Source organism: Silurus meridionalis, chromosome 26 (assembly GCF_014805685.1).
Source record: "Silurus meridionalis isolate SWU-2019-XX chromosome 26, ASM1480568v1, whole genome shotgun sequence".
Lineage (NCBI taxonomy): Eukaryota > Metazoa > Chordata > Actinopteri > Siluriformes > Siluridae > Silurus > Silurus meridionalis.
This window is the reverse complement of record NC_060909.1, coordinates 6988792-7040738: the sequence shown is the minus strand read 5'-3', so window position 1 is coordinate 7040738 and position 51947 is coordinate 6988792. Positions and strand designations below refer to the sequence as shown.

At 36.8% G+C, this 51947-nt stretch overlaps 2 protein-coding genes across 2 annotated transcripts; one reads left to right on the top strand and one right to left on the bottom strand.

The window, feature by feature from the left end:
- Positions 1 to 1461: 1461 nt before the first annotated feature.
- tmem276b (transmembrane protein 276b) lies at positions 1462 to 20796 on the top strand. The gene is made up of 4 exons (XM_046839964.1): positions 1462 to 2097; positions 15156 to 15269; positions 15509 to 15646; positions 17629 to 20796. Exons 1-4 carry the CDS (start codon positions 1722 to 1724, stop codon positions 17877 to 17879), a joined length of 879 nt encoding a protein of 292 aa, XP_046695920.1. The 5' UTR covers positions 1462 to 1721; the 3' UTR covers positions 17880 to 20796.
- Positions 20797 to 20871: 75 nt separating this feature from the next.
- gas2b (growth arrest-specific 2b) lies at positions 20872 to 41770 on the bottom strand. Its single transcript, XM_046839963.1, has 8 exons — positions 41632 to 41770; positions 35432 to 35577; positions 33360 to 33469; positions 32589 to 32730; positions 29302 to 29365; positions 27249 to 27741; positions 27068 to 27175; positions 20872 to 21550 (listed from the first exon to the last, which is right to left on the bottom strand). The coding sequence occupies exons 2-8, from the start codon at positions 35574 to 35576 to the stop codon at positions 21344 to 21346; spliced, it is 1269 nt and encodes a 422-aa protein (XP_046695919.1). The 5' UTR covers position 35577; positions 41632 to 41770; the 3' UTR covers positions 20872 to 21343.
- Between the last annotated feature and the right edge of the window lie 10177 nt (positions 41771 to 51947).

Below are 51947 nucleotides of genomic sequence, written 5' to 3'. Positions count from 1 at the left end.
AAAGATGGCTTCCTATTGCTGAATAAAACAAAAAAAGAAAAGAGGATAATTAAATCATTAAATTTACACATCAAGAATAAGCTGTGGATATAAAACAGACAATAGGAAAAAAGTCGACTGAAAGTGAGGAGCAAAAGAGGTGCACGGTTACAAATGTGAACATATCATGTCGTTTGTCTTGTTCTGAGACTTTGTTCTAAATTCGGGTCTGTATGGACTATGTAATATTTCAGTGCAAGACAATCAGTACTTTCTGGGACTAGAAAAATGTAATATGTTTTGTTTTATATTTCTTGTTTGTCGGAACATTTGAAAAGATAAACCATGTCATAGATGGGCTGTCAGAAGCATATTTTTCTGCTAGTTGAATGAAATATCCCTGAACAGTTACATTATTTCCCTTATGTCAATGTCAGTGCCCTGTGAAAGGGAGACGAAATAATAGCTTTTTGTGTGTCTTTTTGTGTTCATGTTGATTTGTGTCTATGGGTGACACTTTAAAGTGTAGAATGTGATATAAAAGAAGAAAAATGCTTTTAGAAAAAAATAAATAAAAATACATTTTGAGTTATCTCAACCCTACTTTCTGTTTCCTCATTCCAACCCAAGAGAGTATCACATTTAGGAAATGTAACTTCAATGCTAAAAGCAGGTACGGAAGATTAAGACAGATTAAAAAAATAAAGCTAAATCCAGAAACTTGTTTCTTTTCCTATGGTGAAACTTTTAAACATTTTGTATCTATTAAACAGTATGTTCTTTTCTGAAAGGGATCCAAATAGAACCTCTTTAAGACGCAAAAACCCATTATTTCTGTGGTGATATAGATATGACCAGTCCAAATGCTGACAGTTTGATATTACACTGTTATACTTAAACAGTAATTTTTACATTTGTTCATTATAAAAATGTTTGGCAGCATGTTTTAGGTATTCTGGAAATAAAATTAACCAATCACACACAAAACACTAAATTCTTAGTCTTCCAGTTCACTCCGTGCTGGGAGGTGGTATCTCAGTATAAAGGCATTGTTTCTGGATCGGATTATTACAAGTTTAAATCCCAGCACCACCAAGCTGCCAAGCTTAACTCTCATCTGCTCAGTTGTACTCAGTCACTCCCATTATTAAATGGAAACATTTATAGCATAGAACATTTATGGTTTTACTCAAAACAACATTCAACCTTTACCAATCTAGAAACCCTTTACCCATGGTTAAATATAAAAAACAGATTCCAAAGGAAAGGACTGGTTACAGATAATACAAATTTAATTTTTTGATATGAAAAAGCCTAGTTTTCAGTTTGCTCTGGGAGAAATATTTGAGTTATTAGGCAGCCTAATGTTTTACAGTAATCATACTAGTCAGTGTAGGATGTATCCTGTAGCTGTTGTTTTTAAGCTTATATTTACTTGTTTCAAGCCCAGAGAGAGAGAGAGAGAGAGAGAGAGAGAGAGAGAGAAGACACCCTCCAACCGTTCTTCGGCAATGCTCCCAGCATCCTCTCCTCCCTGCTTCTCTCTCTCTTTATCTCCCAACCCCAAGCTCACTTTGGCATAAACGCACATCTGGCGGTTCTCTCCATCATCAGCACAACACGACCCAGGGGTCCGGCATGTGGATGTGGATGGAGCACGAGAGCTTCTTTTGAACCTTCGCTTTATATTCATTTTCTTTCGTGCCGCGCGCCCGTCTCGCCTTTTGGTCAAACCGAGAAAGATGGCCGCCGCCGCCAAGCTGCTGACCAGCGCGGGCCTGCTGCTGGCGTTCGGCTCGCTCTGCCTGCTCGCCATGGCCATCTGCACCGACTACTGGTACGAGACGGACGCGCGGCGGCACCGCGATCGCTGCAAAAGCTACTCGAGCAACCGAAACGACCCGGGCTACATCTCCATCTCGAACCGCAATCTGCCTCTCCGGATGCCGCCGGAAACCGGGGCCGGGGGTCTGGTAAGGGAGAAGCGGCACCTCGTTGCACCGCTGGCATCCATGGAGTCGCACTGCAGCCGCCGGTTCAACTCCACCGTGTCGGGTCTGTGGAGGAAGTGTTACCGGGACGGCTTCGACCTGGAGACGGACGAGCTCATCTACAGAGGTGAGGCGGCTCTCACTGAGATGTCGTGGTTTTCCAAAAATCTTGGAGCACGTCCTATGTGCCGAAAAAGAGAGAAACTTCAGAAAACCACTTGCCCCACCGTGGAGATTGAAGCTTTTGATTTGCGTGTTGGTTTTTATTGGGGTCAGATAGGTTTTACAAAATTGTAAATATTTTTGTCACTCACTACTGTTTTCGGGTATTTATCCAGGCCGTGATTTTGTGTTTTGGAATTGTAAACATCTACACACTGTTATCTAAAACTTCTCTCATTGCAAAAGCGTTTGAATCCTCTGTCCATGGTCCTGAATCTTATCTGACCTGTTTATTACTACAGAATAAAGCTTTTCTTATTGTTACAAGTATATTACAGCACCGTAAGATTTTTCCTTCACATAGCGCCGGGATGTTAGGAAGTTGTGGTCAGAAATGATACAGCATTCCTGGAGCCAAAAGGCTTAAGGGCCTTTCTCAAGGGCCCAAGAGTGGTAGCTTGGTGATACAAGGCCTTGAACCCTGATCTTCTGAGCAGTGACCCCGCAAAGAGTGTAGAAGAGTTTAAAGAATACAACATGAAAGGGAAATAAAATCCTTAATCACTTCCGTTGTACAGTTGCATTTGCATCAGCTAGGAATCTGCCATGATATAATGAATTATAATGGGTTTGATGTGCAGAGGGGGTGTGAGAGAAGCAGCGAGTGAATTATTTATAAGCTCACAGGCAGGAGGTATATTAGAGGGTTGGGGGAGACAAGGAAACAGGGGCTAAACAGCTTCCTACCGGGCCGTATGCCGAGAAATGTTACCAGGCTGGAATATTGTTAGCAAAAACAGACTTGCACTTTAAGTTCAGAACTGTGAATATTACAGATATCTAAGGCATCCAAGAATATTATGTAAGTCTCTTGCTTTTTTTATGCTTTAAAAATCTAACCATCTACATTACACTGAGTAAAATAGCAGTAAGTTATAAATGTTTAAAAATCCATACAAACTAGACAACATTGATTTTTTCAATGTTGATACAATCTTACCATTTGATTAATATATTTGCCTCTGCCCTCACACAACTTCTATTGCATTCTGACTGCCAGACCACTTGACTTCATCTTCATCAATAATTTGTTCATTGGATTTCCCTTGTGCATTTAAGTGGCTGTATAGATGCCATGGATGATAAAGCAGTGATGAAGCACTCTACCTGAGTAGTACATCTGAAACCAGGATTACATTTCTGTCTTCTTGATAGCTTATATATCTGTCTTTCTTACTCACTCCATGTCAATGACCTATACGGCTTTTACTTTAAAACATGACTTAAGGTGTCTGAGTAGATTACTCCAATTTTAGTTTCAGAGTCAATATGGGCAGTCTATAATTATACTTATTTAAATCAGTTAGCTGTGCCCTCTTTATTAACAGTTATGTGATGAATGCTTAAAATATCATGACAGTTATAATGCTGATAATGGTTTTCATTTTCTAGAAAGGGATTCAGCTCAGACAGATATTTGTCTCTCAAAATGATTTGGTTTTGACTTTTGTAACAATAGAATTATTAATGACACTTTTATATTATTTTGCACTACTTTTTTTTTTTTTTATAAACTGAGACATAGATCTGTCAGGTGGCACTAAAGCACCAAATGTGCCTTTTAAATCTGTTTCCTATGAAGATTTTTTCCTTATACCGTCTCAGAAAATCCTTCCTCGCCACAGTTTTTACTGGCTTGTTTATGAGGAATAAATTTATAAGGGATAAACTTTGTTTATTGTATGTTTAAAAAGTAATATACGTTGTCAACCATGTAAGTGAACTGTGTATGAATCTTACTCGGTCCCTGAACCCCGATATTCCTAATATAATAGAAGTTGGATGCTACCAACCTTGTCTAATCAAACTTAATCTGCATATGTGCTGTGTTTGCCATTTATATGTGTGCTGATGCTGCATTTCCACACAACAATAAAACAACCAGCTACAGCCAAGCAAAACAACTCAGTAGTGCGAACCAGGCTATTATCTTCCACAGCAGGCTTTGGCAATATGCAGCTACTGATAGAGAATTGCACTTCTGCTTGAAAAGCCTTAACTTGGCCCGACTGAGAATAAAAGTTTGTTGTCTGTTTAGAGCTTTTGTTTATAATTGTGACGTAGCAGTGCTGATGCCGGTTTTATATATTATATGCTAATCTACAATTATATGTAGGCCAAAAGTAAGAGCTTTTGTTCTCACACTGTTTCTAGTGTGAATTTGCTGAGCGAGGTGGTGTGAATGTCTATTTTCTCTCTGTTCAGAAGAGATTAGTTTTCTTCACCTATCTATAAGTGGCTAAATATATATATATACTTTCCTGTTTAAATATTAGGAGACACATGGAAGTAGTAGTTGAAAAAATACTTTCTTTAAAAAAATTCCCCTGAAAATGTCCATGATTTTCATTTATAAATATTTGGGTGTTTGGATCAGCAATTACATTTTGATCTATCAAATAACTGAAGCACGCAGTAATAATTCAATAGTGAAATGAGGTTTATTGGATTAACAGAAAATGCACAATATGCATCAAAAGGAAATCAGATAGGTGCATAAATTTGAGCACACTTGTCATTTTGTTGATTCGAATACCTGTAACCACTGATTAATTGGAACACACAATTGGTTTGGTGAGCTCAATAAGCCTTGAACTTCATAGACAGGTGCATCCCATCATAAGAAAAGGTATTTGAGGTGGCTAATTGCAAGTAGTTGTTCTCTTTGACTCTCCTCTAAAGAGTGGCAACATGGGGGTCTCAAAACAACTCTCAAATGACCTGAAAACAAAGATTGTTCAACATTATGGTTTAGGGGATGGCTACAAAAAGTTATCGCAGAGATATAAGCTGTCAGTGTCCACTGTGAGGAACATAGTGAGGAAATGGAAGACCACAGGCACAGTTCTTGTTAAGGCCAGAAGCATAAAATTTTGTAGAGGCAAAGGCGAAGGATGGTGAGAACGGTCAAAAACAGCCCACAGAGCACCTCCAAAGACCTACAACATCAACTTGCTGCAGATTGTGTCACTGTTAAACATTCAACAATTCAGCGCACTTTGCACAAGGAGAAGCTGTATGGGAGAGTGATGTGAAAGAAGCCTTTTCTGTGGACTGTTTAAACAAAGATTGAGTTATTTGGTCATAACAAGGGACATTATGCATGGCGGCAAAAGAACACAGCGTTCCAAGAAAAAACACTTGCTACCCACAGTAAAATTTGGGCGAGGTTCCATCATGCTGTGGGGCTGTGGGGCCAGTGCCGGTACTGGGAATCTGGTTAAAGTTGAGGGTCGCATGGATTCACTCAATATTAGCAGATTCTTGAGAATAATGTTGAGGAATCGGTCACAAAGTTGAAGTTACGCCGGGGCTGAATATTTCAACAAGACAACAACCCAAAACACTGCTCAAAATCCACTCAGGCATTTATGCAGAGGAACAAGTACAATGTTCTGGAATGGCCATCCCAGTCCCCAGATCTGAATGTCATTGAACATCTGTGGGGTGATTTGAAGCAGGCTGTCCATGCTCGGCAACCATCAAACCTACGTAACTTTACTGGAGAAGTTTTGTAAGGAGGAATGGTCCAAAATACATTTATCCAGAATCCAGACACTCATTACAGGCTATAGGAAGCGTATAGAGGCTGTTATTTCTGCTAAAGGATGCTCTACTAAATATTGATGTGATTTTTCTGTTGGGGTGCCCAAATTTATGCACCTGTCTAATTTTGTTTCGATGCATATTGCGCATTTTCTGTTAATCCAATAAACCTCATTTTACTATTGAAATATTACTGTGTCCTTCAGTTGTTTGATAGATATGATAAATGAGATTTGATAAATGAAATTGCTGATCCAAACACCCAAATGTTTATAAATGAAAATCATGGACATTGTCAGGGGTTCCTAAACTTGTGCATACAACTGTATATCAAGCAGGCTGTTAAAAGCAGAAATTATATTTTAAAAATGTCTATGCACATAAGACTAACATTTTTTAAATTAATGTTTATTAACATTAAAAAACGAAATTTATAAACAATATTTCAGTTATTGAATTTAGTAGGCAATTCTTCACTATCGCAACTCATCAATACTATACAAAGGACACATACAGTATGTTCACTAGCAAAGTGTTTTCTTTTTATTGTAAAGTTATTAGACCTGAACAATCGAAACTTTCTTATGTTTATTATTATCATTAAAGAACCAATATGCACCAACGGTTTGTTAAATATTTGCTTTTCTGTTTCTAGTTCTCATAATGTAGTGTATAATAATGAGGTTTAAATTCTTTGTTATTTGGGTTATAAATAAATAATGTAGGGTTGTTAATTTTTGTTGTTGTTATTGGTATTATTATTATTATTATTATTTGTTACAAGGAAATGGCAGGAAATGCAAAGCTGACAGTTTTCAAGAAATACTTGCGAAATACTATAGAAAATTAACTTGGATATATTTTAAGGTAGTCAGCTTGTATAGCAGTATAGATTTACTGTCCTCTTAAAATTACTGCAGCCATTGAATAGCTGACAACAAAAGTGAGTGCACTTAAACATGGCAAAACTGTGTTCAAAGTGTGAATATTGTGTGTAAGCACCATTTCCAGCACTGTTTTAATCCTCCTGAGCATAGAATTCACCAGAGCTGCACAGGTTGTTGCTGGGATCCTCTTCCACTTCTCCAAAATGACATCAAAAAGCTGCTGGATGTTAGACACATGGAGCTTGTCCACCTTCCATTTGAGGATGCCCCACATGTGCTTAATAGGGTTCAAGTCAGGAGACATACTTGGCCATGTCATCACCTTCAGTTTCCTCACCAAGGCAGTTGTCATCTTGGTGGTGTGTTTGGGGTTGTTATTAAGTAGGAAAACTACCATTCGGTCCAGTTCCTGAAGGGAGGGTGTCTTGTTCTGCTTCAGAATGTCACAGTAAATGTTGGAATCCATGTTTTCTTCAATGAACTGCAGCTCCCCAGTACCAGCAGCACTCATGCAGCCCCAGACCATGATGCTACCACCACCATGCATTATTGTAGACAAGACACAATTTCTTTGGTCCTCCTCAACAGGACGTTGCCACACATGCTGGACACCATCAAGTTTATCTTAGTCTCATCAGACCAAGGAACATGGTACCAGTAATTCATGCTCTTGGACAGGTTATCTACAGCAAACTGAACATGAACATCCAGTGCTCTCATACAAGATACACAAATTTGTATGGTCCTGTTGAGTAGATAAAAGCATGAACATGATGATTAGGACATTTGGCTTTGCATGGTTACATGACATACAGCTGTTATAACCTAGGGTGGACTCACTTTTGTTGCCAGTTATTTGGACAATAATCACTGTATGTTGAGTTATTTTTGGTGGTCAGAAAGTCTTTAGTACTGCTATACAAACTGACTAGTCTTAATTAGATCCAAATTTCATTTCTTTAGTATTGTCCCTTGAGAATTTATACTAAAATATTTGCTAAAATGTGAGGGGTGTACTCACTTTTGTGAGATATTGTATGTATGTGTAGCCATCTTGTAGAACAGACTCAGGGTTGAGATCTGCTTCCTGTACTATATTATAGTGACTAATTGGTATGAATTTCTCACCTGCTTGCTTGACTTTAATTAGAGGCTGATGAGGGATAATGACACTTACTTCTCCTCTTCTGTATCACAGCTGGCAGTTCGACTGACACATCCCCCCATCCCCTCTTTCTCCGTCTCCCTCCCTGTTATAATACATACATATATACATACATATATACAAACATTTAACTTCGCAGTCCATTTAAGTCCATATCATTTTCACTTTAATGCATTTGATATGCTGTTGTTACAGTTTTTTCTCAGTTGCTTTGGATTGTTTCTTAGATCAGAAATAAAATTCTCAAAACTACTTGTTCAACCTCCACGTCATTTAGTCACTCATCATAAAAACATTTCTCGTTGCTTTGATCAAATTGTAAAATATTTTGTACATTTATTTATTTGATTGTGTACAATTGTCTGCTGTTTCCTACATTATCATTTGTTTATGTCATGTTGATCAAAATATATTATACTGGTTTCACCTGAATAGTCTTAACCCCCATAAATCATGGCATCAGCTCATAGTATAGGTCACTGAATGCGAAATGGTTACACCAGTCACAGAATCTGTAATCTTTAATTTCTATTTAACTTTATTTGTGTAAATGAACCTGAAACTTGAATTGATGAATTGTGCGGATGAAACTTGAATCTCACTAATAAAGGAGATTGTATGGCATCAGATCAACCAATGATCAACTGGTTCTCTAAAACAGGTCAAAGATGACTCTTGTGACCCTTCAATTGCCAACGAAGCAAAAGTCAAGTCAAGTCAAGTCAAGTTTATTTGTATAGCGCTTTTCACAACAGACATTGTCTCAAAGCAGCTTTACACAAATCAACAGTGATGGTGAATGGTGTGCATTTGTCTCTGATGAGCAAGCCGTGGCGACTGTGGCAAGGAAAAACTCCCTTAGATGTTATGAGGAAGAAACCTTGAGAGGAACCAGACTCAAAGGGAACCCATCCTCATCTGGGTGACATCAAGAGTTTGATCATAAATCTTTCAACAATACAGAACACTGGAGAGTGAGAACTAACATGATTACTGGAGTATAAGATTATAAGTAATGTTCTTTCTGCAGTCTTAAACAGTCTATATGGTTAGTAGCTCCGAGTTTTATAAGCTCAGCATTTGTGATCACCACAGATCCAGCATCAGCTTCTCCATGCCAGAGCCTTTAAACACTCCAGGAGGTCCAATGTCAAAACTCCACACATGTAGCGGGATCCAAATGGCACTGGTACGTCTCTAGATGGTTCAGGATGTTTGTGAGTTCGGCATCTACTTCTTTAAAGGTCCGTAATCATCACGAGGTGGGAGGTGACTGGAGCTGGAGCAACCTCAGGATGCCTCGGGATGGGGAGAGAAAGAGAAGCAGTGGAGAGGAATTAGCGTAGCTGCTGTTCATGATATTAACAGCACAAGTTGATAATGTGCATGTGATCAGATGTTCTGGAGCACAAGGTTATGATGTGATGTGTGTTATGTGTAGGCTTTGCTAAAAGATACGTTTTAATCTACACTTAAATTGGGTGAGTGTGTCTGAGCCCGAACACTGTCAGGAAGACTATTCCAGAGTTTAGGAGCTAAATGTGAAAATGCTCTACCACCTTTAGTGGACTTTGCTATTCTAGGAACTACTAGAAGCCCAGAGTTTTGAGATCTCAGGGGCGTGGCGGATTGTAGCGTGTTAAAAGACTGGATAGATACACGGAGCCAAACCATTTAGTGCTTTATAAGTGAGAAGTAATAGTTTGTAGTCTATTCGAAACTTAACAGGAAGCCAATGTAGGGACGATAAGATCGGGGTTATGTGATCATATTTTTTTGACCTTGTAAGAACTCTGGCTGCTGCATTCTGGACTAACTGAAGCTTGTTTATTAATGAAGCAGGACATCCACCTAGTAACGCATTACAGTAGTCTATTCTGGAGGTCATAAACGCATGGACGAGCTTCTCTGCATCGGATATAGACAACATATTTCTTAGCTTAGAAATATTTCTAAGGTGAAAGAAGGCTGTTTTGTAACCTGATTGATGTGATTTTTGAAAGACAAGTCGCTGTCTAAAATAACACCCAGGTCTTTTACCGTTGAACTAGTGGTTACAGAACATCCGTCTAAATGCAGGTTGAGATGCTGGAGCGTCTGTATACCAGTTTTTGGGCCGATGAGCAAAATCTCAGTCTTATCAGAATTTAAAAGTAGAAAGTTATGGGTCATCCAATCTCTTAGTTCCTTAACACACTCAGTCATCCGGGTTAATTGAGCTGTATCGCCTGGTTTAGATGAAATATATAGCTGAGTATCATCAGCATAACAATGGAAGCTAATTCCATGCCTTCTAATAATATTTCCTAACGGAAGCATGTATATTGTGAAGAGCAGGGTCCTAGAACTGAACCTTGCGGCACGCCATAATTTACTTGCATTAGCCTGGATAGCTCTCCATTCAAATCTACGAAATGGTAACGATCGGACAGGTAGGATTTAAACCAGCTTAATGCCTGTCCCTGAATGCCGATGTAATTTTGTAAGCGATCTAGGAGGAGATCATGGTCTATAGTGTCGAATGCAGCACTAAGATCTAGTAAAACCAACAGCGAGATGAAGCCTTGGTCTGAAGCTAAAAACAGGTCATTAGTTATTTTAACTAGAGCAGTTTCTGTGCTATGATGGGGCCTAAAACCTGACTGAAATTCTTCAAAGATATTGTTCTCTTGCAGGTAGGAACATAACTGTGCAGCGACAATCTTTTCTAAAATCTTAGACATAAATGGGAGATTTGAAATTGGTCTGTAATTTGATAACGTGTTTGGATCCAGATTAGGTTTTTAATGAGGGGCTTAATAACTGCTAACTTGAGGGATTTAGGACGTGACCTAAAGATAGTGAGGAGTTAATAATATTTAGAAGAGGCTCACCAGTTGTATATAACACTTCCTTCAGTAATTTAGTAGGAATTGGATCTAACTGACATGTTGTCGATTTAGCTTTGGCAATAACATTATACAGCTCTTCCTGTCCTATACATGTAAAACAGTGGAGTTGTGGAGTTGAAGGTAACACTGTCTCAGGAGATGCTGTAAGAGGTTGAACTGCCACAATTGTTTTTCTAATGTTATCTATTTTTTCAGTGAAGAAAATCATAAAGTCCTCACTACTAAACTGTGATGGAACACAATTTTCAGAGCCCTGATTTGTAGTTAGTTTAGCTACTGTACTGAAAAGGAACCTGGGATTGTTTTTGTTGTTTTCTATAAGTTTGCTCAGGTGTTCAGCTCTAGCAGCTTTTAGCGCCCGTCTGTAGCTGAGCATACTGTCTTTATACGCGATTCTAAATACCTCCAATTTAGTTTTCCTCCATTTTCTCTCCAGATTACGTGCTGTTCTCTTGAGGGCATGTGTATGACTATTATACCAAGATGCAGGTGCTTGGTCTCTAACCTTTTTAACCGGATAGGGCAACGGTGTCTAATGTGCTAGTGAGGATAAGGTCTATGTTCTTAGTTATCTCATCAAGATTAATAGTAGTTATGGGTTTAGTGAGAAATTGAGATAAATCAGGCAGGTTATTTACGAATCTGTCCTTAGTGGTTGGAACAATAGTCCTACCAGGTCGATAACGTGGTGCAACACGGCTAATCTGCTCTACCGGTAGTGTGTACAGTATGAGGTAATGGTCTGTGATGTCATCACTCTGAGGTAAAATATCTATATCAGTGACGTCTGCTCCGTGGGATATTATTAAGTCTAGTGTGTGGTTAAAGCGATGAGTTGGTCTGGTGACGTTTTGTTTAACCCCAAAAGAGTTTAATAAGTCAACAAATGATAATCCTAGAGCATCGTTTACATCATCTACATGAATATTAAAATCTCCTACAAGCAGCACTTTATCAAAATTGATCAAGAGATCTGATAGAAAACAAGCAAACTCTTGAAGAAAATCAGCGTAGGGTCCTGGGGGTCTGTACACGGTGACCAGAGCGAGTTTACTATGTATGTCCAAAAGTACAACTTTAAGAACGAGCACTTCAAATGATTTAAAGCTGAATCCTAACATCTGACTAACATTAAGAGAAGCAGTATAAATGGTTCCTACACCCCCACGACCAGTCTGACGGGCTCATGCTTATAAACATATCCTGACGGTGTCGACTCGTTTAGACCCATATAATCACCTGGTTTAATCCAGGTCTCAGTGAGACAGAGTGCATCGAGATTATTCTCTGTGATCATCTCATTTATAATCAGTGCTTTGGGTGCAAGTGATCTAATGTTTAAAAGACCAAACTTTAAAACTTTTTGGTGTTTGTTTATCTGGCATTTTCAGTTTTAACTTCAATGAGATTGTTTCTGGATCTTGTGTATTTACTTCTTGGTTTTGCTACACGAGGATAGATACGGTTTCTATAAACTGGGCTGTGTGTGAACTTGTAACTATTTGGTCTGTTGTATGCGTGTTCTCATTGTCGAAGATTTCCTGATGTCTTACCAGTCAGATGGTGTGAAGTATCCTAGAGATGTTATCTGATAGCACTGCTGCTCCAACTCTGCTGGGGTGCAGGCCATCAGGGCGGAAGAACCTAGGACGCTCCCAGAAACAGTTCCAGTTATTAACAAAGAGAAGTTTATGTTCTCGACACCATGACTGTAACCATTCATTTAGAGCTAAAAGTCTACTAAACTTCTCAGCCCCTCGCTGGTAAGTGGGAAGAGGTCCTGACACTATGATCCTCGTTGTGGGTGATGTGCTGCGTACCGTCTCCACCAGGATCCTGAAATCCTCTTTAATACCTCCGTTTGTCTCAGCCTGGTGTCGTTCGTTCCGGCATGAAGAACAACCGCTCCGAAGTTCTCCTTCAGGACCGCGGGTACCTGCGCAGCGACATCAAGAACACGAGCACCAGGAAAACAGCGAGTGTGCACCTTACCTTTAGCTCCGGTAGCGCGGACATGCCGGACGATGGAATCTCCGAGAATCACAGTGTCGCGTTCCGTCTCGCGGAGAGGGGCGAAGCGGTTCTCGGTCGAGATCTCGAAGGCCTGTAGTGGTGGCGGGGGAGACGTCCTCGACCGGGGCTTTGCTTGTCTCTTCCGCTGCTGCCGCATCCAGGGTCCATGTTGCACCTTTGCCGGAGTTGTAGGTGCGCTGGGTCTGGGCAGAGAAACACGCGGAGTTGAGGTGCTGGGAGCGTTAGGTTCAACCCGGGAATTTACCTGGGACGAGTGCGCGTCCGCCCGGGATGTTTCCAGCGCCGCTTTCCGCTCTCGCAGCCGGGCATGCTTTTCATGCAGCTCGCGAATCTGTTTCTCCAAAACCTCCATCTCCAACGCCACCGTTTGCAAATCGAACGAGTCCTCACCTGTGCTCAAAGTCAGACACACAGCCGGCATAGTGCTCATAATCACGAACAGATTTCGGATACACAAATAAGATAAAGTGAGAGAAGATATAGTGGTAGTCGAGTTTAACTGACTACAGGCACAAGTCAGGAAGACAAACAATTTAGGATTATTAAAAGAGAAAAACACAAACAAACGAATATAAACACGAATACAAACACGAATACAAACACGGAACTCGCGGCAAACAAGTCAAACACAGGAAGCTACGTCACCGGAAGTGTGTGCCTAACTTCTACCAAAACACAGTATAACAGCTTCTGAAAATGGATGAACAACCAAGAAACGAACAGACACTATTACAGCACAGTAATAGTATGAATCCTGTCTGGTCTTTTATAAATTAATTTGCAATCAAATAAATTTGTGCTGTTGAAATTCATAGTACATGAGCAATTCAACTTTGCACATCCAATTATAACCCAAACCGTAGTTTGTATCAAGAAATACTGAAATTGTGCACTGTCATACTGACAACATGACTAAACATTTTGATGATATTGTTTGTGAACAATGACACAGACTTTTCATTCTGATGTGAATGACATGTTCATTGACACAAAGACTTACTTTTAAGAGATAAACTAAGGATTTTGTGAAAAGTACAGGCTTTTGCAAGAAATCCAATGTATTGTGCTGTTTGTACACATTGTTTTCAGAATGCACTTACTGGTTTGCAAATGTTAAAGATGATTTGAGAAATGCTCCAAAGCAGCTGAGAAAAACTGTAAATATTCAACATACACATCACATTATTCTTTTATCCTTGTCATGCATCGTTGAATAAATGATTATTATGATTGACTGTTTTTCCCACTACTCACATCAGTTTTACAGTGTATCATAGTATAAAGGCTGTGACGTTTTAAAAACAGAAACTAAGAAAGAATAAACATGGATTATCATAATTTATACCATGGCATTGTTGAATTCTTGATTCTGATCGGTTCTAATAATGCACATGATCGTCAGCATTTCTTTAGTGACAAATTGTGAAAAGCTTGTAATTGTTGATACCGTCGTGATTTAGGGATCAAATTATATGGATCCAACTTATAGCCACTAAACGTCCATTCACAAGACAACAAGCAACACACAGTCTAAAGTCATTTATATCTGTAAAGCTGCTTTTTTCTGTCAATCGTTAAAAGTGCTCTACAAATAAAATAAAATTTAATTAAATATTTAGCATTTTTGAAGGAGTAGCCAGTGTGCAATTCTTCTACCATTCTAACAGTAAAGTTTTTAGACATTGGAAAGTCTTTAGGACAGAGTACTTGACATGACAAGCTGCATATTTTTCTCTGAAGTCTAGAAAAAAGTGCAGAGTTTATACACTGTTGCTGCCATAACAAATAATAACATGGTAACTTACTTTGCAGATGTTCTACAACATGAAATATAACTGCTATAAAAAAAATACACTTGAATGCAACACTGAGCTGGTAATTATGCAAGCGCCACTCCACCCTGTCACAGACTGTTTTACAATTATAGTGCACTACTAAACATTTTCATTTCTAAATAAATTAAAGGTTAAAATTTCATCCCATGCTTCTTCCATTATATGTGTTATATGTTTTAGGTTTCTATCTTCATTTTTATTGGATTCGTTCAGAAATATAGTAGAATAAATTCAACCACTGTCTTCCTGAATGCAGGACAATTTTTGTGTTTCTCTGGCTCAGCCTCAAATGTGCATGAGAGATAGTAGTTGGTTTTATTAGTGTTAGCTTTAATCCGCAAAGATGAAGTGAAAAAATAAATGTTATGTGATAAGACAAATTTAAAACAAAAACAAATCATACTACAGTTATGCTATAAAACTGCATAAATGCGTTCATCATTTTTTTCATTGTATCAAATCATCCCGTCATTTGTTAAAATAATGATTTAATTTTAAACACTTTTATGCAAAATATGTATGATTGTAAATATCGCTCTGTTCTTATTGTTTTCGTTGCATTTCTGATCTTGTGTTTGTTCTTTTTCTCACATTTGCCCCTGCAGGTGTGATTCAGAGATGCACGGCGGTGACGTATCACTACACCTCCTCCATCCTTCCACGAAATCTGCCAGTCAACATCACTAAAACTATCCGGCAGGATGAGTGGCACGCTCTACGTAAGTCTTAAACAGCCATCACAGCTATCTGATGTGCCAGACAATAGTTTTTTTTAACTTGAAGCACAAAGAATTACCGGTATGAGCTACAGTGTGTTGTGTATTGTCTACTTTAAGTAGCTGTACGATAACCACTGATATTGTGATACTTTTCTTGGCTGAGAGTTTAAGTGAAGTGTGTGTGTGTGTGTGTGTGTGTGTGTGTGTGTGTGTGTGTGTGTGTGTGTGTGTGTGTGTAGATTTGCGCAGAATGACCGCAGGTTTTGTGGGCATGGCCGTCTCCATCATCCTCTTTGGGTGGATCATTGGGGTGCTGGGCTGCTGCCAACAGCACGACCTCATGCAGTATGTAGCTGGCCTACTCTTCCTCATGGGAGGTAAGTGTAAGTGTGTGTGTATGTGTGTGTTTGTGTGCGTGTTTTGTTGTTGTTATTGTTTTTGCTGTTGAGTGCTCAGTTTATTGCATCTATCTATTTTAGGATATTGTTTTTGAGACTACTGTGACTGAGGACGTTTAAATTGCACTGCTTTGATTGTGTCGCCATCTAGTAGTCTGGCCAAGTAGTCTGGCTCATTCATGCATAGGGACAATTCAGCAAACCTAATTCACGTTTGTAGTATATGGGAGGAAACCAGAAGATCCAGAGAAAAAAACATAGTGGAAACATGGAAAAACATTGAAACATTTCTGTCTGGCTGAGCTTCTTTGTTGAAGAGATGAGGTCATGCCACCCTTACCCTTTGGATCTTTTGGTTTCCTTCCATTTACTAGAAACATTATGATAGATGAATTGTTGCTGAATTATTCCTATGGATAATTAAGCTTTTGTCTCTATGTGTGTGTGTGTGTGTGTGTGTGTGCGTGCGTGCGCAGGTGGCTTTTTTATCGGCTTTTGGCAAAAATCCATGTTTATAGTTTTTCCTGGTTTTCCGGGTATGTTGCTTGAGCGGCTAAAAAGGTCCGCTGTCATTGTACAGTACGAGAGCGGCCTCTAGAGGCGAATCAGAGACATCACGTGCTGTTTATTTTAAGTTTCTATTTTTTATTAGTTTTGGATGTAACTGTTTTTAATTATTTGGAGTGTTGCTTTTTGTTTCAGTTTGAATTCATGTCGTATATTTTCCTCACTATTTATTATTATAATCAATACATGAATATTTATTTAATTTTGCACATTTTCTTTTCGTGTAAATTAAGCTTTTAATTGCCAAAAGACACAATTCACAATTTCTGTTTATGGCATTTGTTACTTTTACAAGATTTCTGGCCTAAATATACTCCCTGATCAGGGAGAAAAGAAGAAGAAAAAATAAATAAATAAACAAATAAAGCTCTTCATGGCAATAACAGATCAAAGATTCTCTTTAAATTATCTTTACAAAAGAAAGGGGATATAAACACAATCTCTATAACTAAACATAAAACATAGGTTCTTTAAAAAAAAAAGATCTGGTTTAATTGGAGTTATATACTCAATACATTTAGACCAATAGTCATCAAATATGTCTTTTTGGTTATTAATTTTTGTGGCAGATGAGGTTTATACCAGCATCTTGTAATGGCTTTTTTACTTGAAGCAAGAATTATTTTTTACATATATTTGTTCTTCCTTTTCCAAAAATCCATTGACACCTTACCTATATAAAGTACTTCAAAGCTGTAGTCAACTGAAATGTTTAAAATCTTCTCTAATACATTATGTATATCGTCCAAAAAACTAATATTAGGGCATCCCCAAAATGTCTAAACCACAATGTCAATAATTTGAGTTTTCTAGAAATTTATTTTTCTCTTTCGAAGTAAGTAAAAAAAAGAACAGTATTTCTCCAGCAAAATTCTTTCCAAAATGAAAAGTGGAAAGTTGCCCATTGTAGCTTACAAATATTTTTCCAATCCTCAGTTAGAAGGTAATACCACATTCTTTCTCTTATCTCTTCTTAATGTTTAATGTTAAATCCATCATTGCTCTATATAGTTTAGTAATAGTCTTCGACATTGGTTCAGCTCTGTAAGCTGAGGAGAATATTTTACCTAGAGCACTCTTATTGGGTCTCCTTGTTTAGCATATTTTCATGATTCAGTACTGTTTTTTTGTTTTTATTTATATTTTTTATTTAATATAGTTCAGTACTATTTTACATTGAGTGTTGTTTGTAAACCAGTGTCCATTTTTTGCTTAACTATTTGTTTATCGGCAGGTATGATCCAACTTTCGGAATCAGTAAAATTCGCTATTGGTCGACCTCTAGTGGAAAGAAATAATAAGAACTCTTAATATTTCTGCCTATGTCAGGACTAATCTGCTGTAAATCCAGTGTTGTTTGTTCCACATCTGTTCTGTTCACTCTCTTCCGCCAGGAACCTGCTGTATCATCTCCCTGTGCACCTGCGTAGCGGGAATCAACTTTGAGCTGTCCCGGTATCCTCAATACTTGTACGGCCTTCCCGAGGACATCAGTCACGGCTACGGCTGGTCTATGTTCTGTGCCTGGGGGGGTCTGGGTCTTACGTTACTGGCTGGCTTCCTGTGCACACTTGCACCGTCCCTAAGCAACCCCGCAACCCATACAACGGTCCACAAACCAAGGCATGAGAATGGCACTGTGTGAGAAACCTTTTCATCAATTTTACTCAAAATCAGCACAAGGAGCTGGTCTGGTCATCACACACACACACACACACACACACACACACACACACACACACACATGCGCACACACATACACATGTGCTGACTGTTGAAATCACTCATTTATCCTGTTTTACACCTCTCATCAGATCAGAGTCAGGACAAGAGTGCAAGCGGTGGCTGGAGGATAATATAACGCCTCCTGCATGGCAGCTAGTGACGTGTTCCCATACACAACAAATAAAACTGAGCACTCACTGTCACTCCTAAAGCACACTAAATAAAATAGATTCAGGATAGTTTCAGTAAAGAAAATGTAGATAACCAGACACACAAACACAAATATACATATATAGACCATTCCAAATAAACCATCCTCCCAAAACCTAAACTGAAAACGGTGTCCAAAAGGCAATTTTTCTATTTCGTTATGAACATACATTTTAAAATGGTGCTCTCTGTTCTCAATACCACATGCACAAACATTTAAAGAAGTCAGGACTAACAGGGACAAACACCATCTGGAAGCCATGTTTTTTATCTCTAAGTAGACTGCATTTTTTTTTTCTTTTGACCTTTCAAGATTTCAACCCCGGACTTGTATAAACACCACCTTTGTGCTTAAACGAAACACTGACCTTGTAGCACTGGTACTGTCCTAAAGCCTCTATTGCAGCAGTACAAAAAAAAAAAAAAACACAACTCCCCTGCCACAGCAGTTCTTGATTAGAGCTTTAAAAAGAGCAGTATCAGCAAAAGAAAAAATGCTACACTGATTTTCATCGAATTGGATGATCTGGACTTGTAAAGACTGTGACATAAGGATGAAGACTTTTCCGAAGTGGAGAAGAGCTGCGAGGAAAGAATGCGTGAAATTATGATATAAAAGTTTGCATTAGTGCAATGATTCATTAGTTTAAGTAAACTTTCCTGGGCCTCTATGAGTCTGTCTGTACAAATCCATTCTTTTTCTGTAGATTTTATTTTAGTTTATTTGAATTAAGGCTTGTCAAAGAACTGGTATTTATTTATTTATTTATTTATTTATTTATTTATTTATTTATTTATTGTTATCATGCTGACACTGGACAGCTTCACTGTTGAAAGACTGGAATTCCTCAAACGCACACAGTAGGAATGATTGAGATGACTTTTATAACAATGCTTCTCTGAACATCGTGTCTTATAAAGTGCTGGTTGTGAGCTCGCAACAAGAATCCTAATTATTTATGGCCAATTATAATAATAGAAAAATCATCTTCATGGTTGTTTCCTCTCCAACAGGGCTATTAAAGCAGGACAAGGGATTAGAGCCTGGAATCGAACCTATATACAATTACACAGCTATCAAATTACACATTGTTTAGATGAGTGCTGCATAGAAAAGCGACCTAATGCTATAGTAAAGGTATAATGTATATTGGAAAGTCATATGCTGTAATGTTTACACTACCCAGACTGCACCCTGGCCAGTCATCAGGGGAGGGCTATACAGCTGTACAATGTTATAATAATCAACAATATGTATTTAACATCATTCCTACTAATGAAGTGCCTCCAAAATTACAGAGCCATATTTAAGATAATTAGTGTTATAAAACGTCAGTTTTGCAATAGTACGACTGACAAATATACCACAGTGCTGTTGGGTTCTTGATTCTGATTGGTTTTGATTAATTTTCTTAATAATATTAGCTCTGACAATAGTGGCAGTTGTAATCAAATTACAGGTTTATGTTAACATGCGTATAATCCTCGGAATTAGTTTACGCTCCATCATGTAAAAATAGATAAAGCTGTAATTGTGGATGTAGTGAAATTCTCTGTTAGGGAAAAATGTACTTAGTGTATTTGAAAGGAGGCTTCGGTGTCAGCATTTGTACCAATCAGAAGTTTTTTGGTAACATAACATGAAGCTTTTTGTTTCTTTCCAGTAAAAGTAAGACAGGGGCATGTTAAGGGGAATGGCTGCTTTAAAGCAAGTGATAACAGGATCTAGGTTATTCTTCTGACACTCCACAACATTAAATGTAACTATAGACTATTAATTCGGCGTATAATGTATTGTTCTTTGAAGGCAAATTACTGTTGGTATATGTTGGGATTACTGTTGGGAAATTACTGTTGGGTTTTAACCACTCAAAGAAATGATATGGAGATCAAAGCTTGAATGATAGCAACTGCATTTAACAGTACATTAGTTTTACTTCTTACATAATTAAGTGAAATATTATTATATTGTATATACACCTTGGCCTAATTGATTAATTTCTCTGTAATGAACAGGCTAAAGCCAACAGAGCTCTGCTGAATTCAATGGAAACAGGTTCTAGGTTGTAAGCCATCTCCAAAAAATTCTGATTCCAGTCAGACCCAAGCCTGCTTTTCTACATGAGGTGCACACTCTCTGAGGTAGATAAATGTATTATGGTGGCGATAACTACAGCACTATAACTTAAAAAACATGACCACAGCATATTCATATTTCTTTTCAGGATTGTAAATGAGTCTAATGTGACAGCTGCAGTTTTTTTGCTCTGAAATGTTTTAGGAAAAAAAAAAATTCGATAGAAAATTACATAATAAGCAATTGATAATAAAAAGAATTACATCCTCAGTACACCAAAAGTTGCGAGAGAGTGAAAAAGCACAGTGTACGTGTATGTGTTCAATCAATGTGTCAACAATTTGAAAATATCCGCCATTTATTTTGGCACTGGAAGTAGCACCATTTTCATTTTGAATGATACTGTTTCTAAAGTTTTATTTCATAAAGCACAGGAATCGTTGTCACGCATGACACTTTTATGGTGAATTTATTTCAATGTACTGAGAGATTGTGTCCATTTTTAATATGGTTTTTATTTTACAGGAAATAAAATGTAAATACTGTGTAACATTTTTAAGTGTACATTTATTTGTAACAAAAGAGAAAGTATATAATTATATTTACATCAAGAAATATACATATGGCAAATATATATTGAGGCCATTAAATTCTTTAAAAATTAGTATTAGATTTGCCACTCAATTGCATAATTTTACAAATTCATCAAGATGTTAGACATAAACAAAAGACTGAAAAAATATTTGTACTGAGTTTGAGTCTAAACATTTTTTACAATTAAACTTAATGTGAACTGACATGCATCGGTTGACAGTTGACAGTGTGCGAGAGAGAGAGAGAGAGAGAGAGAGAGAGAGAGAGAGAGAAAGAGACCCTGCCTTGTACTTTTAGGTAAAAAATGATCAATTATATGTAATAAAGTCCTTACTTATAATCCTGTATCTTTGAAACCACCTTAAAGCCACCTGGTCTTTCAGCTTCCATTCCAGATCCATGTCTCAGCCTTATTTGTTGGCTGAACCCAACAATACAGCAGAGGCAGCAATACAATAAAAAGGTATAACTGCTGATTGATTGTATGTTACTTCCTGCAAAAATCAAGGATGTGACATTTGTTTTTTGAGGCGTGAAGGAGTGCCTACAACCAGGTAACTGTCCCTTGAAGGCTCCTTGGTGCTGAATGACTTGCTGTTGGTCTTGCAAGTTTTCAGCAAAGACCTGCATGGGTCATGCTTCAGCAAATAAGTCCCGAGCGTTTCCCAGCCTCCACCGACACGTACCATAGCATGCTTATCATTCAGCATCTGCAAAGAAATAGAGACAGAGAGAGAGAATTTACCATAAACGAGTGTACCTATATGTGAAACAGAATTCTAGAAACTCTGTAAAAAAAAAAAAAAAAAATTTAAATGTCATACATAAATATTCAGACCCTTTGCAACAACACTTGAAAATGAGCTCAGGTGCCTCCTACTTCTCTTGATCATTACTGAGATGTTACTACACTGTGACTGGAGTTCACCTGTGGAAAAGTTTATTGATTGGACATGATTTGGAAAAAGACACACCGCTCTACAGAAAACCTCACAGCTGACATGCATATTAAACCAAAAACCAAGCGATGAGGTCAAAGGAACTGCCTGCAAAACTCAGAGACAGGATTGTTGCAAGGCACAGATTCTAGGAAAGGCAACACTGAAGGCTGCACAGAAAATTCCCAAGAACACAGTGTCCTCTATATATCTCAAATGAAAAAACTGTGTCACAACCAGGACTCTTCCAAGAGCTGTTTGTCCAGTGAAACTGAGCGATCAGGAGAGAAGGGTCTTTGCAAGAGAGGTGACCAAGAACCCGATGGTCACGCTGACTGAGCTCCAGTGTTTCTGGGTGAATGCATGATGGTGGCAGCATCTTGCTGTCAGGGTGTTTTTACTTTGTTTTTATAGAGTGTTGATTAATAAGAATCAGGCTGCAACATAACAAAATGAAAGGGGTTTGAATACTTTCTGAATGAACCGTATATGCCCCCAAATGTGGAAAAAAAAATTCAGAGCCACTTAATCCTCTAGTAGTATAAGTAGTTATAATTACATGGTAGAAGTAGTAGTCTAAATTTTACCTGACTTATTGGCACCATAATAATAATAATAATAATAATAATAATAATAAAAATACATCAAACCTGTTGAAATATTTCTGAATAAAAAAAAATGTTCATGAGCTCCATATTAACAATTGCTGGATTACAATATTAGTGAAAATCCATTCTGAAAATTACAGTTTTAACAAAAGATATTGTCACAAAGCAGCTATATCCAAATATATCCAGGTATATCCAAATATTACTCCTGGCATGTGTTATATCAATCTAGATTCACCTATAAGCACTGTATTCTGCAGAGCATTCATTGAATGTTCTGTTTGCTTTGTCATGTAACCCTGGCAGTTGACAAAATCATCCATTTTGTGTTTAGTGAAGAATGAGCCCCTTCGAGCAAGCCCCTTTCTTTTGGAGCAGATTAAATATTGAAAGCCTGAATCTCATTATGCTTCAGTAAAAGGCAAATGAGAGAGAGCGAGAGAGAGCGAGAGAGCGAGAGAGAGAGAGAGAGAGAGAGAGAGAGAGAGAGAGAGAGAGAGAGAGAGAAGGAAAGAAAGAAGGAGAGCGAGCACTGTCAAAATCTCATTACGTTTAATGAAACACTGCCTCATGGTGCCAGCTGAGCACCATCTTAAGAATAATCCACCACATACACAAACACAAAGAAGAGAGAGAATATGAGAGAGAGAGAGAGAGAGAGAGAGAGAAAGAAAGAAAGAAAGAAAGAAAGGAAGGAAGGAAGGAAGGAAGGAAGGAAGGAAGGAAGGAACAAAGACAAGCTTTACAATATGATCTTTCCTGGACTCCTTTTTTTCTTCCCAAATTTACACATTTTATACACTAACATCCAACACCCTCTAACACAATGCAAGCACTGCCATGGTAACAGGGGTTGAACAATAAAAAAAGGAGATACAGAGAGGAGAAATGAAAGGTTGAGAAAAAGAGCAAAAAAGAGAAGATACCCCCAGTCCCCAGAGACTTTCAGAGCCCCCTCCCCTCAACACACACACACATACACCCCACCCCAAACCCTTCTTCTTTCCCCTCTGCCTATCAGACATAACCCGTTCATTAAAGAGCTGTTCCACTGCTGGTATTACAAGCAGATTTATTTCAGGGTTCCCCTCCCACTTCAGGTCCCAGCGGTCTGCTATACATCCTAATCGGCAGATTCACACACGTGCACACACACACACACACACACACACACACACACACACACACACACACACACACACACATGCCAGGTCTGGTGCATCTAATACATGTCCTGTGTGCATCAGCTGCTCTAAAACTGATTAACATGTCAGGGCTGTCAGTTTGTTTAAATCTGAAATGAGGGAATTCCTGTTTTCGACATCTTTTTTTTTGTATTCTATTTCATTTCTTATTTTCAGCAAATTGTGTTTTGCTTCTCTTTTATACAGACATTTGCTTTAATAATTCAAACTTAATTGAATAATTGAATAGCATTGACATAGTATCTTTAATCTTTAATATCTTTTTTTCAATGTTCTGCGAGTACAAGGAGTACAAGCGAACACATTGTGCCTGCAACAGCCACGGCCATGAATACATTTAGATCAGCGTTTTGAATTGATGTGTACTAAGATTTTGAACGACGAGTGCTTTGGTTCAGGGCCAACATACTCCCCATTACAATCCCCCTACACACACTCGTCCCCCACCCTTCCACATCCACTCTGCAGTGTGAAAACTGATTCCAGTGTGATTATTCTTCTACTTCTTTTCAGATGCAGTTCAAGTCACAGCCACTAGATGCCAGACTGCAGTTACTTGGATCATAAACGCCAGCATTCGTCAATTGTGAAGAATATCTCCCCAAGGATTGCATGCAGCCTAGTAGAGATGTTCTAAATCAGGACACAGACTGCTCTATCTCTGGGTCTATTTTTGTTTAATCACTTGCATAGAGAAGGGGTGTGAATGCAGACACTGCTGAGAACTGAGCAGGTAATCATAGACAGTGTAAAAGACAGTAAATAAAGCATAACTAATGTTTAAGCAAAGCAGTAAAATAAGCATAATAAGACCTCCTTTACTGCAGGTGTTATAAAGACAATATCTCACGTATAGGAATCTTTTATCCATGATTACAGTGCTATAAATCGATTTAGCATTTATCATGAAGATGTCAAGACTCAGATTGTGTATCTGTTAGCAATCTGTTAGCAGTAATCTTGTTGATTATCTGATTTACATGAATGAGGTGGATATCAGTCCTATAACTCGGTCATCACAGCTCCATAATAGTCGCATTTCCTTAATGCCGGTTAACTGTGTATTGCACACTGCTTTCTGTGTGTCTCATTGAAACATACCCATTCAAATGAGCTAATGGATTTGTGTCTTTTTCATTCATGAAATCATAAAAGCAAGTCAAATCCATCTCCCACACAATCCTATTCAAAGAGAGATAGAATAAGAGATGGTATTAAAAGCTTTCTGATGGATCCATGAGCACAAATGTACACCTCTTTCTCTCCATCTCGCTTCCTCTCATCTTATCTCTGGATCTCCTGCTAATTGGCTCAGCTACATAAAAAAACAGCTTTTTCTCCAAAGCAGAGCTTGCAGGAGCCCTGGTGGATTTGACTGATTGAGAAATCCACAGAAGACAAAGGAAGGGGGCAGGACTTGCTAGAAGTCAACATCATTTAACAAGCTTCCCTGAGTAATCACACTGCTAATGACTTCAGCACTCAAATCAATAAACTAGTTCCTTTTTACAGCATGGCACTATAAAGCTACTTTATAGACAGTGTTGTTCCCTAAAGTCAAGGGAGATGAAGCTGTAAAATCCTATGTAAAGATATTCTAAAACTGCATCAAAACAATATACTGTGCCAGCACTCAGTTACGTGAAAAGATAAATAATGGATAAGTCTAATAAACATAGCTTAAGGCAACAGGTGAAATTTTATTAATGAAAAGTATAAAATATTTCAAATATTAAAATCTATATTTAATAATAATTCTTAACTACTTACTTCACTTAATTAATTACTATTCAATATAATTAATAATATATAATTTGTTTAAATTAACTGATTTAATACTATTGTAATACTATTAGTATTTTTATACACCTAAGCAAACTTCATTATACTTATATAAAATATAAAAAAATAAATCTGCCATATTGCAAATAATTTATTTATATATATATATTTTCCAAACATGATCTTTACAAGGATTTATGTATTTCTTTTAATTTGTGTTCTCTTATATGTGAAGGTGCACATTTAAAATATGTATCACTTTGTGAAAACACAGATATAAAAAGGCCACAGCCTGTTGGCTGACCTGTACAAGAAAAGTACGACATAAAAGTTTTAAAAACAACACAAAGCAAAATTCAAAAAAAAAATATGCTAGCATTTTTTTTATTGCAAGTTGATTGCATGTACCATAAATTATTTTTACATTTAACATTGTTCAATTTCCTGTAGGTGCCAATAATTGTAGAGTTGACTACATCTATGTAGGATAATCAATACTATTTAAAAAATTACAATTAAAAACAGCAAAGAGACAGAATGTGACATTCAGTGTTTTCTTTTTGTAGCTTTAAAGAATGTGAGTTTTCTTTGGTTGCTGAGCAGCAGCTCATACTGATGCAGGCATGCAACAGACATCTATCCATTCTTACTTCATCCCGCAAGGCTAAAAACACAGTGCCCCTAATTATTATTATATATTTTTACATGTTAGATGCCGTAAAACATACATATACTTAACAGTTTTAGTAGCTGTTAAGCTTGTTTTTCTACCTTCAGGAGATGGTTATAAAATATAATAGCTAATCATAGAGCCCATGTGTGAAGTCAGTATAGAAGGACGTCCACAACAGAGCACGCTGTATGTGTATACAGGCTTTTTAACGTATTGATCACTGGTGCAGCACATAGAGATCGTGTGAGTTAAATAAGAGTCGTCTGATAAGTGTAATTGACCATGTAATGGTTTGAGCAGGTCCCCTGTTAGCCGAAGTGACAATGCTTGAAGTGCTCTTTAAACACTATTTTGTAAAGGGCTTTAGTGAGTAAGGAAAGCTATCAGCTGCATTATCAACAGTGCCAAGGTCCTTTTTAGCCATATTTGTCCAAATTTTTATATCCTTAGGTAAATTATTGCAATATTTAGCTACAAGAAAAAGACTGTTGCATGGTTCATCATTTGATTTTACCTATTGGTCAGTCCGAATCTTTTTTTTTTTTTCTCTACCTTTCAAAATGTGTGAACCTTTTCTTCAGGTTGCCAAGCAACCCAAGCTCCCATCAGTGTTTGCCTTTGAATAAATTCCAGACATTTTCCCCCTAACCAGGGTCCTAACTAACAAAATCTAAGAAGAATGGGCAAGAAAGAAACCTGTCAACAAGAACAGCACGATTTAAGATGTTGCTAATGCTTTAACTTACATTATTATTACTAGCATTAGTTATGATTAAAAAGCTAATTTGAACGGCTGGAATTTTGCTTAACCCTAATGCGACTTTCACACTTTAATTGGTTTATTATACCAATTTACAGAGTAAAGGCTTGAGTATAATACTGATCAGAAAACATTTTTTGTTTCTTAATAACCTTCAGAGGCCCAATGCTGTAGTGTCTGCAGCAGAGAAACAACCCTGACTGATTGATTTTTTCTGAAGGTGCTTATGCAGAGAGGATGAAAGCTCCAAGACACGCTTACCCTCACGTACAGTACTTTATCCCCCATTCGGTAGCGGCCTTTGGGCTGTTTCTCAATGCAGAACCTTATTTCACATCTGCACGGTGGATCTTCTGATATCTGCTTCACCTAGACAAGATAGAAACTTTTGAACTAAGCATTCTAATAAACAGTACTGTGCATGTTAATCATTTTAACTTACTATATCATCCAGTAGGCTGTCTTTGCTGTTTTTTCCATTGGATTTACTTAATTTACTTAGATGACGTGAGGTGGGAGTGGATGTGGGTGTTTGAACTGATGACTGTGGATTGGGAGAAATACACTTTGGTTCAGGCTCCTGCATAGGTTCAGGTTCCCACTGAGGTTCGGGTTCGGGTTCGGGTTCAGGTTCAGGTTCAGGTTCAGGTTCGGGTTCGGGTTCGGGTTCAGGCTCAGGTTCAGGTGGTGAAACTAGGATAGAGGTGGAGTCTGTTGGAGGAGATCGAGGTGGAGAGGAAGGTGGTGTGGATGGAGAGATGGAGGTAGGAAAAGGAAAAGGAGGAGGAGAAGGAGGTGGTGATGGAACAGGTGGAAAGAAAAGGGAGGGAGAGGGTAATGGTGAAGAAAAAAACATGGATGGGGATAAGGACCCTAATTCTTCTTTCTCAATCTCTTTTTCCAGTTTGACCAGACCAGGTGGATCGATACCATACCTGTGAAAAATGATTTTTTTAATGAGTGACACATATTTTTATATTTACTATTTTTTATATATTTATAGATACTTAGGATTTTAGGTTATAGTTTCTGGTGTTCTTCGAACTAAATAATTTTTTATTTAACAGCCCGCTACTAGAGTTCAAAGCTAATCTTAACGCGCATTACACTGCACCACTAAAACTTTAACCATATCTTAACTTTAATACAAACTTATTGTAACCCTGGCCTTAGGATTAATCAGCAGTCTAAATAAAAAGAAACATTATTATTCTTATTAATATTTTAGCTTTTTTTCCCTTTTTAAGTAAACATTAAGAATAAAAAATTATTTTTCAAAATCCTTTTCAATCAGACTGGATTAATAGATTTAAACTTTAACCTATGTACGTCTGTAACAAAAAGAACCAGCATTTGCATATATGTATTGCACATACAGTTTATTTGAAAAGTATTTAGACCCTGTTCACTATTGTCCTTTTTGTTACGTTGCAGCCTGATACTGAGCAGCACATAATTACAAAGTAAAACCAGAATTTTTGTAACCTTTTGTGACAACACTTGAAATGTTTAACAGGTGCTTCCCAATTCTCTTGATCATTGCTTTGATGTTTCTACACCTTGATTGTAGTGCGCCTGTGGTAAATTCAATGGATTGGACATGATTTGGAAGGGCACACACCTCTCTATAGAAGGCCCCACAGCTGACAATGTATATTAAAGCAAAAACCAAGTCAAAGAAACTATCTGCAGAGCTCAAAAATAGAATTGTTGCAAGGCACAGATCTATCTTCAAAAAGCTTTGGAATTCTACAAATAATTTCTGCTGCATTGAAGATATAAAGAGCACAGTGGGCTCTATAATTATTAAATGGAAGAAGTATTTCAAAACCAGGGATCTTTCAAGTGATGGTCAATTGGCCAAACTGAGCAATCGGGGGAAAAGGGCTTTAGTACATTTTTTAACGCTAGTCAGGACCTCAGACTGTGACACAGGTTCACCTATTAACCTATTAACCCTAAGCATACAGCCAAGATAACAAAGGCATGGCTTAGGGACAACTCTGTGAATGTCCTAGTGTGGCCCAGCCAGAGCCCTGATCTGAACCCTATTTAATATATCCGGAGAGACCTGAAAGTACCTGTCCACCAACGATCTCCATCCAACATGACCCAGCTTGAGAGGATTTGCCATGAATCCAGGTGTGCAAAGCTTGTTGCAGAATACCCAAAAGAGACTCGAAGCTGTTATTGCTGTAACCAATTACTGAGCAAAGGGTCTGAATACTTATGTATATTTGATGTTTCAGTTTTTTCTTATTAATGAGAAAAAAAAAATTAATTTGCGATTTTAAAAAAAGTGAAGGGGACTTGAATACTATTTGAATGCAGTGTATAAATCCAAATTGAGCTCAAATGGATTAATTTAGTGAAACGTAGAAACCAAATGCTTTTTGCTTTTTTTGCTTTGTTAAAAAAGAGTGCTTATCTGACATACCTTAAAAACACAATTTCGTAATCAGGTATGAAACAATGAGAAAACAATGAGTTCTTACTTTGAGACAACTCTCCCAAGCTGCATGAGGCACAGGCACACATCACGTGGATGCCTTCGCAGTACTAAACGAGCACACAAACTACATATTAATGACTAACATTTTGGCTTAGAGGATGAATGGGTTAAAAAGTTTAATATTCAACAACATAAAAAAAATGTTGTTCCTTTGGAGGTTTAAAAGAAATAATCATTAGTCAGTATGCTGAATGAATTAATAAGCAACACAACATTGTTTAAAGACAGGAGCATGCTGTGAAGACTGAGATAGTCAATTATCTTACAATACAGCAAATCAGTCTATTCCTCTTTTATACGACTAAATATTCTTTAGTTATCTTTATTAAAAATAAAATGCCATACTTTTTAAAATCAGTTTAATCTATATTTAATGTTGTGGATTATCCGCCAAAGTTACTTTCTAAGTTTTAACAGTTACAAATAGTTGTTCTCATTATTACCATCTGGTTTTTTCCAACAAAACTTTCTCCTGTGGGAAAACTTAAAATGACAGCTTTATCACTGGATATTAAAAAGCACAAAAACTGGAAGCTCCCTAGAAACTTCTATAATTACTAAATAAACGCCTCTCACAACATCATTATATCAGTAGTCGATATAAGAATTAGCAAATTAATATAAACCTGTGAATTAGAAATAGAACTACTCTTAGAGCTGCTGTTTAAGAAACCTAATCAAAACCGCCCACCCAAACAGTTTCCAGAATTCAGCAGTGCTGTATATAAGAACACATTTTTTTAAGTCAAGTCAAGTCAAGTCAAGTCAAGTCAAGTTTATTTCTATAGCGCTTTTCACAACAGACATAGTATCAAAGCAGCTTTAAAGAAATCAACAGGTAAATGGTGTGCATTTTTCCTTGATGAGCAGCCATGGTGACTGTGGCAAGGAAAAACTCCCTTAGATGTAATGAGGAAGAAACCTTGAGAGGAACCAGACTCAAAAGGGGAACCCATCCTCATTTGGGTGACATCAAGAGTGTGATCATAAATCTTTCAACAATACAGAACACTGGAGAGTGAGAACTAACATGAGCACTGGCGTATAAGATTATAAGTAAATGTCGTTCTGCAGTCTTATACAGTCTATATGGTTAGTAGCTCCTTTTAAATGTAAAGATAATGATCACAGAGAGTGTCTTTAACTTAGGATAAAAACAAGATAGAATAACAAGCTACAATAAGAAGATAAAGAAATGACAATACCAACCACATGTTTTCAAAATGAAGATAAGGAACAACTTGTGCCTTGCCAATTCTCCAAATACATACACTCTTTGATAAATATGTGAAAGCTGGGAACTGACTGAAGCACACTTTCTCAATAGTTTGTGCTAATGAAAAAAGATGGATACACTTTGTTATATGATTCACTTTTGAGGCATTGTAGCCCACATACAAAACAAACATAGTATTATCTATTTAAGTAACATGGTATTTATCTATTTCAGGGAAAGATGACTCATGCAGAATGAACTCTATTCTGTAAAAAAAAAAATCTATTGTATCAGGTTTTATGCATTGCTTAGAATTAAAATGAAAAACATTTATTGTTTAACATCTGTTTTCTTATTATAGCATTATCCATAGGTCTTTTTTTTTTGTTTTTGTTTTTTTTTGGAAAAACTCTCAATAGAGGTGGAACATGTGCCGGGATTTTTCTATGTGTCTTTTCCAAACAAGGTCTTTCTTTATTTATCATTTATAAACAGTGAATTGAAGGAGTGAAATCTTTTTCTCTTATGCATAAAATCCTTTCCGTCCTTGTATCCTGTGCTTTTCATTCTCCTTTCTTCTCGTTTCTATCATATTGTTCTCATTTTTCTTTGTTTTCGTTTTTTCCACTCTATTTTCAAGAGAACATGTCCAAAAGGGTCAGGAGAAACCCTGCTGATACTGAACTGCCATTCAGCTCTATTCCCAGTGGAGCTTATATGAGGAAAGTGAGACAGAGAAATAAATGAAGAGTTTAAAAAAAAGAGACAGTGAAAGAGAAGCCAAGAGGCAGGGGATGGAGGAGCGGGTGTTCTGTCTTCACGCCAGTGCCTCCGGTTTAACAACATCATCAGAGCCAAACCATTAACAAAATATATTATTTATGTGATTTTTTTTGTGACAGAACAATATGCATGCTAGAGAAAAAAAGAAGACATACAGCAAAACGGAACTAGCAGTGTGAGATGAGTATGAAGAGTGGGTTGGTCCCGACAGAGTCTTGTTGTGAAAATGAGTCGTCACACATTACCATAAATTCATATTGTTTATGCTGGAACTGTACAACATTCACTGGCATCAATGTGATACTTGCCAGGTTTTGCTTTTGTCACTACAACTCAGTGATTCATTTCATTTGGCTTGTATAAATGATATTTCCTCTTATGAACATATCAGCATACATTTATCAAATTTTTTTTTTTTTTTTTAAGATTTTTATCTACTTTAATTATTGCTGACAAGAATGCCATACTGTACTATACATTATATATATTAAATATTGCGTGTAAAGAAGGAATACACAGTAGTTGATCACAGGGCAACCATGCACACATATGCACACTGTACTGTAAATCACACATAAGGACAATTTAGCAATTCAATGTGGGTCAACTCCTATCACTGAACAGCACACCTCAACAATGAACATACATTAGGTGTCACCCGAATGAGAATGGGTTCCTTTTTGAGTCTGATTCCTCTCAAGGTTTCTTCCTTACATCACCTCAGGGAGTATTACTACCTTAGTATTATACTAACATATAAATAACATTTTTATAATCTATTAATCTCTGTAAAACTACTTTGTGACAATGTCTATTGTAAAAAGCTCTGCAAATGAAACTAAATTGAAATTAATTGAATTGAACTCTGAGGAATCTCACAAGGATGAACATACACAGAAAGAGGACACATAAAATAACCCAAACTGAGAATGTATATACTGTGCTAGTGTGCTTCCTTGCAGTTTTTTATATCTTAATCCAATTATTTGCACTACAATATGTTGATTATTTATTATTTTATTTGGTGTGTAATATTAGTTTTTTGCTGATATCTAAAAAAACAAAATTATCACCACACATCTCTTAGCTAACTCAGCATGTTAGATTTTTGTCTTTAAACCACTCAAGCTATAAACTGATAGAACAGAAACCAAATTTCTATAAACATTTACATATCCAAGGTAATCTTGGATGCAATCGAAGACCCATGAATGAATATTTGTATATTTCTAAATCAATCGAAAATTCTCAAACATCTCAAAAATACATACCCAGATCTTCAGACTCAAAAAGATGGGATGAGTCTATGCCAATTTTACTGCACCAGTACAGAAAGTTAGCCGTGTTGTCTCTGGCAAAAAATGAACCAGGAGCTGCATCAGCCCTCCAATGAATCACACGCCGGATGAAAGGCTGTAAATCACACAGCAAACAAGCTAATTGTTAATTTTAATTATAATAATTATTATATGTTATTAATAACAACAATAATCTATACAATAATCTAATAAGTGTAATAAAATATAAACAGAAAAAGATCTGACTGAAATCCTCTTTGAATGTTATACATAGCACATCCAAAAGGAAGTTCAACGGATTCAGCTTCATTATAATTTTTTTTTCTTAGCACTCAGCAGTTGATTAAAAGAAAAGCGGGAACACAGCAAACGAAGCACAGATGGCTCATAAGATTGGAGATCCAGCCAAGAACTTTTTTGTCTTCTCTTAATACTTGATGATGTGTTCAGTCAATATTCTACAGTCAAGAAAATCAATGAATAACTGCCATAAGCATGTTCAAGGTGTGGTTATTCTCAATTAAACCTGTTTATATTGCCAACATCTGAGATTGATCATAGATATAGCTCAGTATTTCAGTTGTTTTCTGTGGTAACATAAAAGAAGCCATGCTCAACAGACAGCAAAAGCCACATTATTTAATGCACCCTAATTAGCATTAATCTGAGTCCTTCTAGAAACAAATGTAGTTACTCTGTTGTTGACTGAGCTGCATTTTAGGGTCAAGATATGTGTGTGAGCACCTTGCCATTACTAGCCAGAATCATCCTCTTCTGTAACTCTTCAGCCAGCTGGCAGAGCACAACTCCGGTGTCCAGCATGTCCATGAAGTTCTCTGCTGTTATATTAATTCCTAAATATTTAAACAGATATGGCTTTAGAAACTGCTTACCAATGGTGCTTTGGAATTAGCATTACATTGTAAAAGCTTGATAAAATGACATTAGGTTTAAACTCAAAACACAGCTGTTTGAAACCAAATTATTCACACTAAAACATTCCAAAGAGCTTCTTCAAAACAATGTAATATGTGATAAAAGTAGGAACAACTACAATTATCACCCTTTAAATTAAAAGGAAGCAGCATGTTCCCTTTGAGGTAATTTTTAAAATATCCCTTTTATCTACAATCTTCATTTGGACATTTCAACGCAAAATAAAACAAACATTCACTGACGAAGAAAAAAAAAATGCTGGAACACTAGAGCTGTTGTACAGCTCGCCATATTGAACATTTACAACATCAAGAACTGTGATAAGTAATTTTATATTTTGGCCTTAACCCCAAATTTACATCAGAATAAATTCACAAACTTGGTCTTCTGACCTTATTCATATTCTGGTGCATGAAATGAATGTTACCATGGTGTATCTACAAATGGGGGATGTTAACAAGATAAACTGTAACTTATACTGTAAACTGTGCCCTGATGATTTACACAATTTAAAACACCATAATTATCTTAAAAACATTTATTTTGTCCATGTTCATGTTGATTAACGTATATTAAAAACGTGAAAAGATGCGATTAATCATGATTAAATATTTAAATCAAATGACAGCGCTAGTTTTTATGTATTCTTTTTTGCTCGTTTTCATCTGTATTTTTTTTCCGATTACAGAGAAAGTAGTCTGCACATTGTGTTTGTGGTGTTAACAAAAACACTCAGAAGTGTTTAAAAACATCCTCTAAGTACGTAGACAGGAACTGTCACCCCCTGACCTTCAACTTCTCATGGACATGCAGATGCATTCTAGGGCCTGGGTGTTATGTGTACACGCACAGGAATTAGGCATCAAAAACAAAGTTGTTGGTGAAGGATAAAGAGGAGGTGCCTAGGAGGCATCAAAGAAGGCAAACCACAACAAAACCACCATGTGAACAGACGCCGGTGTACAGAATGACGTGGATGGTCATTAACTACTTCCCCGCAGAGAAAGAAGATGTTGGTAAGGAAACTAAGTGCCCTCCTGCAGTCAGCTGTACCCACACAGCCATACCAGCACTATAAAATCATCCCGGAAAAGAAAGTGTGTGCCAGAAAAATGAGTTAGTGTAGACGTGTATGTGGTAAAAGAAGGCAGAGCTGGTTGTTTGTTTGCATCTACAACGAGGCCTGGAGAGTTTGAATAAGCTAATATGGAAATAAGACTTATAGTCTGTATGCAAAATGACAGACAGGATTTTCTGAAACTCTCTGGGCTTAATCTTATTCTTTGAATTCCTTAATCTTACAGCTGTCGTCCCATGTCAAAGTAATATGACAAGCAGTGACAAATCAGCGTAAAAAATTCCTGTAAATCATTCTTGCATTGATAGTACATGCAGGGAAATTAAGGTAATTTTGGGTAATACTATTTGTCTAAAAATGTTGGATACTGGCCACCATTTCAGATCATCCATATCTAGTGGCTTGTTTTTTGTTCAGTTTTAAAACAGTATAAGTTCCCGTTTAACCTCCCATTTTTTTATAATAATATTTCAGCTGTCAGTAACATTTACACAGAGGAACAAGTAAACAAAAAGACCACCAACATCCAGTCTTTACTTTCCTGTCAATTACATTTCCTGTCCATTCAAATCCCACCCTACCTTGTATCCAGACAGTCTAGTTTAAACACGGAAACAGTAAAGGGAGGAGCTTTATTTGCTTGAGTTTTGTGTTTCAAAGCAACCTCAGAAAACATCCATTAAAACTGCTGACTGTGCCTTTAACTAAAGTTTTTAGTCATTTAAGTCATCTTGCATGCACATATTTTAAGAGGTTTTTATTAAAATATTCCCATCATAAAGCCAGTATCTAACCACCTTACCCAGAATAGTGTTGAGCCACAGAGCAAGGTCTTCCTTCATGGGAAGTAGACTGGCTTCATGCCTGCTGGCCAGCCACTCGCTGTACTGATGCAGGCAGGAGAGGTCAGGAACACGCTCCCGACGGACACTGAACTGCCCGAACATGCTGAAACACAACCCACACAGGCCAAGTCTTGATTTAATACACATGATAATGTTTAGAAGGATTCGAAGATTCAAGTCTACTAGCATTCTAGCAGAGATAATAGTGTGATCAGTAACTAAACTAAGAGAAAAACTTATAGTAAATATTAAATATTATATGTAATATTAATATGCAATATGCAAAATTTCTAAGATTTAACACAATTTTAGAAAAATATTTGCTTGTATTTTTTTATAGATATTATTTTTATTTATAGTATTTTAATATTGTGGGTTTTTTATAAAGTATTGAATATTAGGAACTTTCAAAGATACTTGATGATAATATAAAACATTCACACTGAATCCCATTCTTTCACTGTTTGCTGTAACTACATTACTACTTTCCCAATAAAAATGTAGTGTATTTATTTAGAGAGCTATAGGCTATTTATAGTGCTTATATGAAGCTAGCAGATCCAACAGATTCAGTACAATTTAACGTAAGAAAAACTGATAAGAGTACAGCATACGACAAAAAAAGAATTTGAATGGAACTTATTTTTGGCTTGGGAAAGGACACATGCTGGTCATATGTCTGTGCCTTATGCAGTGGGATACTGTCCACACTTCGGTTTATACCACATCTAATGAGCCAGAACTACTAGAGAACCTGGAATGATGTACTACTGTATGGTTCAGACTGGCAAGATATAAAAATCTGTGATTTCTATCATTCATCAGAATCGAGGATTAGAGATATGTAAAACAGGGACATTTTAAAGTGCTTAAATATAAGTGTTGGATCAATCTGATAACTTTTAAGCAGTAACAGGACACGTGCAGCACCCTTTTTTCTGCATTAAAACATTTAACAAACTTAAAAAATATATAACCAAATACCTGCTTTGAGTGCTGTGCTTAAAAAAGTAATTACTGGCTAAGACCTAAGTCAGTTTCTATCAACTGACGCCTACTGCTTTCAATAATTTCTCCCTCACTCCAACAACAATTCATTATGGGGGTCTGCATGTAGCAAATCATTTCCTGTAAATGTGCTGCTTTCCTTGGGGCAGGGAAAGGAAAGCAGACACCTGCGGGGCAGATGTGTGAGATCCAAACAGGAGCAGCTAGGAATGACGGCAAAAAACAAGCCCCCGTTTATTTTCTTAAACCCTGTAGATTAGGAGCTGCAGTGAGGAGAGGACACAGACGTTGAGATGTATGAACACAAAAAAACACAGGGAGTGAACAAACACCCTCATGATGGGTGCGACATCAAGGAGATGTGCTGAACCTCTCAACCTGTAATGGGAGTCTAATGACCTGGGCATTTGGAAATGTTAAACAAAATAAATTCACTTTCTTATCTACAGGATCTACAGGGGGATATACAGGAGGATTACATGGCTATGTAAATAGAGGCATACTTAAAGCAATAAGATTTACACAGATACAGACAGATTTTGAAGCATTGGATCTCACCACATTCATTGTAAGGCACTGCGGATAAAGAAAATACCTTGTAATGTTGGCACAAAAATATCTGTAACTGTTATCTTTTATCACAAGTGATTAGAAATAAATTATTTTGTATTTAAAAAGAATATAAAATAAAATCTTTTGATCTTAGACAATTTTTTTTTATATTTATCACAACTTTGATAACTTTTCCCAGATATATAATACAGAAATATCCATATAAAGCAGTTAGTAAGGAATAAATTAAGGTAGAAAAGTCAGTCATTTATCTTACAATAGGATGATCAGAGTGTTTTATTCCTCTTATTCCTGCACTGCAATTTGCCAAGAATTAAACATTTTTTAGCACAATGTAGCTTTTACTTGCTTAAAGGTACACTTTATGTTGTGGACTACACTAATGTCTTAAGTTTTTACAGCTTGTCATATTACAGAGATAATACAAAGTTCCTATTAGTTTTCTTCTAGTAACAGAAAGAAAGTAAAAAAAAGCATGTCACTGGAGACTTTTTATAGATAAATTTTTCATATCGATTATTAGACTTTTTTACTTCATAAAAAAGTTTTTAAATCCGTTTATTATTGGCCTTATATCAAATGACACACCTTTTGAATAAGTTATTATTACATGCAAAATGAAGTGCATTATTATAAACCAGAGATTTGTCTTGTGGCTTTGTACTGTTAAAGATGGTGACAATAATTAAGCAATATGACCACTTCATGTGGGAATTTAACAGAGCTGGAGTATACATTTAGTTGAACTTATTTTAAAAAATGTATAAAAAAGGGAATTAATGAGGAAATTCCACACCGCTTCCACCACGGCTTTTTACATGCATTTAAAAGAAATCACCAGCTCTGACAGAAAGACAAAAACACAAAAACAGATTCAAGTAGTTGAAGATCAAAAGGAGATGAATCTGACATGTGTCTATGTCAAACTGTGGCCACTCAGTAGGGCATGGGAAGTGCACACAGTAGCAATACAACATACAGGTGCTACATTCACACCTAAACTGATGCCTAGCTCAGCATGAACAAGAGTGCAGACAGAGGTCTTTAACCCAACCAACACACATAAAGAGCCTCTGTGTTTTACACAAACACGCCTACACATATGTAAAAACATATTAAGCACATGTAGGGGCAAGCAAACTATACAGCTCTCATAATGTCCAGAAATTTAGGGCAGCACACACTGATCCAACAACAGCAAAAAAATCTGAAAAAGATCTGCACTCAAGCTGTTTTACTGTACCCATTATAGGTGAAAGGGCTATGTAATACACATTATGTACAGCATAATGGACGACTATATCTATATCTTTATCTATATTTCTCTGGTAAACACATAGGCCTTGTTCACACCTGGTATTATAGGTGTAAATGTGATTCTGTCACAAAAACCACTTCCTGAGGGTGTCGTGGTTATATAATATTTGCAATGTGAATGGTAATGCATCTAAAAGTACATCCAGTTATCTAAATAATGAGCCTAGGGTTTGGAAAATCTGATCACAAGAGGTTATTAAAGATGGTTGATGATTCTGAAGTGTTTCTTTCCTCTTATACCTATGCAATAACTTACCTATGTAATTTCGGAACAAATACATCTCAGTTATCACTTCTGATACAGCAGCTATTAACAGAAAATGTCTTTATAATCCCTCTCTAGGATTTAATAGGACATAAATTCAGTTTGTCATGAAATCAAAAAACTACAAACTAACCAAGAAGTACAAACTTCTGAACCTGACGATTTCCCTGAGTAATTAAACTTTACCTTTATTGCAAAGTTCTGACAGTGGAGGCTCCGTATGACTGTCCTAAACAAAGTTTTGATACAGGGCAGGATTTTTGTAATCTATTCTTCTATACATAATGTTGGTTTTAGATTAAGTGGAGAATCGACATACTGTATATAGCATGTTGCTGTGAAATTAACTGTTACTGTAGAAATGATTATGTATTTAAACAAAGCCCATGAATAGATAATGTGCAAAATGATCAAAACCTTCTGACCAATCACACTAAAGAAGAATTGACTGAGAATTGACAATCCTGATGACTCTTTGTCTTGAACAATCTAAACGTATGAGACCTCCTAACACACCTGAGCAGCTTTTGTTTAGCCTCTTGTGTCCAGTGTAGACAAACAGATCTCTAGCATGGAGGCTAAGAATCCCTGTACCAAACTTCATGCATGAAATAAAAAACTACCTCTTGTGACTATTTTCTCTTGTGTGCAATGAAACTCCAGCTGTATTCATGCTGCAGATTCTCCCACAAATGTAAAAAAACTTCAAGATCGATACCAAAAACTCTCAGATCATTCCCACTGTGTGCCTGTCTAGCTTACTTGAAGTTTTCTGTGAGTCCTGTGAACTTATTTATTCGAAGTAATTTTTTCTAACTTTGCATAGAATAAGTTTTTTAACTGAAGTAAGTTTGGGGAGGGCGGTGACTTGGTTTTAGAGCACTTCTGAGTACTGCTAAGGAAGGCCGCTGTTTTATAGTCAGTTGGAGGAAACGTTGGTTAACTTCTCCTGGCACCAATTAATGTGACTGAAGTGTGGTCTCATTTGGCTGCATTCAAAGATCTGAAGGAATATAAACTGTTCCCAAATCGGCGGAATCAGTTATTCTGAACATTTGAAAGAGTAGAAAAATTGTGATTTATTTGTAATATACAATATTTCATGGACTGTTTTTAAAAAGAAAACCATCTCCAAAGGACAACATAAAACCCTCCAGGGCAAATCCCTGTATAACACAAATTGTCTCAGTATCAAATACACCAACCTGTTCAGTATCAGATCAATTTCTTCTACATTGTGTCTGTGGTATCACAGACATAAATAATGACAGTACTGCCTTTGACAACAAAATAGTGTGCGTGAAACTATAACACTGTGAGCTCATCGTTTCAGAGCAGGAAAACTGAGACGGGATAAAGAAATCAGATCTAGCATGAGATTATTAAATCGGTAATGTAATATTTAATCTCTCATTTTTAAACTAGAATTTCAGCTTGTGGCTGCATACATCATGTTCAGTACCAGTTTCATATATATCTTTATGATTTCAAAATAATGCCATTGATCAAAACTTTTATACAAATTCAATTAAATAAAATACTGTACCAAATGTAAAAACCATTTAACCAATGCAAGCACTGTGCTGAATGTGTAATGTCTGGTTGACCTCTTTAATCAATCAAAGTTCAGATTTGAAGAAAAGACTCGAAAAGAAGTAGCAATGAATACAAAGACTTATTTCTCTATTTACTAAGGAATAATTATTTGAGTATATGAGCACTTATCTAATTACCCAATCATGTGGCTGCAGCGTAGTGCAGAAAATCATGCTGACAGGTCAAGAGATTCATGCAATGTTCGCATCAAATATCAAAATGAAGTTTGGCTTCGCCTGTGCCCATTGTGGCCTCAGCTGTCTCCTCTTGGCTGACAGGAATGAAACCCAGCATGGTCTTCTGTTGTTGCATCCCATCTGCCATCCAGGCAGACAGTTTTAACGTGTTGTGCATTCTAAAATCCTTTTCTGTTCCACAATTGTACAGAGTGTTTATATAAGTTAATATAGTGTTTCCATCACCTCAAATTAGTAAAGCCTTTCTCTGTTGGCCTCTCTGCTCTGGATGCTTTTTTTTCCTTTACTGCAACATTCAGGTTAAACTCTTGTATGTAGAATTCCTAGGAGACCCCAGGAGTTTGAGTAGAAATACAAAACTGGCCAATCAGGCAACCAACTATTATTATAACAAAATTCACTGAGAAGATATCTCCATTCTGATTTATTTTTTGCATTGCAGTGCTGTGACATGGTTGGATGATTAGATGATTTCAGCAGTGAGTACAGGTGTTGTAAATAAAGTGATTTGTGTGAGTGTGTTGGGATGGATTATAGATAGATAGATAGATAGATAGATAGATAGATAGATAGATAGATAGATAGATAGATAGATAGAAATTATCTGTTCTATGTAAATTATGATAATGATTATGCTAACACAACCAATATATGATCACAAGAATTCAAGAACAGAAATTGTTGTTTTCTCCAGCAACTCTGACGATATTATTTGATGATAACAACATTGATAATATCTTTATTAAAAAGGCTGGAAGCAAAGGGCAGATTGATATACTCATTGTATTTTCAATATTAATATACAGCATTACTTTCATATATAAATCTGACAAATAAGGAACATGTTGTACCGTAAATGTCTTATTTTTTATGTTCTATAATTTAGTCTTCCTCCTTTTGCCCTAAGGGTATGCAAACTTTGCACTTATGCTGTATATCTAGACTGCAATTTAAAATGCAGTCAATTTTTTGCACTACATATATGCATATCTGCACAAATATAATATCTTTATATACGTGCCCTTGTGGTCTGTATTGTATCCATCAAGATAATATTGTGTCCAACAAGAGATGGTCACCTTTTGTCCATGCCAAATAATTGTTATGCATAAAATGTGAATGTATTTAAATAAGACCCTGAACTATACACAAGTCATCAGGAAGTTAGAAAGAACCTGAAGATCAGCAGTAAAAGACTTACTTTGAAAGAGTTCTCCTCAGCTTCTTCTCAACTCCAGCCAGGTTGCTTTACACACCGTCCGTGTCCAGGTTTCACTTTACACAGCTGGAAGAAGCTCGCTGATTCAGCAGCGCGTCTCTCAACCAAATCTCACTGCCTCCGTCCCAAACGTGCATATGGCCTGCTGTTTTTACAGGATACTACGTAGTAAGTAGGTTGCGGTTTGGAACGCAGCCACAATCCGACGCTTTGAGAACGAGTGCGTTCTTTACTTTTTTCTTTTTTTTTTGTTACAGATACGATTAAAATCCAGGCCAATATCACCTAAACTTTTCACATGTAGATAAAACAATTTTCAAGCATAGAAATAAAAGTTGTTCAGTTGGAAATCTGTCTTGCTGTCTGGATATATAAATAATATTATACACATAAATGCTACTTAGAGTTCAACTGGCAGACATATTTCATCTAATGTTCAAAGAAGACTGTGTTAGTCAGGCCTTTAGTTGAATTGCAGCAAAGGAACCATTACTTTGGAAGAAGAACCAGTAGATAAGACTCGCTTAAACTGAGAAACACAAGGAATGGACATTAGGAAACCACATTAGATCAGTGGAAACCCTTTCTCATTTAATCAAATATTGAGGGCACACATAACCAGCATGGCTACCACAACATTTCGCAGCGTCATGCCTTCCCAGCTGGTTTGCACAATTTGTTTTCCGATGACCCCAAACACACCCCTAGGTCAAGTAAGAGTTTAATGTTCAAGAAGGAGAGGGATAGAGTGCTGCATCAGATGACCTTGCCTCCACAATCACCTAATCTAAATCCAAATGAGATGGTTTGAGAGAGAAGGTAAAGCAGCCAAAAAGTACTTAACAGCTCTGGGAAATCCTTCAAGATGAGAAAATACCAAGAGCGTGCAAAGCTGTCACCAAAGCTAAATGTAGCTATTTTGCACAATCTAAAATATAAAACTAATTCTGTGATATTTAATGATATTTTGTTTGCATCACTTCATGTGCTCTTTCATAGTTTATACATACATTACATACTATGTAATATTAATTTGAGTCTTTATGCATGTATGATTGATTTGTACTGGATGCACTGTATTATCAGATACTTTGCTGTGCATAATATGTTTGCCTTAGCCGTGCAGAAAGAGCAACTGTTATTTGGTGATGAACCATTCTTCACATAGTCTTTTCCCATGCACATCTGTTTTATTTGCCCTCTGCACTGCACAGCTGTTGGCTGGTTAGTCTTCGATAATGACCTGTTCTTATCCCAGTAGTGAATTTTTAAGATCATTAAAAATCCTCTCATACCACTAGTAACATGACGCATTAAAGTCACCTTGGTGCTAAGGATGAGCCACCATCCAATAATATTTAATATGCTTGTCTCCTGGTGAACCCATTCTACTTTTCCATGGAGTAAAATTGTGATGACAAATTGTGCACATCACATAAACAGTGTTCAAATACAAATGTGTACAAATACAAAGTTGGGTGTCAAATGAGTGTATATCATTTTGTGTCCCAATCATCAGTACACTTTCAGTGCTTTTGAAGCTGATTGACATGCTTAAAGTGCTGATGAAGATTTATCTGAGATGTTGTCTTGCTCACCTTGCAGCCTAAAGTATCCTCAAACTTTTACAACATCAGCATTTATTAGGTTAACTGAGAACACATGCTGGATATTTATGACCTGAAGCACCAGATTTAGCTTTGTTATGCCTAGCTGTTTATTTGCTTTACTACTCATATGGAGATGGACATGCTTTGCATGTGCCACCTAATATTCCAGTCTGATACAATGAATCTCTAGTATGTTTGGTTCTGGTTTTTATGCCATCTTGTGTTTATTTATATATCATTTATTTAATTCTTTTGTATAATAGTGTCCATCTACAATGTGTTTTGTGTCTTTTTTTATCATTTTTCCAACAATTCTCCTGCTCTGGATCTCTCAAAATACTGTCTAAATGCATTCATTTGCCAGCATCACCTGTTACTGGTCCCTAAACAAGGCCTTTTTTGAACCTTAACTGCTTAGCTATATAAGATCAATGTAAGTCACTCTGGACTGTCAGCCAAATGCCATAAATGTAAATTGTGTGTTTTTAAACTGGGTTTTTTTTGGGATTCTATGGTTTCCTCACATCCTCCTAAAACATGTTGTCTGGACTTGCATCTAAAAATGTGCACTGTGATGATAGGAAAAGCCTCCAGATGCATCCTGTCCAGAATAAATAGATTGCTCAAGATAAATGAATGAATGTAACATACACTAAAGGTTTGTGGACACCTGACCATCACACTCAAATGTATTTGTTGCACATTCCATTCCAGATTCTCTCCTTTTCGTGGTTGAAATAAACTCTAAGATCAGGAGAGGAGACCTGGGGTGCCCTCATTGTTCCAATTTAGCCTGTACTAAGGTGTTCAATAGGGTTGGGCTCAGTGCTCTGAATCAAAATAAAACTATATCTGTGTGTGTGTGTGTGTGTGTGTGTGTGTGTGTGTGTGTGTGTGTGTGTGTGTGTGTGTGTGTGTGTGTGTGTGTGTTTGTGTTTTTGACATAAGCCTAGTGTGTGGACGTTGCACAGAAACTAACTCTGACCAGCAGAGAGCAGTGTTCGTCACTTTTTTTCAATCAAACTCACTAATTATGACTATAATTCAATGTTAATGTATATGTTTCTTTATTTAATGTTTGTTTAATTGTTTTATTTTTGCATACATAACTTTATTATAAACTGAACACTTTTATGAACAGTTTTAAAAGTATAGGATTTCCTTCAGGTCTTCCCGGTAACGGGTGGCATGCACCATCTCTGAGCAATAAAGCCCAGGTTCATCTCCGAGTCTCTCTATCTTAATTTGGCACGCATACACGACTGTCTTCACTACACGACAGTCCGATGGAAATCGGAGGCACGCGCGGCGTTGACAGATGGCATCGTCGCGCGTTTCCCAGACAACCCCATAACGCAATATAGCGCGGAACACCCGGCGCGTGCCGCCGGCACGGAGCCCAAATTGGTCCCGGGGGTCAAGAGAAGCCGTGCTCCATCAGATGAGTCCACCCCTAACTACGATTCAAGCATGCAGCCTTTATAGATTGCATCTGCAGTCAGCCCTCAAACCCTCCTGCGATTTGATCAACCCGATTTTGATGCAAATTTTCAATTAAAACATTGATTTTTCTAATGCATATTTTGCAAATTTACGTGATTGAAAAATTTTCTGACTTCTTTTCCAAGCAGTTAATTTATGTCTAATATGCACCCACTATTTTTCGGTCATTTAACCAAGACTGAGCCCAATTGAATTATATCCTGTTTTTTTTTTTTTTGAGCCGACACCAAAATGAGGACAGGATAAAGAGGTGTCGGGGGTAATGTGGCGAAAAGATGGAGGGAAAACGTTCATAACTGTCAGCTCTGCGCCAGAATTATTTGCCTTCCGGGTCTGACCGGAAAATAATTACCGCAACTGTCAGCCTTTCAGCAGAGCTTTATTCAGAGCCGTGCAATTGGTTATAGAATAGCTTCCCCTGATTAATTACCCTGTCTAATGTAAAATACATATATAGTACACCTTATTTCTTATTACAGTGACAGATATCTAAAAATGGGTGATTTGCCCCACCCCATCCATGCTCTTACCACGCCCATATGTAGTTTCCCCACCCTTATGTGATTGATGTCATAAATTATATCAAATGATAACCCTAGCAAAAAATGGGATATCCTAGCATTTAAAAACTGCTTAGTTTCATATTCTAAAGGTAAGTGTAGCCTACTAGGGTTATACACCTCCGCTCATATCTGGCATCTAGATGTGAACTTGGTTTCACGTTCTGACTGTCAGAACAAAGATAGATAGATAGATAGATAGATAGATAGATAGATAGATAGATAGATAGATAGATAGATAGATAGATAGATAGATAGATAGATAGATAGATAGATAAATGGATGGATGGATGGATGGATGGATGGATGGATGGATGGATGATCTTCAGTTAAATAAAGTCAGTGAGGGGCCCAGACTTCCTGCTGAACATCCATGCATGCAAGAACGAAGGAATGTGTGTGTGATTTAAAAACTGTTTTTCTTTTTTAGAGTGGTGTGGGTGGAATTACTTAATGGGAAAAAAAAAGTAAAACTCATTTCCTTGTATCCTGCAGTTACAGTGATTAGAAATTGGTTGGTCCTTTGCTAATGGGTGGGCCTTAGGAATTGTGTAAAGCAGAAATTATAGTTTAGCAAATATTTTCTCATGATGCTCAGTGTATGGTAACACACTGGTTTTACAAAAAATAATAATAATTTTTGATCTGCATTATTGTTTAAAACAAACACAACTTTACTCCACCCCCATGATTTCCACCATTTCTGGTAACCAGTTTAAAGTGGTAAGGGAATGGGGAGCCAGTGTAATATCATTAGGATTTGACAGAGCTCTGCTATCTCCTCATTATTGCTTAGTCACTTAACCCCTTTCAGCACATATTCTCAGCATCCAAACAAAGAAAGAGACAGAAAGCAGAAAGCAGAAAGCTCTTTTTTGTCTTTCTCTACAAAATTCTAAATGCCTTTCCAAGCTTATTATTAGTTTGATCAATGAGGACTGTCTTGCTAAAGTGGGGCAGTTCTTGGGCTGTTCATAATTTGGGATATGTGTAAAAGAGGAAAGGGTTTTGGTTGTATTGCACTTGTTTTGTCCTTCAATGAGTTTGTATTCAGAAATTCCATTCCTATTTTCAACTAAGGTTGATCTCTGAATTTATTTTAGTTTTTTTCTCAAGGTTATTGAGTGATAAAACAGCAAAGATATTGAATTATACTGCATCATTATTTTTGCTGTTGCATTTGTAGACTGGTTAGCTAGCCAACCATGTGTTTATGGGCGTTTTTGTACGAGATTTTTTTATGCTGCTTAAGGCTGAGCAAGGTTAAAACAATAACCTTTAAGGGTTCTTCAGTATTTCCCATTAGGAGAACTCTTATATAGCACTATACAATGAGCCATAAAGTCAATGTTAGTTTTCAAGTAAAACTTGATAAGAAATCATAACCATTCACAGATCAAACATTTTTAGACTTATTTTACCAAATAAATACAATAATAATAATAATGCATAGTATTTACATGTAGCTGTATTTCCATTTTTCTTTCTATCCCATGGAAATATTAGCAATTTGATTGTTGCTTGTACTCATTCCCAGTGAACTCAGTCTCTCGTTAATTAATTAAAAAATACTGTAAACTAAATACAATAAAAAATCTATTAATGTTTTTCCATTTCCATGTTGAACATCTCTATATCCATGGCAACCTGTCTTCACAAGACAGACAGGAAAACAAAATAGTGAGTGACAGAAAGAGGGAGAGACTAGGGCAGCATTCAGGTTTGAATGGACAAAAAGCCACTCAAGCAGTACATGAAATATCCAATATCTTCATGTAACCCCTCCCCACCACCACCAGCACCAGCACCAACACACACAAACACACACAGATGTAGACCTCACTTTTCACAAATCCTTTCCTGCACACCTGCACATACTCTCTTTGATTCTAGCACTAAAATGAAATACTATAATGTAATTAAAATAGCAGATGTTCTGTATTACTTTTATGCATTTTACAGTTTTTGACTGCAAACCATATTAAAGTATGAACAGCATATCGTTTTCCAGAACGTACTGTACCAGATTGTGCTTCATGACACTGCTGCCTGCTGCTGATGTGCGAGAAGGTGTGGCCTCCCGTGAGCCTGGTGTTTAGACTGATTGGCTCAGGTGGGAGTTGTAGGAGGGTCTGAAGCCTTGCGTCAGCACATGCGTCAGTATCTCACATTTCGGAATAGTAACATGGGCAGAAAAGCGATGGGGGGATGGGAGGTGCGGAAAGCTGGATGAATGAGGAGGGGTGCTTTTGCTGCCAAAAGACAGAGTAAAGTAAAGTTACAGGGCCAAAATAAGCAGCATGAGCAAACATTGAGATGTGGAGTCGGATGTGGAGTCAGAGACACAACACTTGTGTCAATAAATCGTGTGCGCACTTGTGCGAGGGACAGAAAGAGAGAGAGGGAGACAGAAAGAGCTCTGACCTTGACTAGCTCATAGACACTGCGTTGTGTGTTTGGGGAAACAGGTGTGACAGTCTCCAGGTGCAGAATGAGTCATGATGTAACTACACACACACACACACACACACACACACACACACACACACACACACACACATACATTTTTTTCGGATCCTATAGCCTGCATGCCATTAATATACATGCATTTATGACTGTTTAAATTTTTTATGACATTTTGTGAAACTGACAACTGATCATAACATCAGTCTAATCTAATCATCAGTTATAACAAACTGACGAAGACTATACATAGTTGCATCCTCCAACTGTACCTACAGTAACTTTTTCCTTCTAATGACCTTTCCCTGTATGGGCCCTCATTATGTGTGTGGCCTTCTCTAGATGGTTGGACAACTGGCTGTGATCCAAATCTGCTCTCATGCCCCTGATCAATTTCGTATATGGCAAAAAATGAAAGCCACTTAGACTCAGTTTTTTTTAAATCAGTAGAAAAAATTTACAAGTCAGAATACCCCCTATTCAGATTTCCCAAGACAATACAAACTAAAAAGAGTCTCTAAACAGAAATAGATGAACATCCTAGTCAACTATCAGGCTGATTGTAGGGCAGATTGGCTTATAGCCAGAGACAAAAACACACACACATAGCACATTCTTTATGCAGTGACAGACAGGGACAGCACAGTTCAGTGAGCAAATGGGTGTCTGGGTGGGGCAGCAATTGATTGAGCATGCATGGAAAGCAATCAATTTATTAATGCCACTTAGGAGAGCTGCAGTGCATGGCCCCTTTAAACAATCTCTTATCCCTGTGCATGCGAGGATTTATCTTTGATTAAACTCAAGGTTATTAATTAAATCTTGAAATGTGTGTTATTTCTTCCCTATTGATATTTTAATCCTGCCCCAATTTTTTTTCTTCCAAAGCTTAAACATTTCCCAGATCATGCACAAAAAAACAGGAATTTAACAGAGGAACTAGAGAGTAGTAATTACCATTAAATCATATTTTATATTATACATATCACTGGCATTTGTCTTGTGTATTAAAAAAAAGACTACTAATAATTTATTTTATATATATATATATATATATATATATATATATATATATATATATATATATATATATATATATATATAAGCTTTGGGCTGTAGTGCCTCTGTGGATGAAAGTACATCACTCTGTGTATGTTTGTGTTCAGGTCAGAGTTAAGGTCCAGCTGACCTGATTGATCAAAGATGGATGTTTCATGCATAAGCAAACAGTTAGGCCAATAGCAGCCCAACAGGGAAAATACATGACAGCATCTTTGATTTTTGCTCTCTCTCTCTCTCTCTCTCTCTCTCTCTCTCTCTCTCTCTCTCTCTCTCTCTCTCTCTCTCACACCAATGCACATACTTTTTCTTTCACTTTACCCCATACAAACACATTGTCTGTTGGTGTTCTGGACAGCAGTCACTAAGTGGCAGATTTCTGATGAGTAAACAGAGGCTTGATTCTACAGTGTAGATTCATACTGCTGTCCTGTCAGCAGTAAGCAGAAAGGAGTTTGTGTGTGAGTGTGTGGGTGTGTGTTTGAATGGGTGGCTGGGTTTGTTAAAGGTTTCATTTTTAAGGTAGCAAGAACAAAAGAGGAATGATGCCATCAAGTGAAAGCTCATGAGAGAGAATGTGTTAAGTCATGAACTTATGAACGTGTGTGTGACTCACCAACTGCATCCTTTCAATCAGGCCAGTCTGCAGTAAGTGAGTCATTTGGTTAGATGAGAAAAGTACTTTGATGAGAGTAAAGGGGAAAAAAAGCAGCAAAATAGACACATTTATTGCTTAATTTTATGATAAATGTTCATTATCACAAATGGGGTCAATCTTAAAGCAGATATACAGTATACTATATGTCCAAATGTTAGAACAGAACAATCATATGTGGGATTTCTCCAAACAGTTCTCCACAAAGGCAGAAGCACCCAACTGTTTTGGACATCTTTGTATGCTGTAGCATTACAAATTCCCTTTACTCGCCCTAACCTATCAAATAGATTAAGACAATAATGTGTGGATTAAACCTGAAATGGTATGCTCAAAAAGCATATGGGTGTTTGGTCAAGTGTCCAACCCAAATTAGCACCACTGGAAGATTTTATAATGATGTGTTAAACAGAGCTTTGCATCACATCTCTAAAATATCAAGTAAATACCTTAATTTTCCACACGTTAAATGAGTATAACAGTAAATTACATGTACTTTTTTATTCCATTTGACACATCAAATTATATGTTATTAAGATTTGTATTGTTTATAGTATGAATTGATCTATACCTCAATAATTCATTGCTGATATCATTTCTTCTGTGGAATCTAAATACAAAACTAAGGCTTATATCCCTAACAAATGTTTTCAAATTGAACATCTAATTTTAAAAATGGACATGTATTGTATTACAATTTGCCTTATATCATAAACATGATTTGAATTAGACTACACCTTTAACAGGCTTTGGCTAGTTTGGCTGTTATTTTTATGCACACATGGAGAATTGGATCTGTTGGTATTAAGAATATTAATTAGTTATGAATTCATAGGCGCTGAGCTTGTGCAAGAGGCGTCTTTTCTACCTGCTGTGTGTTTTAACACCATTACACCAAAAAAAAAGAGAAAGAGGGAGGAGAGAGGGAGGAAGGGAAGCAGTAACTCATAGTGTGGAGCTCATGTTGATAGAATGGCAATGAAATGAAGAGTCAGAGAGTAGATATATAGCAGAAGATACTAGAGTATTAAATGAATATCTTTAATAATTAAGTAATTCAAGGAATACATAAAATACAAAAAGAAAATAATTTGCAGCAGAGAAAACTAGTGACAGGTGACTTTTGACTGGACTGTCACTTGTCAGTAATTTCTTCCATTTAAAACACTAATTCCAACCAATTCTGAAGAAGTGAAAAGTAATTGAGGGTTATAGATTTGGATCTAATATCAGATTATTAAAAAGTACCTGATTTTAATTAAATTAATGTCTTCACTAAAGCAAAATTTGTTTTAAATCATTGATTAAAAGACTATCTAGCTAACTGGCTGACCTGTTCATTTTGGTTCTTTTTCTCAATTGCAATATGTTACACTCGCCAGACTAAACATGATTGTAATTAATTGTCTTCTTAAAAAATTGGTACAAAATATTTCATTAATTTGAATGATTCATCAAACTTTAATCCGGTTTAGCCTTTAACACATTTTTAAATAAGAATTATTTTAAAAACTGTTGTTTTAAAAAAAAAACATGAAGCCTAAAGTACAACATACTACTAATATTTATAACTTAGTTATAGCTAAACACAAACATTTTAACCCGGGTTTTGTAACGTGAGTATTATATCTGATATAATACTTCACCACATCTATTGTATTCCAGAGAAATCAGTAGGGAAAGGGATGTGTTTGTGTGTGATTATCACAGCTTCTTTTACCATTTCTTTGTAAGTGTATAATTTTTCAATCAGCAAATTATAGGTTGTGAAAATCACAATGCCCTCAACAGAAAGAAACTTGACTGCAGGTCAAGATCTTCAAAACAAAGGGTTGTTGGGTAGAAGCGTAGTCAAGATACAATACAAGATGCCCAATGGAGTCATGCAAACATAATAAAATGTCATAAGCATTTCAGTGATTATATTTTAAACTATGGTATGGCAGTTTAGAGCAGAATACCATCTTCCATATTTAAAGTTATTTAAATTAAATACAGAATCTCACAAAAGTGAGTACCCCCCTCACATTTCAGCAACTATTTAGTTTATAAATACTATAGAAATGAAACATGAATATATATATATATATATTTAAATTAATCAATGTGCAGCTCGTTCAGAAGTAAAGATTCACTGTCCTCTGAAAATAACAACATAAAGCCATTAATGACAAAATAGCTGGCAACAAAAGGGAGTACACGCTAAGTGAACACTAAGGTGGTTCAGGTCTGGAAACATACTTTTTCCACTCCTCACCTTCACCTTCATCTTCCTCAGCAAGGCAGTTGTCATCCTGGTGGTGTGTCTGGGGTCTTTATTATTTGGAAAACTGCTGGTCAGCTCAGTTTCTAAAGAGAGGGCGTCATGTTCTGCTTCAGAATGTCACAGTACTGTACATGTTGGAATCCATGTTTCCCTCAATGAACCGCAGCTCCCCAGTAGCAGCA

What these genes read in the sequence shown, in the direction of transcription:
- gas2b (XM_046839963.1), bottom strand. Translation starts at nt 35,576, where the DNA reads ATGTTCGGGCAGTTCAGTGTCCGTCGGGAGCGTGTTCCTGACCTCTCC. An exon ending in TTCTGGCTAGTAATGGCAAG is followed by an intron (nt 32,731 to 33,359) that starts GTGCTCACACAC and finishes TGTGATTTACAG; the next exon opens with CCTTTCATCCGGCGTGTGAT. An exon ending in ACAGCCTACTGGATGATATA is followed by an intron (nt 27,176 to 27,248) that starts GTAAGTTAAAAT and finishes TATCTTGTCTAG; the next exon opens with GTGAAGCAGATATCAGAAGA.
- tmem276b (XM_046839964.1), top strand. Translation starts at nt 1,722, where the DNA reads ATGGCCGCCGCCGCCAAGCTGCTGACCAGCGCGGGCCTGCTGCTGGCG. An exon ending in GGATGAGTGGCACGCTCTAC is followed by an intron (nt 15,270 to 15,508) that starts GTAAGTCTTAAA and finishes GTGTGTGTGTAG; the next exon opens with ATTTGCGCAGAATGACCGCA. An exon ending in CCTACTCTTCCTCATGGGAG is followed by an intron (nt 15,647 to 17,628) that starts GTAAGTGTAAGT and finishes CTCTTCCGCCAG; the next exon opens with GAACCTGCTGTATCATCTCC.